This window comes from Rutidosis leptorrhynchoides, chromosome 11 (assembly GCF_046630445.1).
Source record: "Rutidosis leptorrhynchoides isolate AG116_Rl617_1_P2 chromosome 11, CSIRO_AGI_Rlap_v1, whole genome shotgun sequence".
In the NCBI taxonomy this organism is placed as follows: Eukaryota; Viridiplantae; Streptophyta; class Magnoliopsida; order Asterales; family Asteraceae; genus Rutidosis; species Rutidosis leptorrhynchoides.
This window is the reverse complement of record NC_092343.1, coordinates 43,470,613-43,542,701: the sequence shown is the minus strand read 5'-3', so window position 1 is coordinate 43,542,701 and position 72,089 is coordinate 43,470,613. Positions and strand designations below refer to the sequence as shown.

Genomic DNA, 72,089 nt, shown 5'->3' with positions numbered 1-72,089 from the left:
GAAAATCAAAAGGGATTTGAGTGATTCCTACTTATGGCATTGTCGCCTTGGTCACATAAACAAGAATCGAATGCATACACTTCAAAAGAATTCCCTTTTGAAATCAAATGAACTAGACTCGTTTGATGTATGTGAATCTTGTTTACAAGGCAAAATGACTAAAGCACATTTTAAAGGGACCAACGAAAGGGCTAAGGACTTATTGGGATTAATACATTAAGATGTATGTGGACCCTTTAAGCCCATAACTAGGAATGGTGAAAGATACTTTGTTACTTTCATTGATGACTTCAGTCGTTTCGGATATGTCTACTTGTTAAGACATAAGGACGAAACTTTTGAAGCATTAAAAGAGTATCAAAACGAAGTACAAAATCAACTCAATAAGACAATCAAGGTACTTCGTACCGATAGAGGAGGTGAATACCTAAGCGATGCCTTCCAAGATCATCTTAGAAGTTGTGGGATTATCTCGCAACTTACTCCACCCGGGACACCACAGCTTAATGGTGTGTCCGAAAGGAGGAACCGAACCCTAATGGATATGGTTCGATCTATGATGGCTAGAAGCTCGTTACCTCTATCATTTTGGGGTTATTGTCTATGCTCCGTGGCTCGTATTCTAAATATGGCCCCAACCAAGAAAGTGGAACGAACTCCTCATGAGATGTGGTTTGGAAAACCTCCATCTCTATCATACTTAAAGGTATGGGGATGTGAAGCTTATCCTAAGCGTTACGTCCCTAATAAGTTGAATGCTCGATCCACGAAGTGTATCTTCATAGGATATCCCAAGGATGATATGGGATACTATTTCTATGATCCATCCGAGTAAAATGTGTTTGTTGCTCGGAAGGCTGAATTCCTTGAAACTAAGTTCCTAATGGAAGGAAATAGTGAAAGAAAGATAGATCTTGAAGAGGTTCAAGATCAAGTAGATGATACACAATTGGTTGACACTAGCACTCAACATGAAAATGTTGAGAGTGATCAAATGGATGATCAAAATACACAAGACGTTCGCAGATCTGGTAGGATTAGTAATCCTCCTGAGAGATATGGGTTTCTCATGGATGGTTGCTATGTGGTTGATTTGGATGAACCAACAAACTACCAAGATGCTTTATCAAGGATTGATAAGGATAAATGGCAGGAAGCCATGAACGCTGAGATGCAATCCATGTATGACAACCAAGTTTGGGAACTTGTTGAACAACCTACTGGCTCAAGGCTAGTTGATTGTAAATGGCTTTTCAAGATGAAAACCGACATACATGGAAAATTGGATACATATAAAGCTAGACTTATAGCAAAAGGTTTCACTCAAACTCAAGGGGTTGACTATGATGAAACTTTTTCGCCTGTGGCAATGCTAAAGTCTATTAGGATATTATTTGCCATTGCTGCTCATTATGATTATGAAATATGGCAAATGGATGTCAAGACCGCTTTTCTAAATGGATATCTTGTGGAAGATGTCTATATGGTTTAACCTGAAGGTTTTGTTGATCTGAAATATCCTAAAAAGGTATGCAAGTTAAAGAAGTCAATCTACGGATTGAAACAAGCATCTAGAATGTGGAATCATCGTTTTAATGAGGAAGTCGAGAAATTTGGCTTCATTAAAAATGGTGATGAAGCTTGTGTATATAAGAAAGCTAGTGGGAGCACTATCATGTTCCTGGTACTATATGTGGATGATATATTGTTATTTGGAAATGATATTCCGGCAATGCAAAGTCTTAAAACTTGGCTAAGTAAATGCTTCTCCATTAAGGATCTTGGAGAAGCACAATACGTTTTGGGGATTGGGATCTACAGGAATAGATCCAAGAAGCTGATAGGTTTGAATCAAAGTGCATACATTGAAAAGATCTTGAAAAGGTTCAAGATGGAGAACTCTAAGAAAGGTTTGGTACCTATTCAAAAGGGAACACTTCTCAGTTCATCTCAGTGCCCCACCACGAAAGATGAACAGGAGAGAATGAAGAAAGTCCCATATGCGTCTGCCATTGGGTCAATCATGTATGCAATGATATGCACTAGACCGGATGTGTCATGCGCTCTTAGCCTGACAAGTAGATACCAGAATAACCCAGGCAACAGTCATTGGATAGCTGTCAAAAGTATATTGAAATACCTTAGGAGGACTAAGGATATGTTTCTAATATATGGGTTTGGTGAGGAGGAACTCGCTGTAAAAGGTTACATGGATGCGAGTTTCCAAACTGATCGAGATGATTCTCGATCACAGTCCGGTTATGTCTTCACGTTAAATGGAGGTGCGGTCTCTTGGAAGAGTTCAAAATAGGATGTTGTTGCATTATCCACTACAGAGTCGGAGTACATTGCCGCCTCATTGGCAGCTCAGGAAGCTGCATAGATGAAGAAATTCATCGACGACTTAGGAGTAGTCCCTTCCATTCAGGACCTTCTTGAGATCTTTTGTGACAACGAGGGTGCGATTGCTCAGATCAAAGAACCTCGTGCTCACCAAAAGACCCGTCACATTGAGCGGAGATTCAACTATATAAGGGATGAAGTTGAAAAGGGAAAGATATGTATTCGCAAAGTTCACACAGATCTTAACATAGCGGATCCACTCACGAAGCTCTTACATGGATCAAAACATACAGGACATGTTTGTGCATTAGGGCTTCGATATTCTAGTGATTGGTCATGATCTGTTTTAAGTATTGTAACGGAACGAAATTGTTCAAACTCATTAATATAATTATGGTATTAATTTATTTTGAGTTATGTTCCTATTTTGCATATTTTATCCATGAATAAGTAATTATTCTAAATTCCGTAGTCGATCACATTTGTGGGAGCAAGTGTGAGGTTTAGACTATTATAAACTTGGATTGGTATACATTCACGGACTAAATGTGGGGCAAGGTTGCTACCAAGGTTCATAGATATTTGTGGGATGCAAATATTGGAAGACCCACCCTTAAGATTTACTAAATGGAGCCTTCGTGGTTGATCACATGTAATCTTGAGTAAAGGCGAATATCATTGTATCCTCTGACCTGAGATACATATTGGGTTCGGATATTTACCAAGTATTGTGCCTTGATTCTTTCCTTCGCTATTCTGAAATATGGTAGTTCATAAGGAAGAGCTCAGGTATAATGCAAGGTATATATATTTAGGACGTATGTAGTCAAGATGGAATTTGTCCCTCTTATTCGTTGAGAGTCAGATGTCTAAGGCCTGATAGAGTTAAATCTAAAAGGGAGTGATCACTCCGTGTCTCTTGGATTTAACATGACATCTAGGACGAAAGGAAATAATGAAAAGATTCACCTATTCATATTCGAGATGGGAACTCGAAAAGGATGATGTTATTGAATGGCACAAAGTCATAACATATTGGGGGTGATGGACGGTCGTTAAGTGGTATCCATCACTTGCATTAATTTCTTATGTTTCTCGTGCAAGTGGGAGATTGAAGGTATTTCGTATGTCCGAGAGACATATTAAATTAATACGGCTAATATGTTTTGATCCAAGTCGGGTCATACCCAATAACAAGCTTACCAACACTTTATGTGTATTTAATCTTAACGACTGGATCGTTGAATAAATACGCGACACTTGAGCTTTAAAAAATCGATTTTCTGAAATGTTATTACTTGAAATAAATTATTTGGATAATTTGTATTTAATTATTTATAGGTTTAAATAATTATGTTGTGTTATATTTTATAAAATGGTTTATAAAATTATTGCAAGTAACAAATACATATTTATTTTATACAAGTTTTATAAAATCTTTTACAAGTTTTATAAAATTAACATCTTGTATAAAATAATGGGATAATGTGGGCAGTTTTTGTGGAACCAAGAAGGCCTCCCATGCTTATTCCTTTTGGTACTTTTGAGGTCATAACTCCTAAGTACATGCTTAATAAGTTAACCAAGGTCTTGACTCAAAAGAAGCATGCAATACACATCAAACTAGTAGTAAAAAACTGCACAAAATTTGCTCCTGCAGCTTTCTACTGCCGTGGGCTGTTTGACACACAAAGGAGTTCAAAATTTGCTATTACAAGCTCACTTCAAGTGTAAAACAAATCCTAACATAAGTACTAGGTGTTGTATAAAGTTTGGGGTATTATCTCTTGAGGTTTCATGGTTTTGAAGCTTGCATTCTCATCATCATTCTAGCTACTGCTGTCCAGTTTTTCAAGTGCAATCAAAGTGGTTTTGAGCTTGGTTAATTAGTTAGTTAAGTGTCTAAATCTTAACTAGCTTAAAGGGTGGTGTTAGTGCATCAAAGGTTTAGGATTTTACACTCTTGTTCATCATCTTCATCATCATTTTAACCTCCTAACTTGGAGAAGGTATAACATCTAAACTCTCTTGTAGTTTGTAAGTATATTAAACAACTTGATCCTTGTGGGATTTAACTTTAAATTGGTTAAAGTTTAACAAGTCTAATAAATGGTTATTTACATGCTTCCGCTTTGATTGATTCTTAAAATGGTTTAAGTATTATATGAACTTGTTAAATCCCTTCAATCATGTTGTTCATTATCTGATTCCTCACTCTCTACATGAGCTCTGAAGATTCCGGGGATGGTGGAGCCTGAACGTTTTGATGACCGTCAATCATTCTTTAACATGTATCACATATCATCTCACTAAAACTTAGTGGATAATTTATTAGTGCCTAAAGACTAATGTACATAACCTCTACATTCACTTAACTTGCCCCACTAATATGCTTGACACATCCTATTCGAGGTCTGGGAGCATGACATTTACGTGTACATGCTACAAAACCTATGCTTTGAAACCAACTTGTAACACTAGCCAATGTTTTATATAATCACAACTGAAACATATGTTCTATTAACAAACCATAGTTAAGTAAATAACTTGAAACATAGTTATTACAGTAATCCAGGTGTTACGTTATTACAAAAACTTTAATATACAAATAGTATCGAAATATAGCCCTCAGAATAGCTATGTCAAACATATCTTTCAAACAAGCTTCTGCCACAATCTCATCATTACATAGCCTAACCTGCAAGGGAGGAGATGTGGAGGATTAGCACCAGGTTAAGTGAATGGAAAAAACCTAACATCTACAGGTATTTAGCATCAAGCTAAGTACAATTGCATGACACAATAATTAAACAACCAATATGGTAACAAAAGAACTGACAGCTTGTACATGCCTACAACTACTAGCTGATCAGGCTAGAGTTTACCGGTAGTTTCTGTTACTGGCTCCGTCGTATAGTAAGTCGGACTCAGGGGATGCGTCATTCAAACTATACTACACGAATAGTAACACTTGAACCCAACCACACAAATTATAGTTGACCTCTTTCCCAGCTTCACAATTCAAAGCCGGTTGTCGAGCTACATAAATCAGAGTCGATAATAACAATGTGCATATTATCATCACAGACAACATAATACATCATATACAATCAAATCAGGTCAAACATGGCAGGACAACAGTATCATAACTCGCTATTACATATATATAAAAGTTAAGATGGTCCCACTCACCTGATAAACAACAAGAACTCAGAAGTTTAATGTTACTAAGCCTTCTCTCTGTCCTTATCACCTGAAGATAATGGAAACAGAGTCAATATAGTGTTCTATACATAAATTAGACACACGTACAGTATAACGGCTTAAAAATAACAAAATAATGAAACACAATCTGCTGATTAAACGGTCCTAACGAGGTCCAATTCTAACAAACAAATTTGATTTGTAACCCTTGTCACAAACGCAGTTCACTGACCCTTCAAATAATTATAACACATAATTATAAAATTACTAATATTAATATTAATAAATTAATATAAGACACGGGTAAAATGATCATTTACCGTTAGCCCTAGTTTGAAGTTGTTACAGTACGATATGTCATGTTTTTCCATGATATTAGAGATTACTTAGATTCATGGGCGTCTTTTAGGGTGCGAAAAATAGATAATCAAACAGGGCCTAAATTATAAAAACTCGATAATATATATTTGTCCTAGTGGTATGTATACAAACTCGCAATATGATTCTTTCGTTGCAAATTATACTAAATTAAAAGTAAAAAAAAATTATATATATACAAGAACCAATATATAAGGGTCAGTTTTTATGTCATTAAGGATAGTTGTAAGGGCCTATATTTATATCTCGAATTGGGACTTATAATTTAATAAGACGGCCTTGCTTAGATTACTTCTTACCGGACGTTAGTATTTCATTTGACTTCTACATGGTACCAAAATGACACCCCTCACACCCCAGGCGTTAATTTTGACAAAAAAATTGGCGTCGCACAATTAAGCAACAGGTAAAAATGAAATTTGACAGCCAATCAAAATTTGACATCTAAGATTTATATTATTAATTTAATTTTTTACACCAAACTTCCAATCATCACCCAAAAATCTTCACACCGGAAAATAACCCTCAAAAGTGAGCTCACTTACATCACCATGAAAAACAAACAAACGCAAACGCTCATATCCAGAAATCATAAATTACATACGCAAACTACACTAAAGACAATGCATGTACATATGCTATGTATCTATGGTGTTTGTACATATACATATAATATGAGAGGATTAGGTTATCAAAAGTCAATCATTATAGTTAGTTACTAGGATAAATCTTATTTACCATAGTCATCCTAAACAATGTACCTTTCTTGATGATCTTCTTGACACGTCTTCTCTGCCTCCTTATCCTTGTTATTCTTTTCATCCTTCTCACCCTTTTCATTCTTTTCATCCTATACGTCAAATCCATGAAAACTTTGTTAGTGCACACTGATTCTAATTACTACTTAAAAGAACTAAAAAGCATATCATCAAAAAAAACCTCACTGAATATTTTTTTTTCTCTTATATTAATTTAAAAATAGTTTAAGTTTACAAAGGCCATAACATCTTATATATTTTATTATAATCCTAGATATCTATATCTATATATACACACAAATGACCTTTCATATATAACGAACCGCATGAAACTATCCATAATGCGCAATATATTTCCCTAAAAGTGCCAATTAATAAACTAAACGATACATATATCAAACAACATTAATTACATAACAAAGAATGGTTAAAATTATCAATTTACATTATCGCAACTTATAAACACATAATACAATTTTTGGTTGTCATGATACTAACTGTTTAATTATTTCTTACGATTCTGGAAATTCTTAATTTGCTGTATTTTATGTCTTTTGGTTCACTATTTTGGGTTTTAATCAAACACATTTATAGTTATGATAACTTACTTGAAACTTCAATGCCTTCTGCAGTTCTGCTAAAACTATTCTTGTTGTCGGGCGTATCTCTTCATCATCATTTAAACACAGGTAGACAATGTCCAGGTAAGTAGTCAATGATTTAGGCGCGATTTCTTCACTTATAGCTCTAAATACTACATCATTTCGTTTCTTGCTTTCAAACTCGTATTTCATGAAACTAAGTAGAGATTGTGTCTCATGTTTGGGGAGTGTATACGTTGCTCTACCAGATAATATTTCAAAAAAAACCACACCAAGTGAATAAACATCAGATTTTGCACTTAAAATGCCCGACTTAAAGTACAATGGGTCTACGTAGTCCTTTGTGCCACAAGGATGATCAATGAAGAAGTTTGTTTCCTCATTCAATGTACTTCTCAAAGAAAGTCCAAAATCACCAATTTTTGCCTTCCAATCATCAAACAATAGGATGTTAGCAGATTTTATGTCTCTATGTATCACTACCTCCGAATCTTTATAAATAATTATCTCTTGTCCTTGAATACCTTCATGAAGGAAATTTAGCCCCGTCGCAACATCTATGCATATTTTAAGTCTATTTCTCCATGTAAGACTAGCATTATTCAAATGCTTATCAAGACTCCCTTTTGATGCATACTCATAAACAATAAGTTTTTCATTAGTTTCATTGCTATATCCAATAAGACCGATAACATTTTCATGATTATACTCGCAAAGAATCCGTAGCTCATTGTAGTATTGTTGCTCCCCTTGACCGTGACGTTTATCCAACTTTTTTACAACAATCGTAGAATGTTCATTAACATTTCCATGCACAAGTTTTCCTTTGAATACTTTCCCAAAACCTCCTTCTCCAATATGATTCGTAGGATCAAAATTCTGCGTGGCCAACATAATGTCATTAAATGACATTCTCAAGGGGTCCTTGTAGTTTTCCTGTCATTCATAATAATCTATTAGCACTAAACATTTATACTTAATTTTGTCGAAGTAAATAGAACATTATTTTGAAAAAAAGTTAATTATATGGTCTACCTAGTCTAGAATATAAAACTATGTTATTTGATGAATCATAAACTATTTCAAACATAATTACATGTATATTTCTTTTTGCAAAATTAATTATACTAATTTTACTTGTCCAAAATAATGAAATTAAATCTCTAAGGAAAAACTGCTGAAGTTCAAGGTTGTTGTGTACTAGTGAAGAAGTCAAGGAGGTAAACCTAGATAGTTTGATTAATATATATCAAAGGAAGATCTAGGGTTTGTTGATAATGTTCAATACTCGTTTCAGTTCTTTTACACACACAAAAGTGTGCATATAGCTCTCTAGTGATTTTTACTTGATCAATTGAGTGATTCTGTAGTTTAAACACGTCTCGTGTTATCATTCTTGTTTGCTGTGATCTCGATAGTTTGTGTAGATCATATATATATAGTTGTGATGTTGGAAGCAATAAGTTCTGTGTAATCTGAGAATCTGATTTGCTTAGGTTGTTCTTGAGTGATTGAAAGAGTTCTTGGTAATTTTTTTACATGTTTTCACATGGTATCACTGCACGATGCGCATGATCATATAAGTTTGTTTGGATTAGAAATCATTTAATTCGTGTTCTTGTGGTTTAATATGATATATCAGAATGTATGTAGGTTTTTTCCCGGCATCAAGATCACACGAAAATATGAACATTTAGAAGAGACATTTCGTGATGAATGTTATTATTTAGGCGGGAAAACGATCGACAAAAATAACATTCAAGATAATATTGTTCGTGAAGAATATGAACGTTTTTTTTTCTTCATGTTTTGTGAAGTAAAATTTAGCCTGATTTAGAGTTTAGGGTTTAGGGTTTAGGGTTTAGGGTTTAGGGTTTGGTGTTTTGGGTTTATTCCATAAACCCAAAACACCAAACCCTAAACTCTAAACCGTTCGTGTTAAAAACTCAATCTAAATCCTAAATCTAAACCCTAAATCTAAACCCTAAACCCTAAATTTCTAAACCCTATAAACCATAATATCTAAACCCTAATATCTAAACCCCAATAGCTAAAACCTCAACATACGATCGAAAAACACGATAATTGTTATATATTGCTTCTTCGAGCGTTTTCCCACCAAAATAATAACATTTATCACAAAGTGTCTCTACTAAATGTTCATATTTTCATCCCATCTATAATGTTCGTGAACAAAATTTTTTCAAAAAACGGAAAAAAAAAGTTTTTGCTTCCCCCCGCTTCCCCCCGATTGGTTACTTCCCTCTTGATCCTATATATATATATATGTGTGTGTGTGTGTGTGTGTGTATGTGTGTGTGTGTGTGTGTGTGTGTGTGTGTTTTTGTGTGTGTACGTATGAGAATGAATATGTATAACCGATAGAGATAAATATGAATTCTGAACATAATCTCAATCAATACAATGTGTTACAATTCATGAGATGAAAGTGATTACAAGGTTGAGAGGATTATGTTAACTATGTGTAAGTTTAGGTGTTGGAATTGGTGTAGTTTTGAGGGAAGAGCTTAGGAATGGTTAACCTTCTAAATGAAGGGGATGATGGCTATTTATAGTATATTGTCATCATGTACAATTATGGGATTGGGGACTCAAATCATATCTATAAAATCTGACCTAACAAACTTCCCTTAGATGTGATTTGTGATTGATTATCTTTGAAATTTTGTACACTAGAGATCTCTTTCATATCTCGAACTCTTCCCCTTGAAATAGGCTTAGTTGTTGACTTTAAAAGGAGAAACTTCTTTTTTTTTTGAAAGATTCTCCATTGTTGCGTAAAGATCACAATGCACACCATCTTTTGATCCTGACTTTGTTTCTTCCCTTGGTGTGTGCTATTCAAATATGTCTTTATTAAATTGAGAGGGGTATAGGAAAGAGCTTGTTTAGTGATTTTCTTTAGCTCCCCATTGAATGATGAATCTTCTCTCTCCCCCTCAATCGAGCATAGGGAGTTAGAAGTGTTGTTGGCGAGAGTTTGTGTTGGAGATTTTATGCGGAAGTTTGGGTAGTAGGTTTTTCGGTTTGCATTGTCATTGCTTTTGATGGACATTTTGTAAGCATGGTCTATTAGATTGGTTAACCTTGAGTTCCGCCGCGTTTGATCACAGATCTTGATTGAAAGGAAAGTAACTCTTTGAATGAGTACTTTATTGGTTTTAAAGGTGTTTTAACATACGGTTTTTACTAGAGCTGACGGATGAGTTCTCTGAACTTGATTACTTCAGATTATGAGGAAATCGCCCGTATTGATCATGAAATCTGGTGAGTTCCCCATATTTCCCATAAGTAGGTTTCGAAAACGGTTGATTTATTTTGGTTTGGTGACGGGAATAGATTTATTGACCACGGGATACTGATTTGTGAGGCATATAAACCTTGGGGGTATATGGAGAAGGAGTTTTCTTCTCAACCAAATGAGAAGGACATTTGTATTTTGGAATACGTGGCTTGGTACATTCCGAAATTTCAACTTGCATACCTGCCAATACCATTGGTGGTTTCAAACGGTATTCAGATTCAATTAATACCTTTTGGTGTAGGTTTTCTTCCAGTAAATCTTTTTTAGATAAGCTCAACTCCATCTCCGAGATTTGAATTTCAACATTGAAATTTCAGATACAAATTCCGCTTTCTCATCTTTGAGTCTTTTGATGATAAGTGCGACACGTGTATTTTGTACTTTGTAAATCTTGATTTGTTGTTGAAATTCATCTTGTAGTGTACACACTTTAGATTCCAACTGTTTTTTCGGTTAATTTGATTTGAGCAAGAAGAGAATTCAATTCTTCAATATGAGAACTTGAAATATTCGAAATCATGCTCATATTTTTGTTCCATGGTTGGTGTTTTCGGAACCGACGAAGATAAACTTTGTTTCAACACCATTTAAGTAAAACGAATTTGAAATTTGTCAAGAATTAATTAATCCAGAACGTACACGAACTTCTAAAAAATTTGTTAAGAATTTTACAGAAATCGACAAATTTCTTCACTTTGTCATTCCTTTTCGTTAGAGTTTAACTGGAAAAAAACAAAAAACTCTGTTAACTGATGTTGGGTTTCTGAAAATTAGGCCAGTGTACAAATACCTCGGAATTGGGCCTGAGTTGAACTTTTAAATGGGCTACTATATATTTTTTTTTACTTGGCTTGTATATCAAGTGAACTGCTACAATGCTCTTGTAATTAAAAAAAAAATGAAGCCACCAAGAATTGATCCTTTGACCTTGTGTACGGAAAATGACACTCCAAACTAGGGATGTCAATGGATACCCGATCCAGTGGATATCCATCCGATTCACCCGATTATTCGTGAATATGAACGATCTAAATGGATATGGATATGGATGTGGATGAAAAAATTTCATGCATGGATGAACCCGCTTTCACCCGAAATAACTAAATATATAAATTTATCACTCAAATTAGTATCATTTATGTAGTGATATTTCATTAATTATATTCATATTCATCTTTCTTTATATTTTCTCTAAAAATATAACTTTCTTCTTATATTTTGTTTTGTTTAAATAATCAAATGTATTTATCGTACTTTGGTGGTTCAAATGTGATTCCATGTAACTAAAAGTAAGCAACTTACATGTCGATATCTTTACACGTTTAATAGGTTATCTATTGAATATTTGTTATATAGATTAGTAAAATGTGACTTTCGGTTGCATAAACTATTAAACATATTATTTTTGATCGTATATAGTGAACCACCACTTATAATTGTTAAAAATAAAATAAATTTAAACGGATATGGATAATTATCCATTAACCCGCTTCACCCGACGGATATGGATATGGATGGATGAAAAGTAAAAAAAAGATAAATGGATATAGATATGGATACGGCATCACCCAATGCATACCCGATCCATTGCCATACTCCAACCCTTTTTAATACCATGATTAAACCTTTTTATCCTTTTTACGAACAGTTTTTTAAACCCAATTCCCATTTTCTATCACCTCTTTGCAAAACCCAACAACAAATACACTAACAAATTCGATGGAGTTTATATTCAATTCATTACATGACTTTCAATTTCGCAATCTTATTCTTCTTCCCTGAAACTTTATGAACCCTAATTCTTTATACTTAGCTGAAATTGTAACTTGAAACTTCAATCCGTCATTGTATCATTTGATTGTCAAGTTCAATCATCTGAAATTTGTGTAGAGTAACTGTACTTATTGTTCAATTTAGTAAAATGCACAACCGATCGATGGTCTTACAAATGTTGGGTGTGAATCGATGGACAATGGAATGATATTAATCGATGGTGGAGTGGATCAATCGTCTAACAGAGAGTATCGATCGATTGAAGTTCTTGAGATTGTTAGGATTTCGGTGACGGTGTTGGTGGTGGTTTGTGGCGGTGCTACGACGGAGTCAACTCAAAAACACGAATTGGACTCTAGAAAATTTGCAGAAAGGTATGTTGTGAGTTTTCTAACACTTGTGCAATTTTAGTTTTTCAAATAACACACTGAATCCATCAAAACGAATTCAAGTTGAGACCTAACTTTTTCGGACTGAAAAATTCGAAATTAGAACTCGTTTCTAGGAATTAACTTCTACAATTTTGAATGAACAATCACTAGATGATTGTGGAGCTTTCTACATTTACAGATTTGATCAAAGAAGCCACCAAAATCAGTTCAAAACTAAAAAAAACATGAAAATTGTATTTCTGATCGAATTTGAACACGAATTGAGATAAGGATCGATGTGAATCAATCACTTACGCTCTGATACCATATGTTTGAATTACAAATCGTATAATTCGTGTTCTTTTGGTTTAATTCGATATGTCAGAATGTATGTATGTATCATATATGTGTATGTGTGAGTATGAATATGTATAACTGATAGAGATGAATATGAATGCTAAATAGAATCTCAATAAATACAATATGTTACAATTCATGACATGAAAGTGATTACAAGGTTGAGAGGATTAGGTTAACTATGTGTAGGTTTAGGTGTAGGAGTTGGTGTAACTGTGAGGAAGAGCTTAGGAATGGTAAACCTTCTAAATGAAGGGGATGATGGCTATTTACAAGTATGGGATTAGGGACACAAATCACATCTATAAAATATGACCTAACAAAGTTTATGAGTTTTCTTCGTTCAAAACCGAGTTAGGGTTTCTAAGCGGTGTTCTTGTGGTCTGCGAATTAATTGTTCATACTTCTCGTATATGTGTAGGTTTGATTTAGGTCGTTTTGAATAGGTTATCATGTTGTCATAATCAATTGAAGAAACCTAATTTTTATATTATGGTTTTGCTGGTATATAGTTTGGGGTTTTATCTACAGAAGACACTTTTCTGATTCAGAGGCTGTTTTGCACACTTAATATGGGCATACCGACGCCCCGTGCATGTTTGCTATATGTGATCCATACATCTGTAAGAACTAGATTCGGAAGCCCGCGCGTTGCTACGGTTCTCAATGTTTTCGTCATAACGTTTTTGCAATAACGTGTTTTGACAAAACATTTGTTGTACGCATTTAGCGTTGATTATTTACTCATTTATCCCCACTATAAATTTATAGACATTTATTTTTATTATGTTTTTGAGAGCAAAATATATGAAAAATGAAAGGATTTATACTCCGTAATACTGCAGTATTTTATCGAATAAAAAAAGTTGGAAGATGCAACGGCCAGCTGGACTTCGTATTTGGTAGCCACATGATTTGGTCAACAATTACTTTACTACTTTGTCTTACCCCTTTAGTCTCGATTAATTGAATAGGTGGTTTCGGTCGTGAGATAAAAAATTAGTTTTCCAACCAGATATCATATTTCGCTGCGGGATGATTTTGATCGGTTAACGATAAGTTTATTATACGTAAAAGGAAAACGGTACACTAAATTGCCCTTTGTTCCGGAAGTTTGTTTCATGTGTGGATCTGGATGTTTTTTCTTTAGATCAGATTTGACGGTGGTTGAAAGTTGTGGACGGTGACGGTCGTAGCCGGCCGTGAAATCGGCGGTGGTAGGTGGCAGTGCATGGTGGTGTAAAGTGGCTGATGGTGGCGGTTGCAGGTGGTTGGTGGACATGGAATACTGGTGCAGATGGAAAAGAGACCCAAAAATTAATAAGTTCATGTTTTTTTTTCTTTTTTTTTTTGAATATATGTAAAAAGACGAATATTAACTGGTGGTCGTTGTATAAAATCAGAAGATTAAATAAATTATCTCAAAAAAAAAAAAAAAAAAAAAACTGTAGCTACAGTGTGCTACAGTAGATGCAGTGTTTTTTGGGGTATGTGGCGGGTTATGATTGGAGGGTGATTTCCATATTTAGTATATAGTATAATGTTTATCGGTCCCCCCCCCCCCAAAAAATCAGACAATTGGGTGGACTCGTGAGGTATTTGATATGCTGGGTGTCTTTTAAGTTTTCATGTATGTTTATATATTTCATTAAACACTAAATTGCCCTTTGTTCCGGAAGTTTGTTTCATGTGTGGATCTGGATGTTTTTTCTTTAGATCAGATTTGATGGTGGTTGAAAGTTGTGGACGGTGACGGTCGTAGCCGGCTGTGAAATCGGCGGTGGTAGGTGGCAGTGCATGGTGGTGTAAAGTGGCTGATGGTGGCGGTTGCAGGTGGTTGGTGGACATGGAATACTGGTGCAGATGGAAAAGAGACCCAAAAATTAATAAGTTCATTTTTTTTCTTTATTTTTTTGAATATATGTAAAAAGACGAATATTAACTGGTGGTCGTTGTATAAAATCAGAAGATTAAATAAATTATCTCTCAAAAAAAAAAAAAAAAAAAACTGTAGCTACAGTGTTTTTTGGGGTATGCGGCGGGTTATGATTGGAGGGTGGTGTCCATATTTAGTATATAGTATAGTATAATGTATGCATAACTTCACTTGTAAGGATAGAAGAGTTCATCAAAGGTAGGATGGAACGAGTATTCATTATTTTCTAAGAATGTAAGCATTACTTCATCAGAAACAGACCACGTGCAAAAGCGAATAGAAATATGTTAAATATAGGCTTCAACAAATTACTTGATGATATCCTTTTAATTCTATTCATTTGTATTGTTTATTACTTTACATTTATTAGGTGTATAATACGGAGTAATAATTACTCACACATAGTAATTTAAATTGTATTTAAGCACCATACTATATTTTTAGAATTATCTCATATATACAGTTCACAAAGTATATTTGCATGTTACCTTTCCCGAAACATAAACTCATAATTACTTAGTTTATATACCATGGAGAAGCACGAGTTATGTGATAATGTAGGATAAATTGTAAAAAAAGTCTTGCCATTTCTTTTTTTAATTCAGTTTATATAATCTTATGAACATTTTAAATTATAAATTAAGATTTGTATTCCGCATGCTTCTTTATAATTACTTCATGTAATTATTAGAGGCCAATTGCAAGGATTACCAAGAAAAAGATATAATATTATTTTATAATATTATCTTACCTGAAACGATAATGCTTTCTGAAGTTCCTTGATGATGACTTTAATCTTTGGACGTTGGCTCTGAGATTTCGCCAGACACTTATTTGCAATACTAATAAATGCATTCAAGGAATCTTCATCGGGCCCTTTCTTTAAAAATAATTTGTTTCCACGGTTTTCTTCCTTAATTGCGGTAACTAGCTTCTTCTTTATTCTTCCCTCATCACACCCTTCTGGCCCCAATGTTAATAAAAAAGAAGCATAGCGGCCACATAGGATTTCAGTCATAATTATTCCAAAGCTAAATACGTCTGATTCTCTCTTTAGTTTACCGGTCTTAACATATTCTGGATCCCTGTAGTATCGATCTTCAATACAACTATTGAGCTGGAGCGAATCATCATTTTGATTTGAATAAATGATTACTGACTTTTCAAATCCAACAATCTTTGCTTCAAAATTATCATCCACCTCAATCTTTCCACTATGCAGGTCACCATGAATTACCATCTTTTGGTCCTCCATGCCATTGTGAAGATAATCCAATCCATGTGCAATATTGATGCAGATTTTCAAACGGTTTTTCCACGTAAGATTAACATCATCCAAAATAGGAAAAAGGTATTTATCAGAAACATATTCATAAAAAATCATCATCTTATCACCATTATTATAAAACCCAAGAAACGATTGTATATTGGGATGCCTACAACTATCAAGTACTTCTATTTCACTAGGGAATACATCTTCTTCATACACAAGCAATTTGGCAATTACATTGTGGCGTCTCTTGGGTAGTTCATCTTTATTTTTCTGTTTCGTGAAAGAAACACATTCTTTATCATAATATTCAATTTCTTGTTTGAATGTACGATGACTGCTTTTCTTATAGATCTGTGCATAATCCTCAAGGGGCGAGGGTGGGGGTGAATGAATATGTGTCAATTCAACCCTCAAATGTTTCCACTTCTTTACCTGTAGTGTTGTGAAAATTGTTATTAAAAGAATAAGGATGAAACATATACTCTTCGTTCGTCTATCTCAATCTCCTAAAACATATTTTTAAACATTAAATAATATTTATATGTAATATGGTATGTAATTTGTAACTTCACATGTATAAAACTATGTCATTTAGCTGTAGCAATTTTCATGATTTTGTTGGTTCTCAATACGATTTACACACAAATAAAGCAAGATAAGAGGGAAGAGTTGATGTATGTTGAGCCTCTCCGGGTAAACACACGAGATTTGTTTTTTCCTTTTTTTGGTTGTTGTTTAAACTATATGTTGTGATGTCGGAGATTTATGACATTCTCACCTAGTATTATCTTGTAAATTTCGTCGTGTTTTTTATTTTTATTTTTTGGAATGATGTGTTGGGTTTTAGTTTGGGTTTCCTACTTTATAGAAGGCCTAAATCTCAACAATTAGGCCCATACAAGATTTCCTTGACCTTGTATTTTTAGGGAATCATTATAAGGATTTTGTACATCCATTTTACAAACAAGAGAGTGGAGAGATTATGAAAAAGAGAGAAACCCCAATTCCCGTCATTGAAGACTGCACTCCACAAAAGAGACGATCCATGGAGATCTAACCATTGAATATTCACTATTTTGGAAAACGTGTTCGTGACATCCGGTCCAAGGTTTTAAACCATTGAATTTTTTTACGGAGGTTTGTATCTCGAGTTAGAGCTGTTGGAACATCAATAATTTTTTGGGTATTGTTATCCTCTTTTGTCTTTAGGTTTTTCATATACTTGTTGATTGATGTAGGTCAAGAGTATGATGATGTTGTATGCCTCTAGTTAATCTAGATAAGACTTATTGTATTGCTCTCTTATTGGTGATAATGAATTTTAAGTGGCCTACGAGTCCCGTAGTTTTTTACTCTCATTTTGAGAGTTTTTTCCACGTAAAATGTACCGTGTCTTTGTGTGTGGTTAATTATCATTTATTTGCTGATTTGAGGCTGATTTGTATTGAATTTGTTGTACCTTATTTGCAGAGGCGGAGCTAGGATTTTTAATTGTGGGGGCTTGATTGTTGAAACAACAAAAATTTTTATGACGTAAAAAAAAAGCTATTTTAGACGTGTATAAAACTTACATATTAATGACACATTACAAATTGATAATTATTTCTATCAGTTAAATTTTTTATTACCCACGCTTGAAATACAGTATTTGTGAAATATATTGATATACTATTTTTTTTTTATATAAAACGTATGTCTTAATATAATTCTATTTATATATTTATATATAATTTATTTGAAATGAAGTTTAGATGACCTATGAATACATTGATGGGCTAAAATCATATAATATTGTATTAGTTGAAGGGTCGCAAATAAAAAAAAATGACATAAAGACAAAAGGGTTTTCTTCTCTCCAAACTCATATCCCGAACCACTTCTTCACTTGCAACTTTAAACTTTAATATCGCTTAACATCATCTCAATCACAAACTAAAAATTGTTACCTTTAAAACACAATAAGAAATCGGTTAATCTACCACGGTTAGGGGATGTTGAACACCCACAAGCCCCCTACTAGCTCCCGCTTATTTGTTAGCATTCTCATGGCTTCATACGAGTCAGGAAAGGTTTGTCAAACGGAGGTTTGTTTACGTTTTGTAGATTGGTCGTTGTCACTTATTTTTCATCAAATTGGTATCAAGAGCTTAAGGTTGTTTTGATATGACATGTGTGAAAGATGAAGCCAATACAATTAAGATGATTACTTTAAATGTTCTGATATCGACTAAAAAATCATGTTTTTACCCTCGTTATTAAGCCCAAAAATAAATTTATGAACTTTATCGAAGAATTAAGCGTTTATTCACTTTATTTTTTAGATCAAGTAAATACGAAGGCAATGCAAGACTAATCAAAGAAAATTGGCTTAAAATGAAGAATCTAGAGCTAAAACGGTGAAAATCAAGTTACGATCTCGAAAACCAAGTTACGATTCGGAAATCATCAAAGCCACACGGGGTGCTAGGATTCCACACGAGCTGCCATGGTTCAGACACACGACTGTCTCTCACGGGATGCCACTCCACAAGGCTGCCTCACACCGACATTTTACACGGGCTGCCCAATCCACACGAGCTTGCCACACGGCTTACCAGCGTGAGAAGTGTCTATAAATAGGGCCTTGTTTCTCATTTTTAACATATCCATAATTTACATTCTCAAAAAACAAAGATATTTTGTAGCTGTTAGTAGTTAGTTTAGAAATTTCGGAGGATACTCCTGAGTCCCTGCGATAAAGGGCGAATTTCTGTATGCAACACTTTTCATGTTTTAATCTTAAACACATATTTTTTTATTTAAACATGTATTACATCTACATATGTTTAGATAATCGTTTTATTATCACCATGGTAGCTTTAAGTTATTCGTACGTTACTATGATGGACGTCTGGGCTAGTGTAATTATGTAAACTTAGTACGATTGCCGTTGTTATGCTGAATATGTGATTCTGTTAAACTGGTACGCTAGATCATAAGGATTATCCAACCTAACTTGTGGTCGAGACTTGGCCAACTATATGAAATTAGTTACTTCATAGGATCTAAGACCCTCAGTTATACTACGCATGATGAATCTATGATCTAGGTATGGCTGTTGTTCCCGAGAGGCATTTAATGAGCTTTTGAGACAACAAAACCTAGAATTTGAGATATGAATGACCTAGTATCCCTGGTAATTATTCTCGAGAGACCTCTTAGGACTAGTTACGATTTACTGAGCCATATTCAACTGTATGGTCCAACCTTATTGCATGTTCTTGTTTGATTGTTGCCTTAGGATCGATCTTACTAAATTACATACGTTCTGTATGTTTTAATCTATTACACTATCCGCATTAACACTGCAATGCTGTATAATGGTTAAAGCAGTTTGACCTTCCTTAGGATGATGATAGGATAATTAGCCACCTAGGATAGTTATGTCAACTTTACTCGACAAGATCCTCCTATTTCTGGTACATCTACTCAATTTACCATGTCATTATTCTATCGCATGATCGATAAAGAGAGTTAAGATTATAACACAACTGCTGACTTGACCTAGTGCCTTCACATTGGATAAAATTCGAGGTTTAGAAATACTCCAATAATGCAACCCTAGTGACATACCTTCCTTTGCTTATAAAGAACTCTAGAACCCAAAGACTGGTAGGCTTGCACGATTGGCTCATCTTGTCAACTCTTTACTATCCTAATTAAAGACTTACATCAACATAATTACCCGACCATATCCTAGACAGAAATCATACTTAAATGTCTCCTTTATCTGCAAACTCCAAGTATCCTCCCGTTTTTACCATTCCATTAAATATGATCGGATGCCGAATTTGAAAGATCTTAATAATACGCGAACTGCAGAAAATTTAGTTAGAAATTATAACGAGAATCGTTATATTTCTTGACTCTATTAGTCATTTTCGTTAGAAAGTTAACTGAAAAGTTAAAGCTCGAGGAGGCCTGAAATGACTTGAGCTATTAGTCCTTTTCTTGACTCTATTAGTCCTTTTCATTAGAAATTTAACTAGACTAAGCTAGATTATAATCCAAACAAATGGGCCTTGATATGTTTTAGACCAGCAACTAAGTTCACACATTCATGGGAACATGGGCTGATGTAATTGGGTGTCAAGTAATGTGCCTGCTACAGTGACAACAAATAAAAATGGCCTGGATTCGATCCTCGGACCTTTTGTATAAAAGTTAAACCCTTAACCTATAAACCAGCTTCGTTTTTCTAAACGTAGATGCAATTGAGTGTTTAAATCTTATGGTTTTATTTTGTCTTTGGCACCGAAATACAAACACACTGTATCTATTTTCTTCAACAGAAGAATAACTCATGAACCTTTTGTAAACCAACACCCTATTTCTTAACCTCTATGTAAAAACCCAAAAAATGCTATTGAACTTGGATTCGACCTGTAACTCAATTCAATTTGCAATCAAACCATAAATCATATAGTCTTCTTTAAGAAAAAAACGGACGAGCCCTAATTTCTTATCAATCGATTCAGTTAAGTTGACTAAGTCCAATTAAATGATGATTTGGTCTCTGTCGAATGATAGAAAGGTTGTATCATTGGAAATTTAGGCATCATCACGTTACTATCGTTTGATTTTTGATATCACAGACAATCGGTAGACAACCGATTGAAAACGTTGTGCCGGTCGACTGAAAATTTTTTATCGGCCGACAGAAGGTTTCATACGGTCCATTGAAGAATGACAAAAGGACGACAATAGTTCTTGAGTTTTTTAGGTTTCAGCTGGCCGAAAAAGTTTTAGTTACGGTGGCTATGGTGGTACAACAACGGAGATGAACAAAAACTTAGAATTACATGATTAAATTTTGCAGAAAGGTGCGTTTAATCCCTTTAAAAACAACTGCACTTTTAGTTTTTCAAATTAAATACTGAGTCGATCAAATATATTCAATTTTGAAATATAATTTTTTTCGGCCTGAAATTTTTGAAATTAGAGCTCAATACTGAGAGTTAGCTTCTAAAATTTCGAACATGTTGGATGAGATGATTATCAAATGTTCTCCACTAACCGATTTGATCAAAACATTCAGAAATTTGAGACCGCCAAAATCAGCTCAAAAACCTTGAAAAACTTGAAATTTGAATTTTTGATGAATTTGAACACGAATTGAGTTGAGGATTGATATGATTGAATCCCTTGAGCTCTGATACCACGTGTAGAGTATAGATTAGATCAATTCGTGTTTTGTGATATGGAATTTATACGTACAGTAGGTGAATTAGGAATATGATCATGAAATGTGATATATGAATAACAATAGCTTATTATAATGATAAGATAATGATGAATCACATATCATAAACTCAACATTTTAACAAGATTCATTGAATAGAGATTAGTTACAAAGTAGAGAGAATTGTTGCTAAGTATGTGCGTGTGTGTGTTTTAAGGTGTAGCAGTTAGTGTAATTGTGAGGGCTTGGTTAATGAAGTAAGGGAGGTGATGGTATTTATATGTCCATACCATCATCACTTGCATCACTTAACAATAACAATGCACATCATAATATTTGGACTTAACATACATAGTAGGTACGCAATCACAATTGGTGTCTCACAAAATCACAATCGTTTTCACATAAAGAATCATCATAAAACGTAAAAAGTACTTTAATTTTCTAATATGTATTCGTATATATATTTTTATGTTCAAACCGTGGTGAAAGGGACTCGTCAGAGATGTGGGCGGTGGTGAGATCTACAGTCATGGTGGTCAGCATTTGACAGAAATTAACGATTGCTGGTGGTGAGGTCGACAGGCTGATGGTGGTGGTGTTGGTGGTGGCAGGTGGCTGAGGGTGGCGGTGACAGATGAGTGATGGTAGCGGTGGCAGGTGGTTAGTGGCGGTGGAGTGGTCGTGTTGGTGGCAGGAGGATTGGTAGTTGTGGTGGTAGGAGGTATAGTGTGGTGAAAATGGTGATTAATAAATTTGGAAGTGAAAAGACGAAAATACTCCTGTGAGTTAAAAAGATGAAACTGCCCTGTGGACACTGAACAGTACCTGCTCATCACATTTATGCCCTTTGAACCGTAACTGTTCAGCACATTTAGTATTATGTGTAATGTAATATAATGTATTCGACTAAGCTCTAAAACGGAAAAAAAAAAATCCTGCAGCGTAGCACGTGTAACCTCCAACTTCTACATGCATATTTCTTCCCACACATGGACCTTCATGTGCATTTTTTCACCAAACGATAACCTCTTTATTATTTAAACAAGTATATTAATTGTTATCTGAAATAGAATTCTTCCGTTAAGCGGTTCTAACGAAGTCCAAATCTAACAAACATATATTTTCTGTGACCATCGAATAATTAGGCCCATTCAAGGTTTCCTTGACCTTGTATTTTTAGGGCATCATTTAAAAGGATTGTGTGCAACCATTTTACAAACAAGAGAGTGAAGAGATTAAGAAAAAAAGTGAGAAACCCCAATTCCCGTCATTGAAAACTGCAGCTCACAAAAGAGACGATCCATGGATATATAACCATTGAATATTCTCCATTTTTGTACAATGTGTTCATGACATCTGGGCCAAGGTTTTAAACCGTTGAATTTTTCTACGGAGGTCTGTATCTCGAGTTAGAGCTGCTGGAACAGCAGTTCTTTTTGGATATTGTTATCCTCTTTTGTCTTTAGGTTATTTCATATACTTGTTGATTGATGTAGTTCAAGAGTATGATGTCATTGTATGCCTCTAGTTAATCTAGATAAAACCTATTGTATTGTTCTCTTGTTGGTGATAGTGCATTTTAAGTGACATACAGGTCCCGTGGTTTTTTACTCTTGTTTTGAGAGTTTTTTTCACGTAAAAATTCTCATGTCTTTGTGTGTGCTTAATTATCAATTATTTGCTAATTTGGGGATTGTATTGGATTTAGTGCACCTTATTTGTTAGCATCTTCACGGGTTCATACGGATTGAGAAAGGTTTGTTAAATGGAGGTTTGTTTTCGCTTTATAGATTGCTCGTTGTGACTTATTTTTCATCATGATGGTCATGAGCACGAAATTGTACTCGCATGTAGCTCTTAATTTAATGCTCCATTTTGGTGTTTTATCACTATTGCCCATAATTTATAATTTATTTATTTATATCAAAAATTAAAATGTAAATTTAAATGCAAATTTATAATTTTAGATTGAGAATGTCAAACATTAAAATGCAAACTAAAATTACCAAACTCAAACTCATTGACACATATATCTTTTTCTCTTTCTCCTTTTCAAACTCGTAACCCTAGATCTAATGGTAAGAAGCCGAGTACTTTTCGTTTTCCATCCACCGGCTCTAAGCTGGTTGTCCGGTTTCCCCTTTTTACGCCCTTCTTATTGTTTTTTTCTCCTTTTTCTCTTACATTTTTTTCGTTTTTTCATTTCCTTCCTCCTTGTGCGGATTCGATGGACTCTTGAGGGATGGAGTTATCTCCAGTCATCTTTACAAAGCTCACACGAGGAGTACTTATTTAGAGTATTCTGAGCATTATGACGGTCGACATGAGGTGTGTCCTTGACCTTTCTTTTCCTTCGCCGGATTTTTCTATTTTTCCCGGCTTCTCGTTTTTTAGGCAAAGCTTGGCAGTCTCTTTCTTTGGTTAATGAAAACACTTGTTATGGCTTGTGTCATTGTGTTTGATGGTATATGGAGCTAGTTGTGACAACCCGAAAATTTCCAACCAAATTTAAACTTTAATCTTTATATGTCTCCGACACGATAAGCAATATTTGTTAAGTTAAATTTCAAGAATTTTAAACTATGTTCATACATTCATTCAACCTCGACCAAGTTCCAACGATTCACGAACCATTAAACGAATATGATTATATATGTATATGTGTATATATATTATAACTTGAAACGTAAACAAAATATTAGATTAAATACTTTATATGATTGTATCTGTTTCAAAATGTTTATCAATGGAATTAGAGGATAAGATCAAATGATTGAATTATCAGATATATTGAATTATGATTACAAGTCTCTGTTGAAAGGCCCACGTTGATTTGAGAAATCTTTCCATTTTAACAATATTCGGAAAATGGTAAAGTGATTTATAAATAAGAATAAATTGTCAATCATTGAGAACTAGACAAAGGATAGTGGAAGATTGAATCTCATAAAGACTCGATTGATCTATTTAGTTTCAAACGTACAAAAACGTTTTCAGTTTAAAAAGAACTTTATTATTAAAATGTATATAACTTTTATAAATATCTAGAACCACTTTTGACAACTCATTACTTAACTAGTATGATAAAGATAACGATATTTATATTTTATTTTATTAAATATATATAACGATTTAAATTAATATTATATATATTTATACGCGTATTATACATACATAGTTTTATACTTTTACTATACTTAAACTTTACTTTTACTTTATTTTTACTTTACTTTAACTTTAATAATTTACTTTAATAATTCATACTTTAATAATTCATACTTTAATAATTCACTTTAATAATTCATATTTTAATAATTCACTTTAATAATTCATACTTTAATAATTCACTTTAATAATTCAAAAATCTATTATAAATAGAATTCAATAGGTTTCATTATTTCATAGAAACTTGAAAATATTTTTCTCTAAACTCTCTCAATCGATTTACATATATATATATATATATATATATATTTACTCCGTATTATTTCAAGATATTATTAGTATACATAAAATTTTACGACGGAGTGCTGTCCGAGTGATTTCGAAATTGTTTTTTGAGTAGGATAGGATTAAGGAAATTATGGGTTATAGCTATGGAGGTGATTGAGTATGGTTCATGGGTATGCTCGTGAGGTCAATATAGTGTTTATCATTTCCGTTGCGTCTACGTACCTTTCCTGCAATACTGAATCTCAATATTGATACGTGAGTACTCATAATTTAACTTTTACATACTAATAGTGTATCCCTGACTAGTGCTCGAGTATTTAGGATTATGCATGCTTGTACTTTTGATATTGCCCTTAGACAGGCTAGGTTGAATCTTGACTTAGTTACACTTGCGGTTGAGATAAGGTATAAGATATGCATGTCCTTGGAAAGCTAGCGAAAAATTAAGAACTTTTCCTTTAGATATCGAATGGTTTCGATGAACGGATTAGAAGTTATAATCAATTGAATTTTCGATATTTTTATTAAAAATGATTATTATTATCGTCGTTTTTATCGTCGTTCTAGTTTTATCTTATTATTATCATTATTATTATTATTATCTTTATCAATAAAAGGGATTTATCATTAAAAATTATTATTTTTTTTATTATTACTATCGTTATTATCATTAAAGTTATAATTAGTATTATTATTATTATCCAATTATTTTTATTATTAGTATTATTATTATTATCATTATTAATATATATATCATTATTTAAAAATAGTTATTGTTATTGTTATTATTATTATTACTATATTATCATTAAGATAATTATTAGTATTATCGTTAATAATGTTATAGTAACTATCATTATTATGAACACGATATAAAAGACGATTAAAAGCTATTAAACGAAACGATTAGGAAATAATGAGTAAGAGTATCATGATGAAATTAAAATATTATAAGATATTGATTTAGATAAAATTATCGTTCTTATTATTTTTATCATTACTATTATTATTAAAAGTATCGTTAGTATTAAAACTAACATTTTAACAAAAATTATCATTTTAATAGAAATGTCATTGTTACTATAAAATATCATTATTATTATTATTTTAAATAGAATTATTATTTTAAAGATAATATTAAAAATTATCGTAAATATTAAAGTTATCATAATTAGAATTATCGTTTTATCATAATGTCATCTTAGTAATTATAAATATTGATATTTTTATAATAATAATAATTATTACAAAATAATACAACTTTTACTTACTATCATTATAGATATTATTTTATCAAATAAATATGTGATACAAACATATTTTACTACGTGTAATAACTTACTTTAATAATACCTATCATATTATCTTTATGATATTAAATGAACCCTATAAAATTTATTACTTAATATATATAAAAGTATATTTTATTATATAAATTTAATATAAAATTTTATTTATTAATAAATAAATTATATTATTTACTCTAATAAATCTTTTAAAAATATTTAAAAATATAAAACGATGATATTTAAACTATATATTAATCATGTATAGATTTTTGGAAATTATTTTGAGTCAAATTTACTTTTGTTGACTTTTGCATATTAGTCTCGAGCATTAGGATTGTGGTACACTATCACTTGACCTAATTTGTTAGACAAATATTGACCAACACATAAATATATATAATTAATTTAGGTTCGTGAATCCGAGGCCAACCTTGCACTTGTTCAATGACGTTATATGTATTTTTACTACGAAATACAGTATGGTGAGTTTCATTTGCCTTTTTACCCTTTATATTTTTGGGACTGAGAATACATGCGCTTTTATAAATGTTTGACGAAATAGACACAAGTAATTGAAACTACATTCTATGGTTGAATTATCGAAATCGAATATGCCCCTTTTTATTAAAGTCTGGTAATCTAAGAATTAGGGAACAAACACCCTAATTGACGCGAATCCTAAAGATAGATCTATTGGGCCTAACAAACCCCATCCAAAGTGCCGGATGCTTTAGTACTTCAAAATTTATATCATGTCCGAAGGAGGATCCCGGAATGATAGGGGATATTCTTATATGTATCTAGTTAATGTCGGTTACCAGGTGTTCACCATATGAATGATTATTTTTGTCTCTATGCATGGGACGTATATTTATGAGAACTGGAAATGAAATTCTTGTGGTCTATTAAAATGATGGAAATAAATGATTATGATAAACTAATGAACTCACCAATCTTTTGGTTGACACTTTAAAGCATGTTTATTCTCAGGTGTTAAAGAAATCTTCCGCTATGCATTTGCTCATTTTAAAGATATTACTTGGAGTTTTTCATAGCATATTTCGAAGAACGTTGCATTCGAGTCATTGAGTTCATCAAAGATTATTATTAAATCAATTTATAGTTGGATAGTGGATATTATGAAATGGTATGCATGCCTGTCAATTTTTGATGTAAAGAAAGTTTGTCTTTTAAAAACGAATGCAATGTTTGTAAAATGTATCATATAGAGGTCAAATACCTCGCAATGTAATCAACTATTGTGAATCATTTATAATGTATATGAACGGGTCCTTTCACTAGTTTGGGCCTCTCGGTTTGGTAGATATCGGATTTTAACTGGCGGTTTTGGTCGTCGGAGCAAGTTTTACAGGTCGGTTTGTTGGTTGTCCAGTCTACCTAAACCCCTCATTGGTCCTTGTTCCCGTTTATAACGATTAGGAAATCACACCTTGAATGTGTACTTTGTATTGATCCACTTAAATAGATTACAAGAGTAACAAACTTGCTAAATAAAGAGATACATGTAATCTACAACAAAAATAAAAGATATAAAAAATATATTCTAAATATAATCCATTAACCCCCACCTCTACCCCTAGCAAGCGAAGATGGGGTGAAACAACACGAAACTTGGATCGAAAAGATTAGTGAATACCTACTTAATGTGAAGCTTTCCAGATAGCACAAATTTTACATACAAAATGATAGTCAATATTAAGATGCTTAGCACGATTATGAGATATCGGATTTTGACTTTGGAAGATAGCACTTCGATTATCACATAACAAAGTAGGGCGTCTATGAGCCACAAAATATGCAGTATTAACCATAGCCCGGTATTCAGATTTACAACTGGATCGTGCAACCGTAGGTTGCTTCTTGGCACTCCATGAGACAAGATTCCCTCCAAGAAAGATGGAGTAACTATAGGTAGAACGTCGGGTCTCGATGCACTAAGACCAATCGACATCTGAATAGCCCAAAACATTTAGAGACGAAGCATGTAGGAACGAAAGCTCGTAAGACGTGGTGCCCTTAACTTATCTTAAAAACCGTTTAACAGCCTGGTAGTGATCGATAGTCGGCACATGAAGAAATTGACTCACCTGATTAACTGCATAAGAAAGATCAGGACGAGTTATGGTGATATACTGAAGCGCACCAACTAAACACCTATATTTAGTCGGATCAGTGAAAGGTGTTCCTTGAGAGGTAAGATAAGTGGATGTCGATAACGGCGTAGGTGAAGGCTTCGCATCCAAAAGAAGAGCACGAGCTAGTATGTCATGAGCATACTTATATTGACTTAAGAAGATTCCCGAGTTATGATAAGAAACGAACAGGTGGTAAACCACCGTGGTCACCAACCAGAAAGCAGCCAAGAATCGGAAAACGAAGGACCACCAAACTCCGCCAAACACAGTAAAATGCCTAGAGGAAGCCTTGGAGAGAGGGCAGGGCTAAAAGACACCTAGACATGGCAAGCCGGCCGGTGGCCACCACCAAAAGGGTGGAGGACCACCACCCACCATCAGAAAAAAAGAAAATTTAAAGACCAACACTTGTTGTTGAGTGGTATACTTGGTTTCACTTCGTGGGCCATGTCTAAGAGTGGAGAGGTCTCAAGTTCGAGTTCATCTCCTTAAAATACCCGTGGAAGGCTTACCTTTTGTTAGTCGGGTCCGACCCGGCTGCCCCTCGGGAAGGTTTAAGGTTCGGATCCCTGTAATACGGTTCGGGTTTCTGCTCAAAAGCGCATGCTTGGAACGATCGCGAAGTTGTTTAAGTCCCCTCTGGGTGATACCGACAACCTTCCTTTCAAAATAAAGAAGGAAAAGAGAGGCAACAAGAAAGAAAACCAAACAACTATAGCCTAACCACCACGAGAACGGCGATGGCGAGGCTATGGCCATCCAAACACTCTTCGACCACCAAGGAGAGGGAGCCACAGCGGATTGCCGGTAATTAAAAATGGTCGGACCTCCAGCGAGATGTCACTGGTTAGAAAAGAAAACGTGCACCTGAGCTACAAACCGATAGGGTGGTAAACCGTCACGGTCACGAACCACAAAGCAGCCAAGCATCGGCAAATGGAGGACCACCAAATGCCGCCACACACAGTGAAACGCAAAGAGGAAGCCCCGGAGAGAAGGTAGATGCCAAAAAATACACAAACACATCAAGCCGACTGATGGCCACCACCAACAGGGTGGTGGAACACCACCACCGCTGGAAAGAAAGAAAATCCAGAGATCGACACTGGAGAAGGAAAGGAGAGGCGGCAGGAAAGAAAATCAAAAAAGTATAGCGAGTGGTGGAAGTAAAAAAAAATTTTCACAGGGGCCCATTTTTTTTTTTTAAAGCGTAGCAACTTTTTGAGGAAAAATATGTTGGTTTTTGAGCAAAATATGAAGGTTCTATGACAAAATGTAGAGGTTTTGGGGGGAAAATATAGAGGTTTTGGAGCAAAATATGGAGGGTTGAGGGCAAAGGAGACTTTGGGGCAAAAAAAAAATCCACTAGGGGCAAACTTGAAAAATTCAAAATTTTTGCACAAAAATTATAAAATCACTGGGGGCGGGTGCCCCCTGTCCTCACATAGTTTCGCCCTGGCTATAGCTTAACCACAACGGCTGTGGCGAGGCTATGGCCGTTCGGACACTCTCCGGCCACCAAGGAGAGGGAGCCACAGCGGATCGCCGGGAATCAGAAACGAAAAATAAAAACGGTCGGACCATTGGCGAGATGCCAGTGGTTAAAAAAGAAAACACGCACGTAAGATACAGATCGGCAGGATGGGGAAGGTAGCAGAAAGCGGCGGCGGCTAAGAAGATAAGGGAAAAAGAACTAAGGTTTTCCAGAAGAAGGACCGAGGAGATAATGTTTTTGTAGAGAGAAAAATTCAAAATGATATATTTAAAAACTTCACTGATAAATAATTTGTGATATACCTTTAAGCATGCATAGATATGAATATTAATTACCTTCCGAGTGTGAGTGATGATATGTCCTCACAAATTCTCAAATATAGGATGTTTTTCATGTATCTCATTTTTACACTTTTGCATTAATTCACTAAGATAAGACGTTGTTATTGTCTATTGCAGCTAATTATGATTGAAAAGCTAACCAAAAACATGTACTATGAAAAAAAATTCTTTTAAATCTTAAACTAGTTCTAATTTCAGGTTTATTCAAAGATACCAAATAAAATGTTTATCATAGTTAAGAGAATGATACAATTACTAAAATCACCTTTAATCATGTATATACGTAAATTATTCATTCCGTTTTGAAAATCTTTCTTTTTAACTTTAACTTTAATTATTATAATTTCTATAATATAATAAAATAATTGATGAAAGTTGTATGAACGGATTGGCTTTTATATGTTTTAATTAATATAACTTTTATCAAGTCAAGTATATAATACAAAAAAAAAAAAAAAAAAAAAAAAAATTTTAAAGTAAAGTTGAAAAAAGTTAAAATGACACGGTTATTTTGAGAGTAATAAATTACCTTCCAAAGATTAGGTGATGATATAAGCAACAAATTCTCAAAGATAGGACGTTCTTCCGGTCTCTTATACTCCATCCTCTACATTAAATCGGTTAAGTAAGACGTTATTACCCATTGCAGCTAATTATAATTATAACAGGAACAATATAATATGGGAAAATAATTTCTTATATCTTATACTTGTTTTAAATTCAAATATATCGTCTATTACCATCTTATATAGCACTACTAAGATGACATTATTAAGGAGGTTTGAAAAAAGTTTAAAAAAAATGGACACTTGGCATTTCTAGGTTCAATTTGGAATTTATTTATGATGTAATCCTAATTAACTAATATTAATTATTTTAGTTAAATTAAATCTTTTTTATAAAATAGATTAATAAATAGATTAATATACGGAGTGATATTGAGATGATGTTCAAAACCCCACTGCACAATCTATCCAGACGTTCAGTACTTCCTGCATTATCTCCTTTTCCCAAAAAAATATATCGTCATGGTACTCTTAACATTCAAGTTAAATGTTGATTTAGTTTTTTAGTGATTATGTTGTGTCATTAGGATTTAACTTATTTTTAAACTAGATATTCATTATTATTATTATTATTTTCAATACAGTTAAGGTACTCCTAACATTTAAGTTAAATTTTGATTTAGTTTTTAGTGATTATGTTGTGTTATTAGGATTTAAGTCATTGTTGAATTTGTTATTCATTATTATTAATGGAGATACATACTTGATTTGGCTTACATGTAAGTACACACATTTTTTGGTTACTTGACGGTTTTTGATGTTCTTCCTAAGTTGATAATGAATATTTTATGATGTTTTCTTTTAAGCATTTGGCTGATGATTTGATACATGTGGTTAGTTTTGTGTATTTTATATTGGTTCGATTTTATGCGTCTTTATATTTGATTTGTTAATATACTGAATATTAACTGATGCGAATGTTGTGTTATTTTTAGGTATAACGTATCTTTCAATTTTATTTCTTTCTCTGCTTCCTTAAAACTAACTTCTAGTTTTATGTTTATGAAAATTAAGGATGATGATTCAAATTTTTGCTAGGTATATGGTAGGGGTGAGGTGTAATGCGTAAGTTCCTGCATCTTTTGTAGGTTTCTTTATCTTTACAAGCTTAGAGATTCACATAGGGATGACATCGGATCGGGATTAGGTCGGGTTTAGCTAATCCAAGACCCGCACCCGGTTAGAAAAACCCGGCCCAAACCCAGACCCGAACCCGTCGGATTCCCATTTAGTTACTAATTAGCGGGTAAACGGGTTTCCCCATGGGTATTTGGGTCCTCATTTACTGACGAGCTATTGGGTAAATGGGTTATCCCACGGGTATTCGAGTCTTTTTTCGTGTATACGGGCCGGGTAATCGGGCTGAGTAATCGGGTATAAGGGCCAAGTAATCGGGTATACGGGTCGGGTATATGGACTCGGGTTTTTTTTCGGGTATACGGGCCGGGTAATCGGGTTTGTGTCTAAAATCATCCCCGGACCCGCGAAAAAATTAAAAACTATCCCCATACCCGACCCTAGACCCATTTACTTGCCCGAACCCTGCCAAAAAAATATCGGATTTCGGGTTTCCCCATCGAGTACAGGTTTTTTTTTTTGCCATCCCTAGATTCACATGTGTACGATTTTTCATGGCCACCATGTGTTTGATAAATGCATAAATGAAACAAAAGATGAAAATATTAAACTGCTTCATATGCTACTTTTTATTTAAAATAATACAATAGATCTTTAAATGAGTTTGTTTAGTGTTTAGAAATAGAGAGCATTCAAGAGGTTGAGGGTTCAAGTCCTACTTGAGACATATTCGTGGTTGTAAATATTCGTGTTAATGGTGTGTGTGAGTTTGCCTTTAAAAAAAAATAGAGAGTACGATAAATTAGCTAATACGTAAATTGAATTTCTCAATTTTTTGTGTAGGCAACATGTAAGGGAACCTCAAAGTAATCATGGATGCAACGTATTGTTGTGATTATGAGAGGATCGCCTGGACGTTGGTGGACAGAAATTTGAGAGAAAATAACTCTATTACTCACAAGAATAGATTACAGAGTATTACAAAACTCAAATAAACAAAAAAACTCTCAAACTAACACACTAGGAATTCTCACCACTCTCTAGGGTGTATTCACTCTTGGTTATGATTACACTTTAACTCACACACACTAACTAGGTGTGATTACACTTCTTCTAAATGCATTACAATGAAGGTTTCCACCTCTATTTATAGGAAAAATTTGAGGAGGTGAAAAGGTGTGAACGCTAGATGGTGTGAACGCAAAAAATGGTGGCTAGCCGTAATTGTTTTCAATTTTGCTTCTTCCATATTAGTTGTTCAAAGTTGGCAAGCCGTCATTGTTTTCAAGTTTGCTTCTTCCACATGAGATGACGGCATCTAGAAGAAACTAGAATAAGGCATCTAGATGACACGACATCTAGAAAATACTAGATTACAGCTGGAAATCATCAATTCTCCCCCTCCAGACGTATCTAAACAAAACATTCCGGTTATGTCTCTGCATAAATCTAATTTGTCTCGAGTCACCACCTTTGTCAACATATCTGCAGGATTCTCCTTTGTATGGATCTTGACTAGTCTCAACAGTTGTCGATCAATTACCTCGCGTATCCAATGATAGTGAATATCAATATGTTTTGTACGGGAATGGTACATGGAGTTCTTGCTCAAATCTAGAGCACTCTGACTGTCACAATGTACCTTGTACTCCTTTTGCTTGATTCCAAATTCTTGGAGATAATGCTTTAACCACAACATTTCTTTACCAGCTTCCGCGGCAGCAATATATTCTGCTTCGGTTGTGGATAATGCAACACACTTCTGTAGTCTTGACTGCCATGAAACAGCTCCTCCTGCAAAAGTGTAAATGAATCCTGAAGTAGATTTCCTACTATCAGGATCTCCAGCCATATCAGCATCCGTATAGCCTTCTAAGATTGGATCAGCTCTCCCGTAACAAAGACATATCTTCGTTGTACCTTTAAGATATCCGAGAATCCATTTTACCGCATTCCAATGCTCTTTCCCGGGGTTAGAGAGAAAACGACTCACTGTTCCCACTACGTGAGCAATATCGGGCCTCGTACACACCATTGCATACATCAAACTTCCAACCGCTAAAGAATATGGTACTGACGACATCTTCCCGATCTCTTCCTTGGATGAGGGACAAGAACTCTTGCTTAACTTGAAATGGTTGGCTAATGGAATGCTAACAGGTTTGGCATTGTTCATATTGAATCGTGAAAGGACTCGTTCAATATACTTCTCCTGAGATAGCCATAACCTTCTATTCTTCCTATCTCGGGTAATCTGCATTCCCAAAATTTGTTAAGCCTGTCCTAAGTCTTTCATGTCAAAAGACTTAAGGAGTTCCTTCTTCAGCTGGTTGATCTTCGTTGCATCTTTCCCTACGATCAAAATATCGTCTACATATAGTAGAAGAGCAACGAAATCTCCTTCAGAAAACTTCTGAATGTAGACACACTCATCTGCTGCTGTTTTCTTGTACCCTTGACTCACCATGCACGAGTCAAACTTCTTGTACCACTGCCTAGGTGCCTGCTTTAAACCGTACAAACTTTTCTTCAGCTTGCATACGAGGTTATCTTCTGAAACCTCAAAACCTTCTGGCTGCTCCATGTAAATTTCTTCATGTAAATCTCCATGAAGAAAAGCCGTCTTTAGATCCATCTGTTCAAGCTCCAAGTTCATACTTGCGACCAATCCAAGTATGACTCTGATTGAAGTCATCTTGACTACTGGTGAAAATATCTCGTCAAAGTCAATTCCTTTCTTCTGTTGGAATCCTTTGACTACAAGCCGTGCTTTGTATTTCATCACTTTTCCGCTGCCATCCTTTTTCAGCTTGAATACCCATTTATTTTTCAGTGCCTTCTTCCCGCGTGGGAGTTCTACAATCTCATAAGTTTGATTTTTCTGCAGAGAATCCATCTCATCCTGCATTGCGAGCAACCATTTTTCTTTGTCTTTATGAGTTACTGCTTCATGAAAACTCTCTGGTTCTCCATCTTCAGTAAGTAGAAGGTATTCGAATTCCGGATATCTACTCGATGGAATCCGACCTCATTCAGATCTACGAACTTCTGGAATATACTGAGGAGATCCACCATCATCTTGACCTTGTGATGGTGCTGGAATGTCTGGCAGATGAGGTTGTGGCTCCCCCTGCTCAGCACCGTCATTTTCCTCATTATCTTCTACTTCTGGCATTTCTTCTTGCACTGTATATATTCATTTCTCATGAATGATTCCGTTGTTGCCTCTGGCACCTGAGCAGCAACATTTGATTTATGAGATATTGTGGGCTTTTCAATATCTTCTATTGTCTGGCTTTCATGGAACACTACGTCCCTACTCCTGATCACCTTTTTCTCCTTTGGATCTCATAATCTGTATCAAAATTCTTCATCTCCATAGCCTATAAATATGCATGGAGTGGTCCTTGCATCCAGCTTCTGCTTGAGCTCCTTGGATACATGTGCGTATGCCAAACATCCAAATACTCTTAAGTGAGAGTATGATGCGTCCTTTCCAGACCAAAGTTTCTCCGGAACTTCAAAATTCAGTGGTACTGATGGAGATCGGTTGATCAAGTAACATGAGGCTCTGACTGCTTCTCCCCAGAATGGCTTTGGCAGCTTAGCCATACTGAGCATGCTCCGAACACGTTCCATGATTGTTCGGTTCATTCTTTCTGCTATACCATTGTGTTAAGGGGTATGTGGAACTGTCTTCTCATGTCGGATGCCATATGATCTGCAATAGGCATCGAACTGCCTGGAAGAGTATTCACCGCCGTTGTCGGATCGAAGACACTTTAACTTCTTTCCTGTCTCACGTTCTACCATGACATGGAACTGTTTGAAGTAATCGAAAACCTGGTCCTTCGTCCGCAAGAAATATACCCACACCTTTCGAGAAGCATCATCGATAAACGTTAGAAAGTATCGATTGTCACCAATTGATTCAACCTCTAAGGGACCGCAAACATCAGAGTGCACCAGACTGAGTAACTCTGATCTTCTCGTTGAAGAGGAATTAAACGAGACTCTATGTTGCTTACCAAACAGACAATGATTGCAAGGATTTAGTGCAGCGTCCTTGTCTACATTGATAAGATCCTTCTTTATTAGGTTAGACAACCCTTTTTCACTCATGTGACCGAGTCTCTGGTGCCATAAATTTTGTGATGCCTCTTTTTCTGCAACATTAAGGCCGTCTGTACAGATCTTCACATGAGTTTTGTATAGTGTGCCACAAATGTGTCCTCGAGCGACTATCATAGCGCCTCTTGACAATTTCCATGTGCCTCTACTGAAATGACCATCATAGCCCTATTTGTCAAGAGCTATTCCAGAAAGTAGATTCAGCCGAAGATCTGGCACATGGCGGACATCCTTCAGAGTGATTGTGCTCCCGGAACTTGTCTTTATCGTGACATCACCAATTCCGACAATCTCAGCGGAACTGGAATTTCCCATCTTCACAGCTCCAAAATCACCAGCTTTGTATGTTGTGAAGTATTCCTTGTATGGAGTCACGTGGTAGGAAGCTGCAGTATCTACCACCCATTCCGTGTCTTCTCGTGAGACGTGAAGGCAGGCCTCATCATGGGTTGAACAATAAGCGACATCACCAGAAATAGTCACTAATGTTTCTCCAACCATATTCTTCGGCTGTGAACTGCTCTGATCTTGTTCCTCTTTCAATCTGTAGCAGTTCTTCTTCATATGTCCCTCTAATCCACAATGATAGCATTTATATATTGGTTTTTTGCTATCAGCAGACCTGCCCCTGCTCTTGCTTCTGCCTCTCCATTTACTTTTGCTACTCATTCGTTGTCTCCCCCGATTCTCTGTGACAAAGGCATGGGTCTGATCTGTGTCCATGTCCTTTCTCCTTGCCTCTTCACTGAATAGGGCATCCTTGACCATTGACATGGTAAGTTTGCCATTCGAGGCTGAGTTGCTGAGTGTTACGACCAGCGTCTCCCAACTATCAGGAAGAGAACTAAGTAGCAGTAGCACCTGAACTTCATCACCAAGAGGCATCTCTACAGACGATAACTGATTGACCAAGCTCTGGAACTCACTGGTATGCTCGGCAACTGGAGTTCCACTTTTAAGCTTTATGTTGACTAAACGCCTCATCAACAGGGCTTTATTCCGAGCAGTCTTGGCCTGGTACACGTCCTCCAACTTTTTCCAGAGGACATATACGTCTGTCTCTTGTGCAACATGGTGGAAGACACTATGATCAATCCATTGACGGATCTGACCAATAGTTTTTCGATTTAACTTCTTCCACTCTTTCTCTCGGGATTTATACCCTTTAATTCAATAGGGTCAAACAAATCCTTACATCTGAGGAGATCTTCCATCCGAAGTTTCCACAGCGTGTAGTTAGTGGCAGTGAGCATAATCATGGCTCCGGAAGATGATCCTGACTCTTCCGTGGACATTATCACCTTACAAATAATTTTTCAACACAAACGGGGTTGAAAACTTCAGAAAACTCAAACACTCTACCAACGCCTCTAACCTAGCTCTGATACCACTTGTTGTGATTAAGAGAGGATAGACTGGACGTTGTTACACAGAAATTTGAGAGAAAATAACTCTATTACTCACAAGAATAGATTACAGAGTATTACAAAACTCAAATAAATAAAAAAAACTCTCAAACTAACACACTAGGAATTCTCACCACTCTCTAGGGTGTATTCACTCTTGGTTATGATTACACTTTAACTCACACACACTAACTAGGTGTGATTACACTTCTTCTGAATGCATTACAATGAAGGTTTCCACCTCTATTTATAGGAAAAATTTGAAGAGGTGGAAAGGTGTGAACGCTAGATGATGTGAACGCAAAAAATGGTGGCTAGCCGTAATTGTTTCCAATTTTGCTTCTTCCATATTAGTTGTTCAAAGTTGGCAATCCGTCATTGTTTTCAAGTTTGCTTCTTCCACATGAGATGACGACATCTAGAAGAAACTAGAATAAGGCATCTAGATGACACGACATCTAGAAGATACTAGATTACGGCTGGAAATCATCACGTATGTACTATAATTCCTGAAGGTAGAATCGAGCATCCAGACAAGGAGGTACTACATGTTTTTATCTAATGTTTACTTTTTGTAACAAGTGCTATTAATTAAATTTCTTTTCTTTGGTAAGATTTTTTATGTATCTAGATTTCCAAATGAAGACAAATTGACCATTTTGCTGAATTTTATCTTTTAAAGTCCTTATAAAACCTACCAACAAGTTATTATAATTAATTTGTTAAAGCTAATTTATTATTAGGAGTGGTTCTTAAAGATATAGTAAATGTGAAGCAAAAAGTTTTTTTTAGGTGTTAGAATAACCCTATAAATGTCAAGCAAAAAGGTAATATAAATTTTTTTGGACATTAATTTGAGATCACCCAGGTGGACTAAACTACTCACGCATTCATCTCCCGTAGTTGCATAACCCGCCCCGAACTACTGTCCTGGAGGAATCTCGGACCAATCCGAGGGCATGACCGGTAAAACCCCGTTCAATTCCCCGCTGCCCCCGCACTAAGCGAAAGGCGACCTGGGTGGATACTTCGTGTCAGGGATAACATTGAGTGAAATGTTGCATCTAAGCGGAGTCGAATCCCGACCTATCGCTAAAAGAGACAGACCACTACTAGATGAGCTACAACTTAATGATGATCACTATATCTATCTAACTAAAAGTAAACATAATTTCACATAACTCCTAAATCGAAACTTATAGTAATTATTGTGAATATTGAATGTTGTTTAGAGCTTATATATTCTAAGATTTGATCGGTATATACTAGAGATAGGGTTTACAGCTTGGGCAAGATGTGTGTTTCTTATCATCAAATACCTAAAGTGATCTATTTTAATCTAAGTGACAAGTAGTTTAAGGATCATTTGAGTTGGTATGTTTCAAAAGGGGTTAGAGATGAGTAAATGGGTAGAAATTTTCGTTGAGCCTTTAAGAGATAAAAGATGATTAAAATTAATTCGTTTATAACTTATTCTAAACTCTGAACTACCACCTTTTTTTATTTTCTAAACTACCACCTAATACCGTGTTCTACGCCTTCACATATGATTGGCTAAGTGCAAGAAGTTCTTATATAAATTTGTTTGGATCACCATTGCTATATTTTATTTAGTTAATGTTTATATTTTGACTTAAATGAATTTATTTGACTAATGAATTGACCCTAACTCTCCTGCTTGCCTGCCAAACTTTGTTGTATTTTAGTTTGTGATAATCATATTTCTACAGGTGATACAGATGTATGGGCTGCCAAACGAGAATGAGGTTGGTGAACATGTTGGAATCAAAAGTACGAGTAATTTCAGTGAATTCTTTATACATGAATAGAATAATTACCGTCAATCTTTTAAATATTTTTTTAACAAAACCCGTGTATTCACGGACAAAACCCGTGTATTCACGGGTCATATAACTAGTAACATACTACTAAAGAAGATGTTTATTTGTTGTTATGTTGTTGTCCAATAATGCGAGGAACACCTTATTAAATTGTGATAAAATTAACAATTCTTCTAAGAACAAATTAAATTTAAATTAAAGAATTATGTCAAACTTATATTTTACAGTAAAACCTCTATAATTTAATACACGATAAATTAATAACTTCGATAAAATTAATAATTTTCCGGCCCCAACTTGGGACCAGCACAAATTTGGACCTCAATCGATAAAATAATAAGATAATAATTTTTTTGAAACCCCAATGTAAATATATTGGTCCCAGCGAAACTATAAATTAATAATTACTATTTTTTTTCTTTTTTGAAATCCCAATATACATTGAACTTGACAAGTTCATTAATGTGTGAATGTACATATATGAGAATTTTGAAAGTCCTTGTTTATGTTTTATTCAAATAGACAAAGTGAACGGACAAGATTATTTCTAATGATGATGCATTAATTTGAGACTTGCTCACAAATATAAGCCAATTTTTTAAATTGATAATTTATTAATTTATCGATATAATAATATCTCGCTAAATTAATAAAATATCCCAGTCCCAACATTATTAATTTATAGAGGTTTTACTGTAAATGAAGTTAAACTTATTAAATAATAACGCATAAAAGTTAAGTAGTTAAAAAATGTGCAAATAGTGTATTAGTTAGATGTGTCGTTATATACTTATATATGATATATATATATATATATATATATATATATATATATATGTATATATGATATATGATATGATTTATCAAAATCGAAATATAATAGTACAAAATAAAAAATCAAGTGTAAAAGTTATGGAAAATTATGCAAATATATACGGAGTACTCTATTAGTTAAATATATGTCGTTATACACGATGTGTCTTTAAGAGAACTGGTCTCAAAATTCAAACAGTCGAACAGGTCTGGTCCAAACAGGCAGGGTTGGGTCGGATAGAGACCTATTTTTCCTTATCAAAAACTTTTCTTAAAAATATTATTTTTTTTTATAAAAATTATATTAAAAAAACAAAAATATTTTAAATATTTTTTATTACGTTTACTTTTTTTCATAAAAATAATTTTTTGTTTTTGTTTTTCTATTGTTCTATTGTTCTAATTTTCTAAAAATTTTATTTTATCATCTTTTTAGTCTTTTTAATTTTTTTTTCCGTATAATGGATTGAAAATGAGTTTCAATGGGTCTAGATGGACCTAAAATATTGAAGGACTAAAGATAGATCCATATTAGACCCGTTCCTTTGTTTTATCAAGACCCAATTGATCCAAATGCTTGATCCAATGAACTCAACTTTTGATGTATGGATCTTGATTGCTAGGTATAGATAAATCATAGAGAGAACTAAATAAAACAATACATGATATGATAAATGGTTGATTTGTGTGTAAAATTACAAAATCACATTATTATGCAATACAAACCGCTACAATACGTTTATTACGCGTGTTATACACAAATTAAAATATATTAACAAAACTTTAGTAGTATCAAAATTAAAATCGCCACTCTCAAAAATATTATTGCTTTACACTTATTTTTTATACTCCTTCCGTCCAAAATTAATTGTTCTCGGACAAAAAATACAGAATTTAAGAAAATATCATAAAATTATTGTATATTCTGATTACTTTTCAGTTTTACCTTACTTTTGTTTTCTCTTTTAATCATATCCACAACATTAAGAACACAATAAAACTTAATCTTATTATTCTTTTCTACTTATGAAAGTAAATAATTAATTTGACAAATTCAAAATAGAGTACCGGACAATAAATTAGGAGCAACGGGAGTAATTTAAGTTATATTAGATAATATTAATTTTGCCCCTTAAATCAATATTAAGTTTGATTGAATTTATTTAAAAACGTTGATCAATAGAAATAAAAATATATAGTGAAATTTAATGATATTTAGTAGTTATATTTGATAGGATGAACAATATTTTTAAAGGGTTTTGCTAACGTGTGCTCTTATGGCACACGTTAATGTGAATTTAATAAAGGTGTACTTTCATAATAACAACAACAAAACTCAACACTACATAAGTGGTGTATGAGGGAGGTAGGATATAGACAATTCTTCCCCTATGCGAGAATAAAGACAAGTCATTTCTCCATCCAGAGTTAAAACACTCTCAAAAGTAGAGAAAGTCCTCTCTCTATTCGACGGATAGAGATTGTTTCCGGGTGGACCTCCGACCGATAAAGAGGAAAAAGTTTTTTAAAAAAAATAAAAAAAAATTAAATAAGTTTGAGACGAAAATAGTAAAATCAAATTTTAATGGATTTTAAATCTTACCTAAAATTTAATTTAGGCTGTAAGAGTCAGTCAAGTCGGCAATAATGAAAGTTGTAGTTTCATTAAATATAATAATTTGTAATACCTACTCATTAGTTGAATCTATTATTTTCTTTTTTTATGCGTATATTAATTATGAATTATAAAATTTTAGAAAATTTTCAATTAAACTTGTGGCATAGGAGCACATGTTAGCTTAATCCTATTATGAAACATATATAAATATATAAATACTGATTATTAAAGTGTGGAAACAAATATTTTCGATAGTAAAATATTGAAAGTATCTTATCTTATTGAAAGAAAAAATAAGATAAACAAAATGATCGTCTTACTCGTGCTTTCTCAATTTGCCTCAGAAGTTCTTGTGCGTTTGGCCGTAGTGCTGGATCCTCTTGTAAGCAAGAATAAGCTACCTTTGAAAATTGTTTGAATGATTCCGGACGCATTTGATTCCATATGTGTAGATGAGTTATATCCTTGAGTGTTCCGTTTTCGTAATGAAATTTGGCAAGCGGAGCTAGAGACACATTCTCATCGAATGCTTTCCTCCCACACAACAATTCGAACAAAACAACACCAATTGAGTAGATATCTGACTTGTAATTCACACCTCCGTATTTTTCAATTGCGGGGTCTATATACCCTTTTGTGCCAATCATTTTCGAATTCAAACTCACAACTTTGTCCCTTTGTTCTCTTGAATGTTTGATAGAATATTCAAATCCAGATAAGCTTGGCTCATATTGTGCATCTAATAATATTGTGAAACTGTTAATATTTCGATGTATGATATAATCACTCTTGAACTCTCCATCCAAATTGATTATTCTATGAATGTAGTTTACTCCCCAGCAAACCCTCTCGGCAATACGCAATCTCATGTACACATTGAGGGTCAACGGGTCGCTTATATATCGTGAGAGACTTCCCTTGACATAACGGTGGTCTATAACGATGATCTTCTCACCCTTTTCGTCACAATACCCAATCATATGTACTACAGCATGACCACCCTTGAGACCAGAAAGCGAAGAAACCTCATTCCAGAACTCGACGTCTCCAAGCCCATGCTTACGATCTAACCTCCGAGCAGCAATTTTGACCATCTTTCCTTTGTGCTTGATTTTGCCTCGATAAACTTTTCCGAAATCACCTTGCCCGGTGACATTCTTATCAGAAAAGTTTTTGGTTGCATGTAGTATATCTTGAAGTGGGATTTGTAAGTGAGAAAGTTCTTTGATTGCAGATGACATATTTGTATTGATCAAGTGAAAATTAAGAAGCACAAAAGGAAAGGGTTACAATAATGTAAGGAGAGATAATAAGATATACGACCGGAAGGGGAAGAAGAGAGATTTAACGTAGATGTAAAGTTTTAGTGTATCTATTCGGCCAAAAGCCTTATTTTAAACTTACAATTTCCAAACTACGGAGTAGTTTATATGTGATCAAGCTGTTACTAGCATCTAGTTTATATATCATCAAGCTGTTAGCATGATTTGTTAAGAATTACTACCAATATTATGTTGCGTCATCCCAATGACGATTTTTTATTATTATTGTTAATTATTAATTGTTGATTATTTGATTGTCATATTTTCAAATGGTAAATAATAAATAAATAGTGTTTGGAAATATTATTTTAAAAATCAACTAATTACGATTTGAAAGACTCAAAACTATAATTTTAAAAATCAATTAAACACGATTTGAAAGACTCAAAACGTAAAAATGAAAAAGCATATCACACCTGACTCCAACAAAACGTGATCATTAGATTATCGCATGTCATTCACTGGCGAAGCTTCTTTAGGGCAGGGGTGGGCTCCCACCACCCCCCAACATTTGGACTTAATAGCAATTTTTTGTTATATACAGGGACCGTAGGTATAATTTGTTAAATCTAAACCCCTCAGATAATTTTGAATGTGGTTATGTGGTATTCGTATTCTGTATTCAGTTCTCAAATTAAGAAAAATAATACTACACCGTACATGTTTGTCTAGCTTTTATTATTATCCTATTTGTCCCAATATTTTTAGTTCTTTAATGTTATGCACTGTTATTATTATAACTCCGTATTTAATATGATAAATTATACGTAGTATTATTAACTATTAATTCTTTATTGTAATTTATTGTATGTATTTTGATATGATCTTTATTTATAATTAAATTATCGATGCTTGTTAATGATAACCATGATTTTGTTAGACACCTTTTTTTTTTTCCTGCTTTAGTGGAATAATTTTAACTTTATATATATTTTTTAAAAGAGATAAAAAGGCAAAAAAAAAAAAAAAATAATACTTCATTTTTTTCGTTTGAATTATTTCCGTCCCCCCAAGGTGAAAGTTCAAGCTTCGCCACTGGTGTCATTTAATAAGTAATCTAATCTAATTTACCAAACACCTAAAACAATGATTATTAGATTACCGCGTTATCAAACAATATAGTCAAATTCAAACACCATTAATGTATAACATCTTTTGCTATCGCTAAATCTGATTCTAAATATTTAAAATGAAATTTTCAAAATGTAAATCCAAACACACTTTTTCCTGGTTGTGATCCTTGAGAATCTCGCCAGCATTGGCGTCAAAAAGTTGATGTGGTTAGACTCTACTTAAAACTACTCCATCCGTCCTATATTAATAGTCCACAAATAAAAAACATACAGTAAGAAATCTTATCATTACACTGTACTTTTTCTTTATTTTACAGTTTTACCTCTTATTTTTTTCTATCCTTTTGTCCTATATGCAAAAGTAAAGGGTATAAAAGAATTTTACCCTATTATTCTTATCTATTTATGAAATTAGAGTATTAATTTGGGACAATCTACAATAGAATACTAGACTATCAAGATGTGACACAAGGAGTAATTAAATTCTCAAATAAAACACCACCCCCCGGTAGCATCGCCAAAAGGTCTGCACATACTTCTTTTGACGAGACGTACATTTAATGTCTATCAATTGATTGGACATAGTGCACATGCACATCAATACGATATTCGTACCATGACAGACCGGTGATAATATCTTTACCCTATGATTATATGCGTGGTTAAGCATGTGAATTACGCTAGGTTATAAAGACTGCGCATATAAATCCTTATGACGCATAACAATGCGCAAAGTTGAGTAATTTCATACGCAGTCTGCAATTGTTTGGAAATCTCTATTTATAAATAGAGGAGTTGAGCTCCCAATTGTAGGTTGTTTAATCTGAAATCTAAAAGAGGGCATAATTGTCCTACAAAGAATTTGTAACAGCTTCACGACTCTTTCAAGATAAAATCCAAGATTCAAGACCGGGACATGGTGATTGATGATCTTAAGCTAGATTGTTAAGGTCAAAGACGATCATAAGGTCCCCAAACATCACAACAATTCCAATCTCATTACACTCGAACTTAATTTAACTCATTGTGGCCGAATTAGGCTCGATCAATTCGCGCCAACCGTGGGACACGATAATGAATTGAATTTCAAGAATTGACAACCTAATTCATGTTATTGATGATTGAAACCTTTATTCTAATTGTGTTTCGTTCTTCATTTGCGGGTTTTTGAACTTTTAATCGAAATAAAGAAATGGTAAACGTCATAGAGTAGCAAATTCGTAATAAAAGCGCAACTGTTTCAGAGGAATATGATTTTTGATATCCCGGCTCTTTCAGCTTTAAGGAAAACACATAATCTGCAACGAAAGCGCAGTAAATGAAAAATTAACTTATAATGCATTTGAAAATACACAGATAAATATCACATATCAGATTGCTGAAAATGATAGAATAATGATGCAAAATCAAATTATAATTAATAACAAAAAATAAAATTCGCTAGAAACTGTAAGGAAATTAATATCGCCTTTGAGGCGCAGCAAAAATTGCGTGAACTCGGTTATGGAGTCCTCTTGGGCCCAAACCATACATTGCCACGGACTTACTTCATTGCGTTGTAAAGAAGTGTCAACATGAAAAGAAACGCATGAGTCGTTCGAATCACCTGTAGCGTAATCAAAACCCGCAGATGAGCCTATTTTGAGGAATCAAAGGGAAAAAATGCCAACTAATAAACCAGATGTGATCGAAATTATTCATATAAAACGTAAAAAAAACAGAAGCGTTAACTCTGCTAACAATTGAAACAGGCGAAACTTCTGCTAATACTGATAAAGAAAAAGTGCAACAATTTTTAGAAGATATATTCAAAAAGTTAGCGCCCGAGGGAATGATGCATGTTTTTGTTAATCATGATGCAATTAAGAAAATGCTTGAAAATTATTGTGCATACATCACCAAAAAAAGACCCAAGAAAGCGATAGAGTTCATATCAGCAACTGAAAAATTTGTGATTCACATATCAGATTATCTTATCACTACGCCACAAATAGTACCAGCTTCCCTAGGAATCTATGCGGGACTCACTGACCCGTTAGATTTCCTGCAAACATTTGAAGGAGTTGTCAGCATGTATAAGTGGGATGAACCAGTAGCGTGTCGTGTGTTTCCTATGGCTTTACAAGGGTAAGCGCGTGAGTGGTTTCAGAAGCATAACAGGTTTTGTTGATCTTCGGAAGAAATTTCTGTTAAAATCCAAAACCTGTTACCCAAAAATAAGATGCATATTGAGTGCCATGATATCCATCAAGGAAACAGAGAATCACTTGGCAATTTACTCAGAAGGTATACATACGAATGTCAAAAAAATTCCGCACGTAAATAAAGATCATAAAATTTATGGTTTTTTGCACGTAGTCAACTCGCAAAGACATCCCACTTTGGTACGAAGATTGCGCAAAGATGTCCCGCAAACATTTTGCAAAAGTCATGCAAGAAGTTTGTAATTACATACGCTGCGGTGAAGACAGTAACGTCCCGTAAATTGCAGTTGGGGAAAAGACAAAGGATGGAAAGATTAATATGACTCACATCGTGATGGAAATAGATCATCGGGTTACCAACGCAAATATAATTTAAGAGGGACACCTCGAGATGATAGACAACTCAATAACATCAACAACAATAACAATTACAATAATCGCGATAAATATCCCATTAAAAGGTGGAGTCATGACGCATATACAATTGAAACTCTTTGAAAAACTCTAAAAGAAATTTTTACTCAAGAACGAATTGGCGCAAACTATCTTGCACCACCGCTATTATCCGAAAATTAGGCGAGAAAAATACAAATTTTTCATATTTCATGATGATCATGGGCACGAGACTAATCGATGTTACGACCTAATGGAATTGATTGCAGATGCCGTCAAAGCTGGAAAACTTGATGTAACGACCCTGCTTTTTCCGTTATCCTTTCGTTAATTCTTTACACCGTTAGTGTAACGACCCTGGATTTTCCAACGTTTAATTATTAATAATTTATTATTAATGCTTGTGTTTTAATAAACGTGTTCTTATACGTGTTACTTGTTACCGTATTTAACTTTTCATGGCCCGATTTGTCTTTGTGACACACGTACTTTACACGAATAATATTTTAAATATTATTTACATGCATGATTAATTATTATTAATCATTTTTAATTAACTAATGTTACTAGTTAATTACTTGGGCTTTGTTTATTTATTTGTTACATACTTACATTGAAATGTCCCGTTCTTATTGATTAAAAACGTTCCATATTAATTGATTTCGTTGCGAGGTTTTGACCTCTATATGAGACGTTTTTCAAAGACTGCATTCATTTTTAAAAAAACCATAACCTTTATTTCATAAATAAAGGTTTAAAAAGCTTTACGTAGATTATCAAATAATGATAATCTAAAATATCCTGTTTATACACGACCATTACATAATGGTTTACAATACAAATATGTTACATCGAAATCATTTTCTTGAATGCAGTTTTTACACAATATCATACAAACATGGACTCCAAATCTTGTCCTTATTTTAGTATGGAACAGCGGAAGCTCTTAGTATTCACCTGAGAATAAACATGCTTTAAACGTCAACAAAAATGTTGGTGAGTTATAGGTTTAACCTATATATATCAAATCGTAACAATAGACCACAAGATTTCATATTTCAATACACATCCCATACATAGAGATAAAAATCATTCATATGGTGAACACCTGGTAACCGACATTAACAAGATGCATATATAAGAATATCCCCATCATTCCGGGACACCCTTCGGATATGATATAAATTTCGAAGTACTAAAGCATCTGGTACTTTGGATGGGGTTTGTTAGGCCCAATAGATCTATCTTTAGGATTCGCGTCAATTAGGGTGTCTGTTCCCTAATTCTTAGATTACCAGACTTAATAAAAAGGGGCATATTCGATTTCGATTATTCAACCATAGAATGTAGTTTCACGTACTTGTGTCTATTTTGTAAATCATTTATAAAACCTGCATGTATTCTCATCCCAAAAATATTAGATTTTAAAAGTGGGACTATAACTCACTTTCACAGATTTTTACTTCGTCGGGAAGTAAGACTAGGCCACTGGTTGATTCACGAACCTATAACAATATATACATATATATCAAATTATGTTCAAAATATATTTACAACACTTTTAATATATTTTGATGTTTTAAGTTTATTAAGTCAGCTGTCCTCGTTAGTAACCTACAACTAGTTGTCCACAGTTAGATGTACAGAAATAAATCGATAAATATTATCTTGAATCAATCCATGACCCAGTGTATACGTATCTCAGTATTGATCACAACTCAAACTATATGTAGCGACCCGGCCAAATCGTCATTGACGGCGTCGTCTACTTAGGTCCCGTTACGTGGTCATAAGTCTTTAAAACAACGTTTGACCAAAAGATATGTCGCCTTCATTTCAAAATAAAGATTGTTTCAAAGTTTACAAGAATTGTTCAACCAATAGTTAAGTTACAACGTTATAATACGAATGAAATCTAGGCGACACGGTTTAAGCAAAGTCAAAAGACGCTTCATGAAATGCACATATACTCGACATCCAATGCAAGTATCAAATAATGAGCGGAAGCATGTATCATGTATCGTTCAAGGACCTGAGAAAAACATAGAAATCTGTCAACGAAAACGTTGGTGAAATCATAGGTTTAAGTAAGTAAGTACAAGTGAACCACAAGATTTGCATCAATGAAATAATAGTAATACATTCCAAAAGTTTGTTTCACGAGCACCCAATTATCAATACTTAACATTTCCTTCCATTGAACCCCATCACTTAGTGCTAGAACATACACTGTTTCTCGAAAATATATTTCATTCGTAAACGGTAGCGAACCGTTTGAATGAGGGTTTGTCAAACCCATATGGATCCATACAACATAAGTTCTCGCTTACACCCGGCAAGTGTAACTAATGATAATCGAATTGAGGATTTTGTTCTAAACTCGTATGTAGAATGTTTGTTTTCCTGTACTTGTGTTCACTTAGTAAAGAAATGTTTATGTTTTCTCATCCCAAATGTAAGTTCAAAAAGAGTAAAAGTGGGACTATGATCTCACCTTGAGTGTACGAGTAGTAAAGTACTTCGACAAGTAAATGTGTGCAAAGAACAATGCTAGTCTTGACCTAAACAATAGGTCGTATCAATAACGGTAAACACGATAGGTCAAAGATGTTCAATTAGTCCTATGGCTCGTTACGACTCAATAATGTAGCATGTGAGTCAAGTTGTCATGTTTCATGCAAGGTACAAGTATAAAAACATGTTAGAACGATTGCACAAGTATTTGGTTAAGTTTGATTAAAAGTCAACTTGGTCGGGTCAAAGTCAACAGAAAAGTCAACGGGGTCGGGTTGGGTATCCGACAATTTTTCTAAGTTATATAATCATATATGAGCATGTTGGCCAAGTTTCATGTTAATCGGAGGTCCGTAGCATAGCAAACATTTTCATGTCAAATGACCAAGGCGAACAGTCAGTTTTAGCACAATGGGACGGCGTCCCAAAGAGCTAGACGGCGTCCCACAATGAAGGGTGGGACGGCGTCCTGCCATCCTAGACGGCGTCTAGGTTCAAATGGTGGGACGGCGTCCCAAGTATCTGGACGGCGTCTCAAATGCCTTACAGGCCCTGTTTGCTGAATTTCTCAATTGCACGAACCAAAACACAAACCAACACATTTTACAAACCGCGAACAATTAGAACATGTATTTTATATCATCGGAAAGCTCTTTCGACAAGGAACGCAACTAAGCACTTTTCATCAAGCAAAAACATCATATACTATAACCGAAATCCCGTCAAGCGATCAATAGAGGCTTATTTTCAAGTTTCAAGTTTATCAATTTTAATTTAAGTTTCGGGAATCCAATTTATATATATGATATGCCGTTTTGAAGGTAATTAAGCATACAACACAACCTAACACTTATAATTAACACTTCATGTCATTTAATGCTTCAAAATCCATTCCTAGTTCATGAAACCCTAACCAAAAGTTACCAAATTTCATAATCAAGTTTAAGAGGTTTCTTTGATCAATCTTTACATCATAATGAAGCTAGTAACACTAGGAACAAGATTAAAACATGAAGTCTTAGCATCTAACAACACATGAACACTTAAAACTCAAGATTAAGCATGTTAACTTTCCATATGAACTAGTTACTCCAAAATATCAAAAACGAGCATACAAAACACATAAACAAACTAGACTTGAGCCATAGACACTAATTAACACTTTTATAAGTTAAAAACATCAAGAACACAAAATCTAGTGATTTTAGAAAGTTACCCAAATGAGATGAGGTTGGTACCAAAACGAAGAGGATGAAGAGAGGATCACGATTATGTAATTTATTTGGTTGCTAGCTCCTTAATCCGGATTTAGATGATGAATGAATGAATTTGGATAATTGGGTGTGTGTTCTTGCTAGAGAGAAAGAGAGAGAGATGGAGGTGGAAATGAATGGGTGAAAGGGGTTGACCCTTTGACCTAGTCAAGGGTTTGATCCCTTGTCAAGTTTAGTCCCTCAACTTTCGCTCGGGTGCGGGAATTACCTAAACGAGATAATTTAAAACGCGTATCAACGGGAGATGTTATAAACATATAACGGACTTTATATTAGTATAACGGAAAAGTAAATGGAAAAAGGCGGGATGTTACATTACCTACTCCTTAAAAGAAATTTCGTCCCGAAATTTAAGTAGGCGTAGTAGTCGTTGTTTCTTCCTCGAGACCTTGCGTTTCCGAATTCACGAATAGATGAGGATACTTCCTTTGCATTTGATCTTGTCTTTCCCAAGTAAACTCGGGTCCTCTTTTGGCATTCCAACGAACCTTGACAATCGGAATTCGGCTTTGTTTCAATGTCTTGACGGAGGTGTCCACAATTTCAACCGGTTCCTCCACAAAATGAAGTTTGTCATCAATAGTAAGTTCTTCGAGAGGGATGACGATATCGGGTTCGGCAAGACACTTTTTCAAGTTAGATACATGGAAGGTAGGATGAACGGAGTTCAATTGAGGCGGAAGATCTAAACGATAAGCAACGGTTCCAATACGCTCCAAGATTTCGAAAGGACCAATATACCGCGGATTCAGCTTCCCGCGTTTCCCAAAACGGATTACACCCTTCCAAGGTGCGACTTTTAACATTACTCGGTCACCGACTTGAAATTCAAGATCGTTGCGTCGTTTGTCGGTATAGCTCTTTTGACGACTTCGGGCCCTCCTAAGCCTATCTCGGATTTGAACGATTTTCTCGGTGGTTTCGTGAATGAGTTCGGGTCCGGTGATTTGCACGTCGCCTACCTCGGCCCAACAAAGAGGTGAACGACATTTGCGGCCATATAGCGCTTCAAAAGGTGCGGCTTTAATACTCGCGTGATAACTATTGTTGTAAGAGAACTCGGTGAGAGGTAAGTGCTTGTCCCAAGCTTTTCCGAAATCAACCACGCAAGCTCGTAACATGTCCTCTAAGGTTTGAATTGTACGTTCGCTTTGTCCATCGGTTTGAGGATGATATGCGGTGCTCATGTCTAAACGCGTTCCCAACGCTTCTTGCAATGTACGCCAAAATCTAGAAACGAAACGGCCATCTCGGTCGGAGATAATCGATAAAGGTACACCGTGTCGGGCTACGATCTCCTTAATGTAAAGTTGTGCAAGTTTCTCCATTTTGTCCGTTTCTTTCATGGCAAGGAAGTGTGCGGATTTGGTGAGACGGTCAACAATAACCCAAATGGTATCATAACCGCCCGTCGTTTTTGGTAGTTTGGTGATAAAATCCATCGTTATCCTTTCCCACTTCCATTGCGGGATCTCGGGTTGTTGAAGTAGTCCGGACGGTCTTTGGTGTTCAGCTTTGACTTTGGAACATGTCAAACACTTGGAAACATAAGTAGCTACGTCCCTTTTGATGTTCGGCCACCAATATAGCTGTTTAAGGTCGTGGTACATCTTATTGGCACCGGGGTGAATCGAGTATCGTGACTTATGGGCTTCATCTAAAATAAGGCTTCGTAGGTCCCCATAACTAGGCACCCAAATCCTTCCGGCGAAATATCGGAGTCCGGTTTCTTTAACTTCGAATCGAGAGGTGAGGACGTTCAAGTGTTCGAGAGAGATGTTTTCATCCTTGAGAGCCTCATCTTGGGCTACTCGAATTTGGCTATTAAGGTTTGTGTGGATGGTGATGTTTAAGGCTCGGACACGAAGAGGCACCACTCTTTCTTTTCGACTTAAGGCATCGGCTACTACATTTGCCTTCCCGGGATGGTAACGAAGCTCGCAATCGTAATCGTTTAAGGTTTCAATCCACCTTCGTTGTCTCATGTTTAGTTGCTTTTGATCGAAAATGTGTTGGAGACTTTTGTGGTCGGTAAAGATAGTACTCTTGGTTCCATAAAGATAGTGTCTCCACATTTTAAGTGCAAAGACAACGGCTCCGAGTTCGAGATCATGTGTCGTATAGTTTCGTTCATGAATTTTGAGTTGTCGAGAAGCATAAGCAATGACTTTCGTTCGTTGCATCAATACACACCCAAAACCATGTTTCGAGGCATCACAATATACAACAAAGTCATCATTGCCTTCGGGAAGTGACAAGATAGGAGCGGTGGTTAGCTTCGTTTTCAAGATTTGGAATGCGGATTCATGTTCGGTCGCCCAAATGAATTTCTTTCCCTTGTGAGTCAATGCGGTTAGAGGACGTGCAACCAAAGAGAAATTTTCGATGAATCTACGATAGTACCCGGCGAGACCCAAAAATTGACGAATGTGAGTAGGAGTAGTAGGAGTCTCCCATTTACTAATGGCTTCGATTTTCGTTGGATCGACTTTAATACCTTGGTCACTTACAACATGACCAAGAAATTGAACTTCCTTTAACCAAAATTCACACTTGGAGAATTTGGCATAGAGTTGTTCTTGTCTTAAAAGTTCAAGCACAAGTCGGAGATGTTGTTCGTGCTCTTCTTCATTTTTAGAATAGATCAATATGTCATCGATGAACACAATAACGAATTTATCGAGATACGGTTTGCACACGCGGTTCATAAGATCCATGAACACCGCCGGTGCGTTAGTGAGACCAAATGGCATGACAAGGAATTCATAACTACCATAACGAGTTCGGAAAGCGGTTTTGGAGACATCTTCCCCCTTAACCCTTAATTGATGATAACCCGAGCGGAGATCGATTTTCGAATATACATAAGATCCTTGTAGTTGATCAAAGAGGTCATCGATGCGAGGAAGAGGATATCGGTTCTTAACCGTCAATTTATTTAGTTCACGATAATCAATGCACATTCGTAGGGATCCGTCTTTCTTTTTAACAAACAAAATCGGAGCGCCCCAAGGTGAATGGCTAGGTTGGATAAAACCACGATCAAGTAGTTCTTGGATTTGACTTTGCAATTCTTGCATTTCGGATGGAGCAAGTCTATACGGTGCACGTGCTACGGGTGCGGCTCCCGGAATAAGATCGATTTGAAATTCAACCGGTCGATGAGGCGGGAGACCCGGCAATTCGTCGGGAAATACATCGGAATAGTCACTAACAATTGGCACATCATCGATGTGCTTCTCATCGGACTCGACTTTCTTAACGTGAGCAAGGATCGCAAAACAACCCTTACGGAGTAGTTTTCTAACTTTAAGGCACGACACAAGGTTGAGTCTGGTGCAACTCTTATCGCCATAAACAATCAAAGGTTCACCATTCTCGATAGGAATTCGGATTGCGTTAAGATCACAAAGAATGTGAGATTTCGTTTTGACTAACCAATTCATACCGATTATTACATCAAAGCTTCCTAGTTCCATGGGTATCAAGTCAATTTCAAATTCCTTACCCAAAATGTTTAACGCACACCCCCGGTAATATGTGTCGGCACTTAATAGTTTCCCGTTAGCCACTTCAATGGTATAAGTGGTATCTAATGGAAGAGGTGGAGTGCTAAAAGAATGAGTCAAAGTCTTGGATACAAAACATTTATCGGCACCCGAATCGAATAAGCAAGTAACATAAGAGTTGTTGAGAAGAAACGTACCCGTGACTAGTTCAGTGTCATCCCGGGCTTCCTCGGTGTTGATGTTGAAAGCTCGGCCGCGCGTATTGGGGTTATCTTTCTTCTTTGGGCATGCATTTCTATAATGACCCGTTTGGCCACATTCGTAACAAGTGCCCGTCTTTGGTGCATTGGGCCACTTTCGAGCAACGGGAGTGGCACTTTTACAATCGTTGGCCTTATGACCAACTCCTTGGCACCGGTGGCAAATTATCTTACTACATTCGCCAAAGTGATGTTTGTTGCATTTGTTGCAAAGAGGTAAGTTCCCGGCATAACCCTTCTTGCCGTCGAAAGTGAAAGATTTCTTGGCAAAGTTGTTGTTGCTTGATTGGGAGGGTTCCCACTTTCTTTTGTTGCCGCCCGATTTATCCTCGGCCTTAGGTGCCGAAACTACGATTTCGTCAACCGTTTCAATTAGTTGGCGAGCCATGTTCATAGCGGCTTGATGAGTAGTGGGTTTGGATGACATCACCCCTTGTTTGATGCTTTTTGGAAGACCGAGCATGTAGAGCTCAATCCTTTGAGATTCGGGGTTAACAAGATTAGGACACATCAAGGATAGTTCGGCGAAGCGTTGATTATAAGCTTTAAGATCGTTTCCGACCGCTTTCAAAGCTCTTAGTTCTTCCTCAAGCTTTCGGGTTTCTTCGCGCGGAAAATATTCAACAATCATCTTTTCCTTTAGATCGGCCCAAGAGAGGGCATGAGCTTCATCGGTACCCACCGATTGAACATAGGTGTTCCACCATGTTAGAGCAATTCCGGAGAAAGTGTGAGTGGAGTATTTGACCTTGTCTTGGTCCCGACAACCGCTTATGCTAAAGACGGCTTCCGTTTGCTCAAACCATCGGGTGAGCACAACCGGTCCCCCGGTTCCATCAAAAGTGTGAGGTTTGCACCCCATGAAAGCTTTATAGGAGCATCCCTCGTTTGAGTTTCCGGCTCCATTGTTGTTGTTGTTGTTGTTGTTGTGGTTGTTATTATTATTGTTGTTGGATGAGTGACCGGCCATGGCCGCATCTACGGCGGTAGCTATCATCCGTTCGAGAGCTTGTTCGGGAGTTTCATTGCGGCGTACACGACGAGGAGCCATTGTTCCTTCAAGACACAAGAATATCATTGATTAGTATTCTCAATAATACTAACCGTGATATAGAATAAAGATAAAGAGAAGTTTTTCCTCGACTCGCCTTAAATTCTTTATGTCATAATGTCGGAACGTTCATATGAGTCACCGTAATATAATCCCGGAAATTATATTACCCTGATTCATATGTGCATTCGACATCATTTCATATAGTCAAGGTGGCGTGTCAATCAAATTAAACAACGTGAGATTAAGATGAACTAAGAGTAGATATGAGTAGAAGCGTTCGAGTATAAATGCACAAGTAGTCAAGTAATTCCTACTTCAAGTCTATATGCCGGTTGTAGTCTAGACTCACCAATGTACCCTATGACTCGGGGTCGACACCAATGAACTCTAAATCCCTACAACCAACGCTCTGATACCATCTGTAGCGACCCGGCCAAATCGTCATTGACGGCGTCGTCTACTTAGGTCCCGTTACGTGGTCATAAGTCTTTAAAACAACGTTTGACCAAAAGATATGTCGCCTTCATTTCAAAATAAAGATTGTTTCAAAGTTTACAAGAATTGTTCAACCAATAGTTAAGTTACAACGTTATAATACGAATGAAATCTAGGCGACACGGTTTAAGCAAAGTCAAAAGACGCTCCATGAAATGCACATATACTCGACATCCAATGCAAGTATCAAATAATGAGCGGAAGCATGTATCATGTATCGTTCAAGGACCTGAGAAAAACATAGAAATCTGTCAACGAAAACGTTGGTGAAATCATAGGTTTAAGTAAGTAAGTACAAGTGAACCACAAGATTTGCATCAATGAAATAATAGTAATACATTCCAAAAGTTTGTTTCACGAGCACCCAATTATCAATACTTAACATTTCCTTCCATTGAACCCCATCACTTAGTGCTAGAACATACACTGTTTCTCGAAAATATATTTCATTCGTAAACGGTAGCGAACCGTTTGAATGAGGGTTTGTCAAACCCATATGGATCCATACAACATAAGTTCTCGCTTACACCCGGCAAGTGTAACTAATGATAATCGAATTGAGGATTTTGTTCTAAACTCGTATGTAGAATGTTTGTTTTCCTGTACTTGTGTTCACTTAGTAAAGAAATGTTTATGTTTTCTCATCCCAAATGTAAGTTCAAAAAGAGTAAAAGTGGGACTATGATCTCACCTTGAGTGTACGAGTAGTAAAGTACTTCGACAAGTAAATGTGTGCAAAGAACAATGCTAGTCTTGACCTAAACAATAGGTCGTATCAATAACGGTAAACACGATAGGTCAAAGATGTTCAATTAGTCCTATGGCTCGTTACGACTCAATAATGTAGCATGTGAGTCAAGTTGTCATGTTTCATGCAAGGTACAAGTATAAAAACATGTTAGAACGATTGCACAAGTATTTGGTTAAGTTTGATTAAAAGTCAACTTGGTCGGGTCAAAGTCAACAGAAAAGTCAACGGGGTCGGGTTGGGTATCCGACAATTTTTCTAAGTTATATAATCATATATGAGCATGTTGGCCAAGTTTCATGTTAATCGGAGGTCCGTAGCATAGCAAACATTTTCATGTCAAATGACCAAGGCGAACAGTCAGTTTTAGCACAATGGGACGGCGTCCCAAAGAGCTAGACGGCGTCCCACAATGAAGGGTGGGACGGCGTCCTGCCATCCTAGACGGCGTCTAGGTTCAAATGGTGGGACGGCGTCCCAAGTATCTGGACGGCGTCTCAAATGCCTTACAGGCCCTGTTTGCTGAATTTCTCGATTGCACGAACCAAAACACAAACCAACACATTTTACAAACCGCGAACAATTAGAACATGTATTTTATATCATCGGAAAGCTCTTTCGACAAGGAACGCAACTAAGCACTTTTCATCAAGCAAAAACATCATATACTATAACCGAAATCCCGTCAAGCGATCAATAGAGGCTTATTTTCAAGTTTCAAGTTTATCAATTTTAATTTAAGTTTCGGGAATCCAATTTATATATATGATATGCCGTTTTGAAGGTAATTAAGCATACAACACAACCTAACACTTATAATTAACACTTCATGTCATTTAATGCTTCAAAATCCATTCCTAGTTCATGAAACCCTAACCAAAAGTTACCAAATTTCATAATCAAGTTTAAGAGGTTTCTTTGATCAATCTTTACATCATAATGAAGCTAGTAACACTAGGAACAAGATTAAAACATGAAGTCTTAGCATCTAACAACACATGAACACTTAAAACTCAAGATTAAGCATGTTAACTTTCCATATGAACTAGTTACTCCAAAATATCAAAAACGAGCATACAAAACACATAAACAAACTAGACTTGAGCCATAGACACTAATTAACACTTTTATAAGTTAAAAACATCAAGAACACAAAATCTAGTGATTTTAGAAAGTTACCCAAATGAGATGAGGTTGGTACCAAAACGAAGAGGATGAAGAGAGGATCACGATTATGTAATTTATTTGGTTGCTAGCTCCTTAATCCGGATTTAGATGATGAATGAATGAATTTGGATAATTGGGTGTGTGTTCTTGCTAGAGAGAAAGAGAGAGAGATGGAGGTGGAAATGAATGGGTGAAAGGGGTTGACCCTTTGACCTAGTCAAGGGTTTGATCCCTTGTCAAGTTTAGTCCCTCAACTTTCGCTCGGGTGCGGGAATTACCTAAACGAGATAATTTAAAACGCGTATCAACGGGAGATGTTATAAACATATAACGGACTTTATATTAGTATAACGGAAAAGTAAATGGAAAAAGGCGGGATGTTACACTATATATATTTTGGAATCAACCTCAACCCTGTATAGCTAACTCCAACATTCACATATAGAGTGTCTATGGTTGTTCCGAAATATATATAGATGTGTCGACATGATAGGTCGAAACATTGTATACGTGTCTATGGTATCTCAAGATTACATAATATACAATACAAGTTGATTAAGTTATGGTTGGAATAGATTTGTTACCAATTTTCACGTAGCTAAAATGAGAAAAAATTATCCAATCTTGTTTTACCCATAACTTCTTCATTTTAAATCCGTTTTGAGTGAATCAAATTGCTATGGTTTCATATTGAACTCTATTTTATGAATCTAAACATAAAAAGTATATGTTTATTGTCAGAAAAATAAGTTACAAGTCGTTTTTTGTAAAGGTAGTCATTTCAGTCGAAAGAACGACGTCTAGATGACCATTTTAGAAAACATACTTCCACTTTGAGTTTAACCATAATTTTTGGATATAATTTCATGTTCATAATAAAAATCATTTTCCCAGAATAACAACTTTTAAATCAAAGTTTATCATAGTTTTTTAATTAACTAACCCAAAATAGCCCGCGGTGTTACTATGACGGCGTAAATCCGGTTTTACGGTGTTTTTCGTGTTTCCAGGTTTTAAATCATTAAGTTAGCATATCATATAGATATAGAACATGTGTTTAGTTGATTTTAAAATTCAAGTTAGAAGGATTAACTTTTATTTGCGAGCAAGTTTAGAATTAACTAAACTATGTTCTAGTGATTACAAGTTTAAACCTTCGAATAAGATAGCTTTATATGTATGAATTGAATGATGTTATGAACATCATTACTACCTCAAGTTCCTTGGATAAACCTACTGGAAATGAGAAAAATAGATCTAGCTTCAAAGGATCCTTGGATGGCTTGAAAGTTCTTGAAGCAGAATCATGACACGAAAACAATTTCAAGTAAGATTTCCACTCGAAATAAGATTGTTATAGTTATAGAAATTGAATTAAAGTTTGAATATGATTATTACCTTGTATTAGAAAGATAACCTACTGTAAGTAACAAAGGTTTCTTGATCTTGGATGATTACTTGGAATGCATTTAGAAAACTTGGAAGTAAACTTGCAATCTTGGAAGTATTCTTGATTTTATGAAACTAGAACTTTTGGAATTTATGAAGAACACTTAGAACTTGAAGATAGAACTTGAGAGAGATCAATTAAATGAAGAAAATTGAAGAATGAAAGTGTTTGTAGGTGTTTTTGGTCATTGGTGTATGGATTAGATATAAAGGATATGTAATTTTGTTTTCATGTAAATAAGTCATGAATGATTACTCATATTTTTGTAATTTTATGAGATATTTCATGCTAGTTGCCAAATGATGGTTCCTACATGTGTTAGGTGACTCACATGGGCTGCTAAGAGCTGATCATTGGAGTGTATATACCAATAGTACATACATCTAAAAGCTGTGTATTGTACGAGTACGAATACGGGTGCATACGAGTAGAATTGTTGATGAAACTGAACGAAGATGTAATTGTAAGCATTTTTGTTAAGTAGAAGTATTTTGATAAGTGTCTTGAAGTCTTTAAAAAGTGTATGAATACATATTAAAACACTACATGTATATACATTTTAACTGAGTCGTTAATTCATCGTTAGTCGTTACATGTAAATGTTGTTTTGAAACCTTTAGGTTAACGATCTTGTTGAATGTTGTTAACCCATTGTTTATTATAACAAATGAGATGTTAAATTGTTATATTATCATGATATTATGATATATAATATATCTTAGTATGATATATATACAGTTAAATGTCGTTACAACGATAATCGTTACATATATGTCTCGTTCCGAAATCATTAAGTTAGTAGTTTTATTTTTACATATGTATTTAATTGTTAATACACTTAGTAATATATTTACTTATCATTTAACATAATTAACCAAGTGTATCAATATCTTAATATGATTCATATGTACCTAGTAAGATGTTGTTATAACGATAATCGTTATATATATCGTTTTCGAGTTTCTTAAATTAATAGTCTCATTTTTTATGTATATAACTCATTGTTAAAATACCTAATGAGATACATACTTATAATAAAATCATGTTAACTATATATATAACCTTATATATGTCATCGTATAGTTTTTACAAGTTTTAACGTTCGTGAATCACCGGTCAACTTGGGTGGTCAATTGTCTATATGAAACCTATTTCAATTAATCAAGTCTTAACAAGTTTGATTGCTTAACATGTTGGAAACACTTAATCATGTAAATAACAATTTCATTTAATATATATATAAACATGGAAAAATTCGGGTCACTACAGTACCTACCCGTTAAATAAATTTCGTCCCGAAATTTTAAGCAGTTGGAGGTGTTGACGTATCTTCTGGAAATAAATGCGGGTATTTCTTCTTCATCTGATCTTCACGCTCCCAGGTGAACTCGGGTCCTCTACGAGTATTCCATCGAACCTTAACAATCGGTATCTTGTTTTGTTTAAGTCTCTTAACCTCACGATCCATTATTTCGACGGGTTCTTCAATGAATTGAAGTTTTTCATTGATTTGGATTTCGTCCAACAGAATAGTGAGGTCTTCTTTAGCAAAACATTTCTTCAAATTTGAGACGTGGAAAGTGTTATGTACAGCTGCGAGTTGTTGAGGTAGCTCCAGTTGGTAAGCTACTGGTCCGACACGATCTATAATCTTGAATGGTCCAATGTACCTTGGATTTAGTTTCCCCCGTTTACCAAATCGAACAACGCCTTTCCAAGGTGCAACCTTAAGCATGACCATTTCTCCAATTTCAAACTCTATATCTTTTCTTTTACTGTCCGCGTAGCTCTTTTGTCGACTCTGGACGGTTTTCAATCTTTGTTGAATTTGGATGATTTTCTCGGTAGTTTCTTGTATTATCTCCGGACCCGTAATCTGTCTATCCCCCACTTCACTCCAACAAATCGGAGACCTGCACTTTCTACCATAAAGTGCTTCAAACGGCGCCATCTCAATGCTTGAATGGTAGCTGTTGTTGTAGGAAAATTCTGCTAACGGTAGATGTCGATCCCAACTGTTTCCGAAATCAATAACACAAGCTCGTAGCATGTCTTCAAGCGTTTGTATCGTCCTTTCACTCTGCCCATCAGTTTGTGGATGATATGCAGTACTCATGTCTAGACGAGTTCCCAATGCTTGCTGTAATGCCTGCCAGAATCTTGAAATAAATCTGCCATCCCTATCAGAGATAATAGAGATTGGTATTCCATGTCCGGAGACGACTTCCTTCAAATACAGTCGTGCTAACTTCTCCATCTTGTCATCTTCTCTTATTGGCAGGAAGTGTGCTGACTTGGTGAGACGATCAACTATTACCCAAATAGTATCATAACCACTTGCAGTCCTTGGCAATTTAGTAATGAAATCCATGGTAATGTTTTTCCATTTCCATTCCGGGATTTCAGGTTGTTGTAGTAGACCTGATGGTTTTTGATGTTCAGCTTTGACCTTAGAACACGTCAAACATTCTTCTACATATTTAGCAATATCGGATTTCATACCTGGCCACCAAAAATATTTCTTAAGATCCTTGTACATCTTCCCCGTTCCAGGATGTATTGAGTATCTGGTTTTATGAGCTTCTCTAAGTACCATTTCTCTCATATCTCCAAATTTTGGTACCCAAATTCTTTCAGCCCTATACCGGGTTCCGTCTTCCCGAATATTAAGATGCTTCTCCAATCCTTTGGGTATTTCATCCTTTTAATTTCCCTCTTTTAAAACACCTTGTTGCGCCTCCTCTATTTGAGTAGTAAGGTTAGCGTGAATCATTATATTCATAGATTTTACTCGAATGGGTTCTCTGTCCTTTCTGCTCAAGGCGTCGGCTACCACATTTGCCTTCCCCGGGTGGTAACGAATCTCAAAGTTGTAATCATTCAACAATTCAATCCACCTACGCTGCCTCATATTAAGTTGTTTCTGATTAAATATGTGTTGAAGACTTTTGTGGTCGGTATATATAATACTTTTGACCCCATATAAGTGGTGCCTCCAAGTATTTAATGCAAAAACAACCGCGCCTAATTCCAAATCATGCGTCGTATAATTTTGCTCGTGAATCTTCAATTGTCTAGACGCATAAGCAATCACCTTCGTCCGTTGCATTAATACACAACCGAGACCTTGCTTTGATGCGTCACAATAAATCACAAAATCATCATTCCCTTCAGGCAATGACAATATAGGTGCCGTAGTTAGCTTTTTCTTCAATAATTGAAATGCCTTCTCTTGTTCATCCTTCCATTCAAATTTCTTCCCTTTATGCGTTAATGCAGTCAAGGGTTTTGCTATTTTGGAGAAATCTTGGATGAATCTTCTGTAGTAACCAGCCAATCCTAAAAATTGACGTATATGCTTCGGAGTTTTTGGGGTTTCCCACTTTTCAACGGTTTCGATCTTTGACGGCTCCACCTGGATACCTTCTTTGTTCACTATGTGACAGAGGAATTGAACTTCTTCCAACCAAAATGCACACTTTGAAAACTTAGCGTACAGTTTTTCTTTCCTCAATACTTTTAGCACTTTTCTCAAATGTTCTTCGTGCTCTTGATCATTCTTTGAGTAAATAAGTATGTCATCGATGAAAACAATGACAAACTTGTTAAGATATGGCCCACACACTCGGTTCATAAGGTCCATGAACACAGCTGGTGCGTTAGTCAATCCAAACGGCATAACCATAAACTCGTAATGACCATAACGCGTCCTAAAAGCAGTTTTTGGAATATCATCCTCCTTTACTTGCATTTGATGATATCCAGAACGTAAATCGATCTTCGAATAAATTGACGAGCCTTGTAGTTGATCAAATAAGTCGTCAATTCTCGGCAGTGGATAACGGTTTTTGATGGTAAGTTTGTTCAACTCTCTGTAGTCAATACACAACCTAAATGTACCATCCTTCTTCTTGACAAACAAAACAGGAGCTCCCCATGGTGATGTGCTTGGTCGAATGAAACCACGTTATAATAGTTCTTGCAGTTGGATTTTCAGTTCTTTCATCTCGCTGGGTGCGAGTCTATAAGGAGCACGAGCTATTGGTGCAGCTCCTGGTACAAGATCTATTTGAAATTCAACAGATCGATGTGGAGGTAGTCCCGGTAATTCTTTCAGAAATACATCGGGAAATTCTTTTGCGACGGGAACATCATTGATGCTCTTTTCTTCAGTTTGTATTTTCTTGACGTGTGCTAGAACAGCATAGCAACCTTTTCTTATTAGTTTTTGTGCCTTCAAAATACTAATAAGATATAGCTTCATGTTGCCCTTTTCTCCGTACACCATTAAGGGTTCTCCTTCTTCTCGTACAATGCGAATTGCATTTTTATAACATACGATCTCTGCTTTCACCTTCTTCAGCCAGTCCATGCCAACTATTACATCAAAACTTCCTAAATCTACGGGTATCAAATCAATCTTAAATATTTTGCTACCCAGTTTAATTTCTCGATTCTGGCATATATTATCTGCTGAAATTAATTTACCGTTTGCTAATTCGAGTAAAAATTTACTATCCAACGGCGTCAATGGACAACTTAATTCAGCACAAAAATCTCTACTCATATAGCTTCTATCCGCACCCGAATAAAATAAAACGTAAGCAGATTTATTGTCAATAAGAAACATACCCGTAACAAGCTCCGGGTCTTCCTGTGCCTCTGCTGCATTAATATTGAAAACTCTTCCGCGGCCTTGTCCATTCGTGTTCTCCTGGTTCGGGAAATTTCTAATAATGTGGCCCGGTTTTCCACATTTATAACAAACTACATTGGCATAACTTGCTCCGACACTACTTGCTCCGCCATTATTCGTTCCGACACCATTTGTTCCTTTCGTTCTGTTAACCCCTGGTCCGTAGACCTCACACTTCACCGCGCTATGACCATTTCTTTTACACTTGTTGCAAAATTTGGTGCAGAACCCCGAGTGATACTTTTCACACCTTTGGCATAGCTGCTTCTGATTGTTATTGTTGTTGTTGTTGCAGTTGTTGCAGTTGTTGTTGTTGTTGTTGTTGTTGTTGTTGTTGTTGTTGTTGTTGTTGTTGTTGTTGTTGTTGTTGTTGTTGTTGTTGTTGTTGTTGTTGTTGTTGTTGTTGTTGTTGTTGTTGTTGTTGTTGTTGTTGTTGTTGTTGTTGTTGTTGTTGTTGTTGTTGTTGTTGTTGTTGTTGTTGTTGTTGTTGTTGTTGTTGTTGTTGTTGTTGTTGTTGTTGTTGTTGTTGTTGTTGTTGTTGTTGTTGTTGTTGTTGTTGTTGTTGTTGTTGTTGTTGTTGTTGTTGTTGTTGTTGTTGTTGTTGTTGTTGTTGTTGTTGTTGTTGTTGTTGTTGTTGTTGTTGTTGTTGTTGTTGTTGTTGTTGTTGTTGTTGTTGTTGTTGTTGTTGTTGTTGTTGTTGTTGTTGTTGTTGTTGTTGTTGTTGTTGTTGTTAGGCCGTTTGTTGTAGTTGCGATTGATGTTGCGATTGTTGGGATAATTGTTGCGATTATTATTGTAATTGCTGTTGTTGTTGTATTGGTGATTCTTATCACCGTTTTCCTCCCACTTTCTTTTGACTTGCTTCACATTGGCCTCTTCAGCCGTCTGTTCTTTAATTCTTTCCTCAATCTGGTTCACTAGTTTGTGAGCCATTCTACATGCCTGTTGTATGGAGGCGGGCTCATGTGAACTTATATCTTCTTGGATTCTTTCCGGTAATCCTTTCACAAATGCGTCGATCTTCTCTTCCTCATCTTCGAACGCTCCCGGACACAATAGGCACAATTCTGTGAATCGTCTTTCGTACGTGATAATATCAAATCCTTGGGTTCGTAACCCTCTAAGTTCTGTCTTGAGCTTATTGACCTCGATTCTGGGACGGTACTTCTCGTTCATCAAGTGCTTGAATGCTGACCACGGTAGTGCGTACGCATCATCTTGTCCCACTTGCTCTAGATAAGTATTCCACCATGTTAACGCAGAACCTGTGAAGGTATGCGTAGCGTACTTCACTTTGTCCTCTTCAGTACACTTACTTATGGCAAACACCGATTCGACCTTCTCGGTCCACCGTTTCAATCCGATCGGTCCTTCGGTTCCATCAAATTCCAAACGTTTGCAGGCAGTGAATTCTTTGTAGGTGCATCCTACACGATTTCTTGTACTGCTAGATCCAAGGTTATTGTTGGTATGTAGCGCAGCCTGTACTGCGGCTATGTTTGAAGCTAGAAAAGTACGGAATTCCTCTTCATTCATATTCACGGTGTGTCGAGTAGTCGGTGCCATTTCCTTCAAAATAGTCAAATGGAACAAGTTAATCATACAGAATATTAAGAGTAGTTAATAGTATTTCGTAGCATAATATGAACTCATTTATAAAAGCTTTTTCTTCATATTAGCGTTTTATAAGTTTAAATTCGGGTAGTACCTACCCATTAAGTTCATACTTAGTAGCTAATATACAATTCAACTACTATAATTCTATATGAAAAACTGATTATAATAATATTTCGCGTTCAAACTTTTATACAATATTTTACAAACTTACAACACCGCTTATTTTACATAAAGCATGAAATATAGCACACAATAAATTTGATACAAGATAGTTGTGAAGATAATTCTAGCTAGTACACAAGTCGTTCAGCAAAGGCAATAAAGACACGTAATTCATACGTCCAGAAACAAGTCATGCATTCTGGTTTTACTAGGACTACTTCCCATCCTTGGTCTTGTGGAACATAACCATTATGGCCGTTGATAAGATAGCGTGTTGTAACGCCGTCAAAGGGATGAGGGTTACGTAATGACCAACAGTCTCGTAATAACCTAAAAACCTCATTTCTTACCCCAATTACCGACTCCGTCACTTGTGAGAACGTTTTGTTTAATAGTTGTAGCCCGATGTTCTTTTTCTCACCTTGGTGAGAAGCGAACATTACTAACCCGTAAGCATAGCATGCTTCTTTATGTTGCATGTTAGCCGCTTTTTCTAAATCATGAAATCCTATATTCGGATACATTGAGTCAAAATAATTTCTTAACCCGTTGCGTAAAATAGCATTTGGGTTCCCCGCAATATATGCGTCAAAGTAAACACATCGTAACTTATGGGTTTCCTAATGTGATATCCCCCATCTTTCAAACAAAAGTCTCTTATAAACCAAGACATTCTTGGAACGTTCTTCGAATGTCTTACAAACTGATTTCGCCGTAAATAGTTGTGCCGAAGAATTCTGACCGACTCTAGACAAGATTTCATCAATCATGTCTCCGGGTAGGTCTCTTAAAATATTGGGTTGTCTATCCATTTTGTGTTTTTATACTGTAAAATAGACAAGAGTTAGATTCACAAAAAAAAATACTTATTAATACAAGCAATTTTTACATATATCATAAAGCATAAGCACACTATATTACATATATTACACCACACGAATACAACTATCTTATTCCGACTTGCTCGTTTCTTCTTCTTCTTCAGTTTTGGTTCGTTTTGCCAAGTTTCTAGGGATATATGATGTTCCCCTAATACGAGCTGTCGTTTTCCATAACGGTTTAGAAAAACCTGGTGGTTTAGAGGTTCCCGGGTCATTGTTACAACTTAAGGGCTTCGGGGGTTGACGACACATATAAAGTTCATCGGGGTTGGAATTAGATTTCTCTATTTTTATGCCCTTTCCCTTATTATTTTCTTTTTCCTTTTTAAATTCAGTTGGGGTAATTTCTATAACATCATCGGAATTCTCGTCGGAATCCGATTCATCGGAGAATTGGTAATCCTCCCAATATTTTGCTTCCTTGGCGAAAACACCATTGACCATAATTAACCTGGGTCGGTTGGTTGAGGATTTTCTTTTACTTAACCGTTTTATTATTTCCCCCACCGGTTCTATTTCCTCCTCCGATTCCTCCTCTTCCGGTTCTGATTCTTCTTCCGGTTCTGATTCTTCTTCCGGTTCTTCTTCGGGAACTTGTGAATCAGTCCAATATATATTCGACTCTTCGTTATTATTAGGTGAGTCAATGGGATTTGTGCTAGAGGTAGACATCTATCACACAATATCAAACATGTTAAGAGATTAATATATCACATAATATATACATGTTAATAATATATAGTTTCCAACAAAAATGTTAAGCAATTATTTTTAAAGAAAACACGGTCGAAGTCCAGACTCACTAATGCATCCTAACAAACTCGATAAGACACACTAATGCAAATTTTCTGGTTCTCTAAGACCAACGCTCTGATACCAACTGAAATGTCCCGTTCTTATTGATTAAAAACGTTCCATATTAATTGATTTCGTTGCGAGGTTTTGACCTCTATATGAGACGTTTTTCAAAGACTGCATTCATTTTTAAAACAAACCATAACCTTTATTTCATAAATAAAGGTTTAAAAAGCTTTATGTAGATTATCAAATAATGATAATCTAAAATATCCTGTTTATACACGACCATTACATAATGGTTTACAATACAAATATGTTACATCGAATTCAGTTACTTGAATGCAGTTTTTACACAATATCATACAAACATGGACTCCAAATCTTGTCCTTATTTTAGTATGCAATAGCGGAAGCTCTTAGTATTCACCTGAGAATAAACATGCTTTAAACGTCAACAAAAATGTTGGTGAGTTACAGGTTTGACCTATATATATCAAATCGTAACAATAGACCACAAGATTTCATATTTCAATACACATCCCATACATAGAGATAAAAATCATTCATATGGTGAACACCTGGTAACCGACATTAACAAGATGCATATATAAGAATATCCCCATCATTCCGGGACACCCTTCGGATATGATATAAATTTCGAAGTACTAAAGCATCTGGTACTTTGGATGGGGTTTGTTAGGCCCAATAGATCTATCTTTAGGATTCGCGTCAATTAGGGTGTCTGTTCCCTAATTCTTAGATTACCAGACTTAATAAAAAGGGGCATATTCGATTTCGATAATTCAACCATAGAATGTAGTTTCACGTACTCGTGTCTATTTTGTAAATCATTTATAAAACCTGCATGTATTCTCATCCCAAAAATATTAGATTTTAAAAGTGGACTATAACTCACTTTCACAGATTTTTACTTCGTCGGGAAGTAAGACTTGGTCACTGGTTGATTCACGAACCTATAACAATATATACATATATATCAAAGTATGTTCAAAATATATTTACAATACTTTTAATATATTTTGATGTTTTAAGTTTATTAAGTCAGCTGTCCTCGTTAGTAACCTACAACTAGTTGTCCACAGTTAGATGTACAGAAATAAATCGATAAATATTATCTTGAATCAATCCATGACCCAGTGTATACGTATCTCAGTATTGATCACAACTCAAACTATATATATTTTGGAATCAACCTCAACCCTGTATAGCTAACTCCAACATTCACATATAGAGTGTCTATGGTTGTTCCGAAATATATATAGATGTGTCGACATGATAGGTCGAAACATTGTATACGTGTCTATGGTATCTCAAGATTACATAATATACAATACAAGTTGATTAAGTTATGGTTGGAATAGATTTGTTATCAATTTTCACGTAGCTAAAATGAGAAAAAATTATCCAATCTTGTTTTACCCATAACTTCTTCATTTTAAATCCGTTTTGAGTGAATCAAATTGCTATGGTTTCATATTGAACTCTATTTTATGAATCTAAACAGAAAAAGTATAGGTTTATTGTCAGAAAAATAAGTTACAATTCGTTTTTGTAAAGGTAGTCATTTCAGTCGAAAGAACGACGTCTAGATGACCATTTTAGAAAACATACTTCCACTTTGAGTTTAACCATAATTTTTGGATATAATTTCATGTTCATAATAAAAATCATTTTCCCAGAATAACAACTTTTAAATCAAAGTTTATCATAGTTTTTTAATTAACTAACCCAAAACAGCCCGCGGTGTTACTATGACGGCGTAAATCCGGTTTTACGGTGTTTTTCGTGTTTCCAGGTTTTAAATCATTAAGTTAGCATATCATATAGATATAGAACATGTGTTTAGTTGATTTTAAAAGTCAAGTTAGAAGGATTAACTTTTATTTGCGAACAAGTTTAGAATTAACTAAACTATGTTCTAGTGATTACAAGTTTAAACCTTCGAATAAGATAGCTTTATATGTATGAATTGAATGATGTTATGAACATCATTACTACCTCAAGTTCCTTGGATAAACCTACTGGAAATGAGAAAAATAGATCTAGCTTCAAAGGATCCTTGGATGGCTTGAAAGTTCTTGAAGCAGAATCATGACACGAAAACAATTTCAAGTAAGATTTCCACTCGAAATAAGATTGTTATAGTTATAGAAATTGAATTAAAGTTTGAATATGATTATTACCTTGTATTAGAAATATAACCTACTGTAAGTAACAAAGGTTTCTTGATCTTGGATGATTACTTGGAATGGATTTAGAAAACTTGGAAGTAAACTTGCAATCTTGGAAGTATTCTTGATTTTATGAAACTAGAACTTTTGGAATTTATGAAGAACACTTAGAACTTGAAGATAGAACTTGAGAGAGATTAATTAGATGAAGAAAATTGAAGAATGAAAGTGTTTGTAGGTGTTTTTGGTCATTGGTGTATGGATTAGATATAAAGGATATGTAATTTTGTTTTCATGTAAATAAGTCATGAATGATTACTCATATTTTTGTAATTTTATGAGATATTTCATGCTAGTTGCCAAATGATGGTTCCTACATGTGTTAGGTGACTCACATGGGCTGCTAAGAGCTGATCATTGGAGTGTATATACCAATAGTACATACATCTAAAAGCTGTGTATTGTACGAGTACGAATACGGGTGCATACGAGTAGAATTGTTGATGAAACTGAACGAAGATGTAATTGTAAGCATTTTTGTTAAGTAGAAGTATTTTGATAAGTGTCTTGAAGTCTTTCAAAAGTGTATGAATACATATTAAAACACTACATGTATATACATTTTAACTGAGTCGTTAATTCATCGTTAGTCGTTACATGTAAATGTTGTTTTGAAACCTTTAGGTTAACGATCTTGTTGAATGTTGTTAACCCATTGTTTATTATAACAGATGTTAAATTGTTATATTATCATGATATTATGATATATAATATATCTTAGTATGATATATATACAGTTAAATGTCGTTACAACGATAATCGTTACATATATGTCTCGTTTCGAAATCATTAAGTTAGTAGTTTTATTTTTACATATGTATTTAATTGTTAATACACTTAGTAATATATTTACTTATCATTTAACATAATTAACCAAGTGTATCAATATCTTAATATGATTCATATGTACCTAGTAAGACGTTGTTATAACGATAATCGTTATATATATCGTTTTCGAGTTTCTTAAATTAATAGTCTCATTTTTTATGTATATAACTCATTGTTAAAATACCTAATGAGATACATACTTATAATAAAATCATGTTAACTCTATATATAACCATATATATGTCATCGTATAGTTTTTACAAGTTTTAACGTTCGTGAATCACCGGTCAACTTGGGTGGTCAATTGTCTATATGAAACCTATTTCAATTAATCAAGTCTTAACAAGTTTGATTGCTTAACATGTTGGAAATACTTAATCATGTAAATAACAATTTCATTTAATATATATATATAAACATGAAAAAGTTTGGGTCACTACATACATACTTGGGCTTTTATTAATGGACATGGACTTGGAAGCCCACCCTACTTTCTTAATGGACTAGTTAGCCCATTATTATGCAACTATTTCATTAAGGCTTAAACTAGATTGGTTAGTGACATAAAGAGACTAGTTACACGTATACTTACACCTCTTTCCAATACCATTTAACTTAAATACCATCTTGAGCTCAAACCACCTCCCAACACAAGAAAGTGAGCCATTGACCTTTCCCCTTTGAGGCTTGGCCGTAGGTTTTGGGTAATTGGAGGGAGGAGTTCAAATTTTTTTGTGTTTACTTATTTACTTGTATTACTTCACTTCATTTTCTCACACACATACTTACACTTTCTCTCAACTTTTTCTCTCATTCTTCTCTCAAAACTTTGTAAGTAATAAGCTTTATGTTCTTTCTTTTTTCTTCCTAAAAACCGAATCCCATATCATCATCATTTTATTTGATTTGTTACTTGTTACTTGTTTATGTTAAAGATCAAGTTTTCTAACTTGTATCTTCATGTAATCTTGGTTACTTTCATCTTTTTTTGATGAAGAACCAAGAACAAGGATCTAGGTTCTATAACTTATGGTTCTACACTTAAAATATCAAAAGATTTAAAGTTCATGAGTTTTATAATCATACTTGTGTTCATGTTTGTAAACTTAAGGTTTACTTTCTTGAAGATCAAAGCCTTGGCTTGAATCTTCCTAAGTATGAACAACCATGAACTTATTACTTGTAGATCTAGTTTATCTCTTCATTTTATGTACTTTAAAGTTGTGATGTTTTTAAATTTGGTCAAGTATTACTAGTTAAGCTTGATCTCATATTTCTTGAAACTAAAAGTTAACTTTGTAAGTTCAAGAACATGGAAGTATAACTTTCTAGTTATAACTTCATATACTTATGTTGGATCTAAGTTTCTATAGCTTATGGTCTTCTAATTTTGTTGTAAATAAGAGCTTATAAGCTTACATACATTTTACAAGTTGAAAATCTAAGTTTCATAACTTATGGTTTCATTAAAGTGAAGATCCAAGTTCTATAACTTAGGATCTAACTTAAGAACACTAGATCTAGACTTTCTAGTCTAGGATCTTTAAGATCCAACTAAGATCTAAGTTCTACAACTTAAGATCTTGATTATTTAGTTTACTTTCAAGTTTGTAGCTTAATATTACTTTTATAACTCATGTATGTGTCGGATCTAAGATCTTG

The 72,089-nt window shown here is 34.9% G+C and overlaps 2 protein-coding genes across 2 annotated transcripts; both read right to left on the bottom strand.

Moving 5' to 3' along the window:
- Positions 1-4,913: 4,913 nt before the first annotated feature.
- Positions 4,914-8,199, bottom strand: LOC139877910 (receptor-like protein kinase HERK 1). The gene is made up of 5 exons (XM_071865314.1): positions 7,292-8,199; positions 6,687-6,775; positions 5,536-5,596; positions 5,229-5,382; positions 4,914-5,041 (listed from the first exon to the last, which is right to left on the bottom strand). Exons 1-3 carry the CDS (start codon positions 8,195-8,197, stop codon positions 5,593-5,595), a joined length of 999 nt encoding a protein of 332 aa, XP_071721415.1. The 5' UTR covers positions 8,198-8,199; the 3' UTR covers positions 4,914-5,041; positions 5,229-5,382; positions 5,536-5,592.
- A 21,147-nt stretch (positions 8,200-29,346) lies between these two features.
- Positions 29,347-42,971, bottom strand: LOC139874498 (probable receptor-like protein kinase At5g59700). The gene is made up of 3 exons (XM_071861924.1): positions 42,051-42,971; positions 30,808-30,885; positions 29,347-29,517 (listed from the first exon to the last, which is right to left on the bottom strand). The coding sequence occupies exons 1-3, from the start codon at positions 42,969-42,971 to the stop codon at positions 29,347-29,349; spliced, it is 1,170 nt and encodes a 389-aa protein (XP_071718025.1).
- Positions 42,972-72,089: the final 29,118 nt, after the last annotated feature.

Excerpts from the sequence above, each read along its gene's own strand:
- LOC139877910 (XM_071865314.1), bottom strand. The coding sequence starts at position 8,197 with ATGTCATTTAATGACATTATGTTGGCCACGCAGAATTTTGATCCTACG. Across the intron at positions 6,776-7,291 it reads AGAAGGCATTGAAGTTTCAA|GATGAAAAGAATGAAAAGGG; the intron begins GTAAGTTATCAT and ends TTTGACGTATAG.
- LOC139874498 (XM_071861924.1), bottom strand. The coding sequence starts at position 42,971 with ATGTCATCTGCAATCAAAGAACTTTCTCACTTACAAATCCCACTTCAA. Across the intron at positions 30,886-42,050 it reads GGCAAATTGAGAAAGCACGA|AGGATGGAGTATAAGAGACC; the intron begins GTAAGACGATCA and ends GATTTAATGTAG. Across the intron at positions 29,518-30,807 it reads CATCACCTAATCTTTGGAAG|CGGTGGTGGTGTTCCACCAC; the intron begins GTAATTTATTAC and ends CTTTCTTTCCAG.